This window comes from Cynocephalus volans, chromosome 9 (assembly GCF_027409185.1).
Source record: "Cynocephalus volans isolate mCynVol1 chromosome 9, mCynVol1.pri, whole genome shotgun sequence".
Lineage (NCBI taxonomy): Eukaryota > Metazoa > Chordata > Mammalia > Dermoptera > Cynocephalidae > Cynocephalus > Cynocephalus volans.
Genome location: NC_084468.1, coordinates 151,464,581 through 151,516,468, shown reverse-complemented (window position 1 = coordinate 151,516,468; position 51,888 = coordinate 151,464,581). Strand labels below are relative to the sequence as shown.

Genomic DNA, 51,888 nt, shown 5'->3' with positions numbered 1-51,888 from the left:
GCCCAATTATGGTGGGGAAGCTACAGCTGGTCCTTGATCTGTGTTACTGGTCATATTTTAGACCTTTCAGAATAGAGCAACTAAAAAAAAGACTAGACTGTCTCCTGCTTATCTTGACTACCTTTCACGATGTAACCTTGATGCCATTATTTTGCTGCACTGGGGAGATAAGGAAAGGAAAAAAGTGAGTAAAAGGGAAAAATCACATCCTATTGTATATTAAAGAAATATGGATAGATTAGAAAATACATTGCAAAATCTTCCCTTTTTTTCTGTCCAAAATATCAGTCTTCAAGGAATTCTCACTGTCCGCAGGGTGAGGGGTGCATGTCTGTAGTCCTCTGCAGTGCAGTAGAAACATTTGAGAATTAAAATTATTTCTAACCATTAACAGTTGGGGGGTAACAGAGGAGAGAAGGGGACCCCTGAGCCCTTGGGGATGTTGTAGAGATCTTTGATTAACCAGTCCCGGAGCTGTCCCGCATCCAGACTTCTCATCCTGAGATGTCCAGTCAAGGAGAGTCAACAGTAGACTCTTGAAATTCAGAAAAGTAAAGGTGGGGGTTAGGAGGGGAGCAGGTATGAGACAGGGACCAGGAAGTAGGGAAGGATATTGGAATAAAAGGGGGGTGGGGGTGAGAGGGTCATTTCCTTTATTGTTTAAGTAATTTCGAGTTGGGTCTTCTATTGCTCTTAGATAATTGTGATTCCTCACATTTAAGTAGTGCTGTGCAGACCCCCACCACCTCTGTATACCGCTTCGGTTGATCTTCAGGAAGCCCAGTGAGGACAGGCAAGACATATTGGTAAGGACACTGAGGCTGGGGCGGGGGGGGGTGCTACAACCAAGATGGTCTGGTTTCTAGTCCAGTGTTCCTCATTCAGGTGTATTGTCAAGGTGAATTCAGGTACCTTGTTGGTACTGGGAGTAGGAGAACCTCTTGGAATGTCTTTGGGAAGGGTGGGAAGAGGGAGCTGCCTGGAACAAATTTCCCTAACTCCCCGCGCCTCGGGTCGGCACAGATGGATTTGGGGGCTGCTTTCTCGATGCCAGTCGTCCCGTAGCCGTGCTCACTGTGTGCCAGGCCAAAGTTAACAGTGGACACAGCTTAACTTCCAGGGCTTATTGCTCTCGGAGGACCTTCTCATTCACAAGCCCTTGATGTGGGACTCAGTGGGAAGTGGAACCTTTCCTTTAGTGCCCTGCCTCGCTTCCTGGATTAAGTTAGATTTCACTGCTCACATGTTAACTTCCCGTGTGCCATGAGGGGCACAGGACACAGCCTAGTTTTCTGCCTTTCGCTCAGACCCATCCTCCTTCAGGCCCCGTTCCCCTGCCCTGTGCTGCTCCAGTCCATCCTGGCCTCACATTGCTTAGATGTTCCTCTCATTATGTCCTTCTCTCTGATTCTGCTGGCAAAATCGGATCATTTTTTACTGTTCTTGCCGGAGACCAGCTCCAGTCAAGTTGCGGGTCCTTGAAGGAGGCCTGAGGAAGCCGGTGAAAATAAAAAACACAGACAGAGACCTCAATGCATCAGTATGCATGTTCTCTCTCTGCAGGCTGTCGGCGTGTTGCAGCTGGAGCACAGGAGAGCCTGAGACAATGCCTTTTATTTAGATTTTTCTCTGCAGGGGTTTTTTGGGTATCATTTTTATTCCATCAGCAAGCTTGAATTAATAATTTAAAAAGGACAGGGGAAGCCAGTTTTTTTCCTTCGTTAGCACGTCTCAGGTGATTAGATCATGCTTTCTCCTTTTGGTATCAGGTTATCAGATCAGGACCATCTTCTCATTGCCTTGAAGTTAACCTGTGACCTCTTCCAGTTGGCAAGCTGTGGTTAATATCTACCCTATTAACAGGGTGGGACTATTGCAGTTGTAAAGTGATAGACAGTACTATCATATGACCTATGTCTACTGCTAAATGTTAAGTACAAATTTGCTAAAAGGAAAAATGCTAACATTTAAATTCTAATGGGGGTGTAATGATCTTATGTTCTAATGGAATGAACCTACTGTTTATATGGAAAAAGAACAGGGGATATTTGAGCAGCATTATCATGCACATCTTGAGGTTATGCATTCGCTGTGGCCCTGTAATCTTGATCTAAATGTTAAAGTGTCATTGTGCACAGCACCGTCCCTCACAAAACCAGTTACATTTGCCTCTTAGGTCTAATTTTGCAGGTTTAATAATTTTACAGCATCTATTTTTATCCCAATATCTAATTCTTAATGATTTATTTAAAACTGGATACCACCAAGTAAAGGGGGTTCTACAGTTTCATTCCCATATACTTAATTTGTCCCAATCATATAATTTCTCATTAATACCAACCATTCTCTTGCCATTAATATAATCTCCAGTAAATGATGTTTGCCAACTTACATTAGGCTGCAGCTCATATTTAGTCATGAGCAGTGCTTTTGGAACATATGTTGGTGTGGTCAATTTATCATAAGGGGATAATTTTAAATTGTCCAATTTACTCGGATCCTCTGTGGGAATGTTTAGTTCGATGACTGCATAATTATTTGTGTTATTTTTATAATCTTTTGGGAATTCAGAGAACTGCCACGCTAACCAAACTGTCGAAAGAGAGGGCAAAAGCCACGAAGCCAAGGCAGGAACCCCTTACAGTTGCAGCAAGTGCTCGTAGCTGTGGCCTTGCCGACAGCTCTCCCTCCAGGGGCCTTGCCAACTCGGAGAGGGCAGCCCAAGCTGACTCCTTTAGGATCCTGCCATGGCGTGGACCGTGCCATGTTCTCCTCTAGTCCCTGGCTCTCTGTCTTCTCACTGATCCTCATCTATTTTTCTCTTCTTACCGTCTGTCCCTCTCACCCCCACCCCCTTTTATTCCAAAACCCTTCCCTTCTTCCTGGTCCCTGCCCACACCTGCTCACCTCCACCCCCACCTTTACTCCTCTGACGTTCCAGAGTCTACTGTGGACTCTCCCCGACTGGATTCACAGCTTTTAGTCCTGGTGAGTCTTCACAAAGTCACCCCCAGAGACTTAATGGAGATCATATTTTTAAGTTTGAAAGTTTCATCTTGATTTTTAACTGGTTCTTAGGATAATGTTGTCACTGAAGCTAAGAGGTAAATTTCCTCTTACGTAGATTGCTACAGAAATCCAATTCAAAGAATGTCTGTGAGGACTTACAGAGACATTGGAGAGCACACATAGTGTTTGATCAGATAATAACATTTTTAAATGACTGATAAGAAATTAAAACACTTAGAAGCCCGAAGAGGCAGAATGGAAGTGTCAGTCACCACTCAGCCTCTCTCTTTCTACTTTAGTCTTGTTTTTCCTGTCCTTGAGTGTCTTCTCCCTCACGGATTCATGGGATTTTAAAATTGGAGAAGTCTTAGCTATCAACCCCTTCATTTCTCACGTGAGAAATTGAGGCCCAGATCGCTGCATGTGTTGTCCACAGTCACAGGGGGAGTAGAAGGTTCCTGACTGGAACCCAGGCTGACTTTTGTTTGCATGTTTCTGTATAAAACTTGATTGTTTTTAATAAAAATGTGATATAGCCATTAAAAACCATAAAGGGCTACGAAAAAGTACATAAAAGAAAGCAAATCATCACCAAAAATTCAACCACCTATAAATAACCAGTGTTACAGTTTGGTAAACATCATATAAGATATCTCACTGTCCCTATAAACCAATGAAAGGGTGGATAAAGACGTGGATAGGTAGATAGAGTAATACATAGATGGAAAGGGACCCTCCATACATGCCTCTTAAAGTAGAAAGTACTGAATTTTATTTTACTTAAAGTCAACAGAAAAAAACGACACGATTGTGAAGCTAAAGGAATTTTTTTTCATCACTAGAGATATTACTTTCTAAAAAAGCCGTCTAAAGAAAAGAAAAATGGTTATTATGATTACAAAAAAACACTAAATGGACGTATTTCACACACACGCGCGCGCGCGCACACACACACACACACACACACACACACACACACACACAAAACCTCTAAGGAATTGGAATCATTATGTGTTTTAACTGCACATTTCAACTTTTAAAGCATCCTTGACATCCTGATATACAAGGTAGAATTTTCTGGTTGGTAGATTGCTACAGAAATCCAATTCAAAGAATGTCTGCGAAGACATTATCACGTCTATCCTCTTTCCTACTGCTCCCCTTCACGGACCTCTTTATTTTTGTTGCTTAGGATTATTCTTACTTCTTCTTTGGTTTATGGCATTTAGAGTCTAAAACCATAGTTCACACAGTTGTGTACTCTATATTTAAATGAACTTAATGCTCATCATGTCTTTATACCATAGCCTTTCATTTCCCAAGTTCATTATTTTGATTTATCCATCTTTTGATGGGTTGGATTTTATCTTGGAGAACATTGTTTTTCAACAAAGATTATCAGTGCTAGATTCCTTGAATTGTTTCATTTTGAGAAGTTCTGCCTTTGCTTCTATACGTGAACTATAATCTGGGTGGAGAGCTTTGGACCCTTGGCTCCATTGTTTTGTGACACTGAGTGGGGCTGTTCAAGAAGGTGGAGCCCAACTTGCATTTTTCCTCTTGTACATGATTTGCTTTGCTTGGACGAAATTTTTATGTTAATCATTTTACATGAGGAATTTTTTTCTTGGCGTGCTAAGATTTGCTTTAACTTTACATTTAGCTTTCTTTCTTTCTTTTTTATTTCAGGAATATTCTCCTGTGTCATGTCCCTGGATATTTTCTTCAGGTACATCGATTATGTATAAATTGGATAGTCTTAGTCACTCCATATTTATCATTTCTCTACTTGTTTTGATTTCTTTATCTTTTTTCTTTGCCTTCCTATGATTATTTCAAGTCTTCCATACCACTAATTTACTAATTTGCTTTTCAGCCTTGTCTAGTATGTTTTTTGTTGAATGTAATTAACTTATTAGATTTGTAATGTGAAGAAATATGAATTAATCCAAAAGAGGTAGGAAAATAAGAAAAAGTTAAAACCAAAAAAGGAGGACAGATAGATAGTCCAGAATAGGTGACTATCGCACTCTGGGCAGGTGGCCAAGACCATGAACTTTAAGCATTCCTCCGTGAGCTCAAGGGAGGTCCTGGGGAGCCACATCTACTCACCTTTGTTTTTATCCCTTGACTGTTTTTGTTTGTTTTGTTTGCTTCTTATGCTGTGTTTACTCTTCTTGGCCACTAAGTCATTGTAGCCCTAGAGAGAGACTGTTGAGTAGGGAAAGGGGAACAGGTACATGTTGTTCCCCTGGTGATCTTTGACATCAAATTACTCTTTGCGACCTGCAAAACTCTAAAGTGGAGTTGTGCTGTGACTTTGTGGCCAATGGCACACAGGAACATGGGAGGCTGAGAGGAGCCCTTGGAAATTCTTCCAAAGACCTTATGCAAGAAACTACAAGAACATTTCTGAGCATCTTTAAACATGCTACCTTCACAGGGCAGGATAGTAAGATGGTCAGATGCTGGTGTCAGACTGACCTGGGACTAGCCCTGATTTGAGAGCTTAGCAGCCAAACAACTTTGTTTCAATTATTTTACTTCTCTACTGGTTGCATGTATGATGGGAGGTGGTTGCCAGGCCGAAGGATGGACAGGCAGATCTCTTTCTTGGCACTGCAGCTGTGGTTCCAGAAGTCTTGACTCAACTGGCTAAGGGGGCGTTTCCTCCCTCAGTTTTCTCATCATTAAAATGGGAGTGGGTATATCTTTTTCACAGAGTCATTGGCAGATCAAGAGATAAAATGTATGTCTAAATACTTTTAAAGTTTATACATGTGTATTAGTCCTTTTATGTTGCTTATAACAAAATACATGGAACTGGGTGATTTATAAAGAAAATGAAATTTATCACTTATAGTTTCTGAGACTGGGAAGTCCAAAGTCCATCTGGTGGTGGTGACAGTGACCCAGGGGTCTCACATTGCAAGATGGTGGAAGCAGAGAGAGCAGGGAGAGAGAAAGACAGGCTCTCCCTTTCTTTTAAAGCCCTCAGAACCAATGCCCCTGACCACCATTTTTAATCCGTTCACTACTGCACAGTCCTACAATCCAATCACCTCTTCAAGGCTCTGCCTTTTGATTACCTAATCGGATGTCCCACCCTCTTAACAGTCACAGCGGGGGCCAAGTTTCTAATACATAAACTTGGGGAACACTATTCAAGCCTTAGTGAGTTTTGGGGGACATAATTCAATCTGCTACAACATGTTAGTGTAGATATTTTATGTATGATATTATATGGGGATTGGGTTTCTGGAATAGGATATTCCTATTTTGTCTCCTCTGTGCAACAGGGTAACTGTAAGGAAAGTATTCTGTGTCCACAATTCTGATAAAGGTAAAGAGGTGCCTCCTTTCTGAGAGACTACCATGACAGTGAAGTGCTTGTTACTGAGAGGTCGTTTCTAAGAGGAAGGTGACAAGATTTGGAGGAGATGTTCCCTCTACACTGTCAATTTTAGGAGAGCTCATGTATATTTTGAAAGGAAGGTGACAGCTTCCTCATATCATGGCTAAAGAGAAGAATACAAGATGATAAATCAAACCAAAATTTGGTCCGAGAAAGCCTTCATACTTGCATAATTGAGTTCTTACATATGAACCAAAACCTAACGTAGTATGTAAACAAATTGGAAACCTAACTTGGAAGTATGCTTTTATAATAGTCTTTGAGTCTCAGCCAATCACAGCAGCCATACTTCAACCATTCACAGGCAGCCAACTGTTCAAATCATGTTCAAATAAGGCAAACATCCAGCTGTTTCTGTATCTCACTTCCATTTTCTGTATATCACTTTCCTTTTTCTGTCTATAAATCTTTTTTTTCCTTTTAAAGATTAACAAAATTTGCAAACATTTTTACTACATTGTCATTATGCTTTTTTTCTAGTGGTAAGATTTAGTTTCTTTCTCTTTCTCATTTGCATTTTTACCAGTGGGTTTTGTTCTTTCTTGTGTATCCATGGCAGTGATTATTTCTTTTTGAATTCCTGATGCAGGACTTCCTTGAGGTTTTTTTGTAGGGCTGGTCTTGTGGTGGTGAACTCCTTCAGTTTTTGTTTGTCTGGAAAATATACTATTTTCCCCTCATTTCTGAAGGATAGCCTTGCTGGGTATATTATTCTTGGCTGGCAGTTTTTTTCTTTTAGTGTTTTGAGTATATCATCCCTTTTCTTCTGGCCCATAGAGCGTCTGTTGAGAAGTCCGTAGAGGATTCTTAAAGCAAATGTACTTCACAGGGCCTGGTTTTCCAAAGCCTTGCAGTTTCAAATATTGACCTTGCAAATAAGGATCAACTGTACCCTCATTTCAGAGAAATGAAAACGTATGTCCACACAAAAAACTTGTGCACAAATGTTCATAGTAGCATTATTCACAATAACCAAAAAGTGAAAGCAACCCAAATGTCCACCAACTGATATACTGAATAAATATAAAAAATAATAAATATTTTAAAAATTAAAAATTTCAGTATTTATATTTCTATAAATATTGTTTGGAAACTAGCTTCTTCACATAATATATTGTGTATTATTTCATGAGTACCTTTTCCTATCATTACATATTCTTATAAAAACATCATTTCCCCAAATAATGTCCATTAAACATTATTTTTTTATATAAGAAGTTTGTTACAAAAGCTTGGAATATTTGGTAGGTATAAGAAAATTTAAAAAAGACTTGTCCATAACCCCACCACTATGATATTTTAACCACTATTTTACATATATATATATATATGTTTTAATATATATATATATTTCCTTCCAGAAATTTTTCTATACTTTCATATTTAGTTTTTAAATAAACAGAATTATACTCACCACTTTTAATGGCTATGTGGATGTATAATAATTAATTTAAACAGTCTCATACTTTCCTTTATTACTAATGATACTGTAATGAACATTTTTGTAGCTGAGTCTTTGCATGCATCCTTAATTACTTCCTTGGAATAAATTGGTAGAAATGCTATTGCTGAGTCAAGAGTATACCCATTTTTAGGGCTTTTGATACATATTGCCAAATTTCCCTATAAGTTACTGTTAAACTCCCTGTGGTTTCCCCTTCTGGGGAATGGTTTCCAAACTGCAGGGGAGGGCCTCGGTAGATATAACTGCACTGCAAAGCCTCGGTCTCCTTGGTCAGCTGATTGGCTGACCAAGTTCCAGTCCCAACATAGTGATTTAAAAAGCTGATGCTGGGAAAGACTTAGTTTCTTTCTGGTAACGGAGCTGAAAGATGTTAAACTTGGGAGATGTCAGGGGTGTTGTTTTTTGATATGTGGCAAAAGATAGTCTGCATTTTTTAAATTATTTTGTAAAATTTATTTATTTTTGATGGCTGAGCCAGTACAGAGTGTTATCCGTGGTGTTCTAACACTATGCTCTAACCAACTGAGCTAACCGGCCAGCCCCTAGTCTGCAGTTTAGAGAGAACAACGCCCATACACAAGAAGATGCAGAAACTAGAAATGGAGACAGATTATTAGGAAACATCTGTATCCTTGGTTCTTGTAACTCTTAAACTCCTCTTGGCAGCTGGAAACCTGCCATTTCTTGAGGTTGGATGCTGAACTCTTCAACTGAGAACCTCTAGTATTTCCCAAATACATTTCCTTTATTCCCTGAGTGAATTTGCAGTTCTGTCACTCGGAACCAAAAAACCAATGTATCTCTCCAAATTCTGTACTAATTTATGTACTCACGGCCAGTGTGTGAGAATATCCATTTTCTATACCTCCTCACCAACAATGTTTATTATATTTATTTTTTAATCTTACTAATTTGAGAGGTGAAAAAGGTATTTTATTATTTTTATTTTATTTTATTGAATGCTAGTGAGAGCGAATATATTTATTCATAATCTATTCATATTATTAATATTTCTTCTTTTCTGAATTCCTTGCTTATGTACTCTGGCTTTGGTTTTGTTGGTATTATCATTGGAGATCGTGTTCTGGTTGTCTGTTGTATAATATTCCACCCCAAAGTTTAGCAGGGGTAAAACAACAACAATTTTATTATGCTTATGAATTCCATGGGTCAGGAATTTTGACAGGGTACAGCAGGCATGGCTTGTCTCTGCTCCATGATTTTTAGAGCCTTGGCTGGACTGCCCAAATGGATGGGGTGACTTGGACATGTCGGGGCTGGCATAATCCGGAGGCTCCTTCACTCACATTTTGCTGCCTATGCTGGTGTGGCTGACAGATTTATTAGTTTTTTTTCTTTCTTTTTTTTTTTTTCTTCCCCCCTCTTGGAATCATGCTTAGAAAGACTGTCTGCATCTCAGGATTATAAATATACCTGTGCATTTCCCTTTATACTTTTATAATTTAACTTTTACTTTCAATTCCATATTAGTTCATGTGCTAAAATAGAAGTAGCAGGAGATGAGGAGGCTTGGACCAGGGTGGGGAAGAGTTAAATAGGATAGACAGAGTAGATAGCTATTTAAGGTGGAAAACTGAGAGGACTTTGTGATGGATTTGATATGGAGGGTAAAAGAGTGGAAGAAGGCTCTTTATTGGTTGCGTGATGCCTCTCACTGAGATGGGGAGACTGAAAGAAGACTAAATTTGAGACACACAGGTTTTCTTTGCAACACACAAGTAACCTGTGGCTCCTGGGTTTACTGTTTGTTTTTAAATAAGAGGTAGATGTTTGATTTTATCTGATGCCTTTTCAGTCTATGGCCATATGATCTTAGGGTTTTGTTCCCTCTTCTGTCTTATAATTATATTAATAGACTTTCTATTTCTAGATTAAACTGTAATAGGAACAATGAACATTTCTTGAGTACTACGTTTAGTTTCTCATTAGATCCCTGGAATCTAATAATTAGATCTATAACAATCTTATCAATACCATGTTTTTTGTTCTTACAGAGGATAACTGCAACTTTGTTAATTAACTTGTAGAAGGTCACCTGGGTAGTGTATTAATAATACACATATAATATGTATTATTCCTTTAATACATTTTTATATTAAATGAATATTATATTAATATATATCCCTAAAATATATTTATAAATTAGATTGGTGCCCAGGTTCTTTTTGTTGTTGTTCTGTTATTTTCTTTTGTTGCTTTTTTTTTTTTGTATTTTGTAATTTTGTTGCTATCCTTGCCAGGTTTTGGCATCAGGTTTATGTTTGCTTCCAAAGCGAACTGAGAAACCTTTGGTGATTTGCTTTTATTATGCCAAAGTTTTAATAAATCATAACAGCCAATTCTCAGCTGAGGATGCATTTAACTACTCTAATGAATTTCTTGTGGCATCCGGGTCTCTGCGATGAAGTTGTACCTGGCATAGTCACGTGAGTGGGAACTTGCAGGACGTTTGCTAGTAAGCATCAGCTTGCACTGCATCCGTTAGTGGCTTGGAGGACACTCACAGTTAGCAACTCCAGACTTTAGTCGGGACAACTGTCAGGGGAGTCTCGCAATACATGCCTCCCCTTTTCTCTGAGTAGCAAAAATAAATGCGATGAATGGGCAGTCAGTATCTTTTGTCTTAGGTAAAAGTAATAACAAATAAAGACAATGAAAAAAGTAAATGCTGAAGAATAGTTTTATGTGGACTCCACCCTTGTAACTAAGTTAAAAAAACAACAACAACAACAATCTAAGTTTCCCTCCCTCCCTCCCCAGAGCAGCAACGGGAAATCGGTTCCGCGGCCACGTAGGCGCCTCCCGCCGCCCTAAATCCGCGGTCTCCAGGGCCGGGCGGAGGCCGGCGGTGGGCCTGGGAGCAACCACTTTTCTTTCCCGCCTTCGGGACGAAGCCCGGTCCGGAGAGTTCAAGCTGTCTCGCTGGGGGACGCGTGCTCCCTGGGCCCGGACCGGGTCCCTTCCCAAGTCGACACCCCGTCCCCGCGGCCGGCGGCCCGGGCGCGCCGGGCTCCTCCCCTCACGGCTGCGGCCAGGGGCGGGCGGCGGGAGGGAGCGAGGGCGGGAGGGAGCGAGGGCGGGAGGGAGCGAGGGCGGGAGGGAGCGAGGGCGGGAGGGAGCGAGGGCGGGAGGGAGCGAGGGCGGGAGGGAGCGAGGGCGGGAGGGAGCGAGGGCGGGAGGGAGCGAGGGCGGGAGGGAGCGAGGGCGGGAGGGAGCGAGGGCGGGAGGGAGCGAGGGCGGGAGGGAGCGAGGGCGGGAGGGAGCGAGGGCGGGAGGGAGCGAGGGCGGGAGGGAGCGAGGGCGGGAGGGAGCGAGGGCGGGAGGGAGCGAGGGCGGGAGGGAGCGAGGGCGGGAGGGAGCGAGGGCGGGAGGGAGCGAGGGCGGGAGGGAGGCGTGGCCGCCGCCGGGACGGCCCGAGCCTTCTCCACGTTCGCAAGCTCCGCCGCGCGCCCAGGCCCGACCCGCGCCGCCCGGCTCCGCGCCGCCCCGCTCGCTCGTCTCCTCGCCGCCCCAATGGCGTTCGGGCCCCGGGGCGGGCGGCCCCCGCCGCCGCCGCTGCTCCTGCTGCTGCTCTGGGTGACCGGGCAGGCGGCGCCCGTGGCGGGCCTGGGCCTGGACTCCGACGCGGAGCTGCAGATCGAGCGGCGCTTCGTGCCCGACGAGTGCCCGCGCACCGTGCGCAGCGGCGACTTCGTGCGCTACCACTACGTGGGGACGTTCCCCGAGGGCCAGAAGTTCGACTCCAGGTACCGCGCTCCCGGGCCCCGTCTCCGGGCAGGCCTTTCCCTCCCGGCGGCCCTCCCCTAGCTCCGCCCTCGCCCTGCCCCTGCCCCGCCGCTCCCAGAGCCTCATCCCCCTATGGCCGGGCCGGTCGCCGGCCCTTCCGCCCCTGGCGGCGCACCACGCGCGCAGTCTGTGTGCGAGGCCCTCGACCCAAGAGACCCCGGAGTAGACGTGGCTGCCCGTCTGCCGCCGCCCTGCACGGCTCCCGCTGGTCCGTTGAGCACGTAGTCACACGGTGCCGCTCACACAGTAGTGACCATGCGGAGGAAGCTGACGGCAGCAGCCGCTGGCACGTATGGAGCTGTTGTCATGTGTAGGCGCAGTTCTGAGTGCTTTTGGTGTCGTGAGCTCATTTAATTCTCACAACTCTGTGATCCTGTGAGGTAAGGACTGGATGACCTTCATCTCTCCAGTGAGGTAACTTGTTGCTTTGCCTCCCACGGATCTGTCACCCCTTTTCCCCTGGGTGACGGAGCCGCCAAAGATTACTCAAAGCCCATCTCTTTTGAGCAGTGAGCAGCCCCAGAAAGGGGTTAATATCCCAGGACCCTCAAGCGTGAGGCAATTCTTCCGTTTGAGAAATTAACCACGAATCGGGGTTCTCTTCCTGCATATTTTCTCCAAACAAAAGTTACAGGAAGAGACATAGGTGGGGGTTTTGCTAAGTACAGTTTAACAAGTTTAACAATAGAAGCTGGTAACATTCAGTAATTCAAGCAAGGTGACCTTCTGTAATGCAATTTGCAACAAAGGCTTGATTTAGCAAACATTCCTTTTCCCTCCAGCAGCTTTTTAGTAACTTTACGTATCAATTAGTAATGGTCTGTCTTAGAACCATCAGCTTTGCTGTGTTACAATTCTTAGCTTGCAACAGAGATTCAATAGCCTGGGGAAAATTTCCTGTCCTTTGCAAGGTAAATATTTGAAACTGCAAGGCTTTGGAAAACCAGGCCCTGTGAGGTACATTTGCTTTATAGTATATTCCACAGTAACTGAGGCCACTGAGGCTAGGAAACTTGTTTAAACAGTTGAGTCTGACTGAAACCCAGACAGTACAGTCCAGAGTCTATGCATGTGACTACCGTCGCCCTCTCTTTCCTCCTCTTGGGTGGGGGGCGGGATCCAGAGTAGTCCCTCAGCTTTGCTATGGGGCCCCTCAACTGAGTCCCAGGATCACAATGCCTCCCCTCAGTTCCTCTCCACTTTACCTATGGGGTTAACAGGCCTCCTTTCCTCCAGCTCTGGGCTGGTCTCCTCCCCAACAAGCCTGGTCTGTGCCAGCACTTCTTAGTGAATCACTAGACTAGACAAAAGTGCTGTGGAGCCTCTGCTTTGTACCCGAGGCTGTGCTAGGCTCATTCTGGAATTCTCTAGCTTCTCTCGCCTTTTTTGAAATTCCAGACATGAGTGAATATACAACAGCTGTTCAGCATACTATGTGGCACATAGCAGTGGTCATTCTTACTGTCGGTCTAGTTGCTGCTTTTTCAAAAATTAGCTTTATTGAGATACACATAATTCATATACTGTACATTTAGAGTGTACAATTTGGTGGGTTTTAGTATATTCACAGACTTGCACAGCCATCCTAATGATCTAATTCCAGAACATTTTCATCACTCCAGAAAAGAAAGAGTGGGCCCATTAGCAGTCACTTCCTGCTCCCTATTTACCTCCCTTCCAGCCCCTGGCAGCCACTTATCTACTTTCTGTCTCTATGGATTTGCCTTTTCTGGACATTTCATATAAATGGAATCATACAATTTGTGGTGCTTTGTGTCTGACTTTTATTTAGCATAGTGTTTTCAAGGTTCATCCATGTTGTAGCATGTATCAGTATTTCATTCCTTTTTATGGCTGTAAATGTAATATTCTATCCTATAGATATACCACATTTTGTTTAACTATTCGTTAGTTGATGGACATTTGGGTTGTTTACATTTTTGGGCTATTATGAATAATGATGTTATGAATGTTCTAGTACAAGGTTTTGTGTGGACATATGTTTTCATTTCTTTCCAATATATACCTAGGAGTGGAATTGGTGGGTTGTATGGTAATTTTTAACTTTTTGAGTAACCACCAAACTGTTTTCCACAATGGCTGCACCATTTTGCATTTCCAACAGCAGCGTATGAGGGTTCTTAGTTCTTCACATTCTTGACAACACTTGTAGTTGCTGTCATCCTAATGGGTATGAAGTGGTATTTCATTGTGGTTTTGAACTGCATTTCCCATGATGCTCAGCATCTTTTCATGTGTTTATTGGCCCTTTGTTTATCTTCTTTCATTTGCTTCTTTCATTAAAAGATAGGGAAGAATTTCTTGCCTGAGCTGATGGTAATTAATAATTCCCCCTAGAACAAGTTGTTCTACTCTCTAGGGATGACAGCCACTGTGAGGCAGTGCAGGACAGTGGCACAAGCATGGAGGAGCTGCCATCCATCATCAAACACTTATGTAGTGTGTTTGCCCCTCAAGACAGAGACTAGTCCTAGTCTAGTATGTCCCCTGCCCCTATCTGCCACTTATAGCCTAGGTAATTACAACATGGTGTGGTAAGAGCAGTAAGAATAGTAGCACACACTCTGTCTCTCACGTAGAGTTCACACAGTTCTTACCAAGTGCCTTCACATATATTAATTCACTTAATTGCAAAAAAATTCATTTAATCTCACAAGACAGTGAGGTAGGTGCTTCATTACAGATGAAGAACCTGAGGTTCAGAAAGTTCAAATGACTTGCCCAAGGCACCTGACTTCTAGGTGGCAGAGTGGACATTTGAACCCAGGCAAATAGGGCCATAATCTATGGTCTATGGTCCACCTATACATATGGTGGAAGAAAGGCAAGAAGCTATGAAAACACACAGAAGGCTTAACTATCGTGTGTGTGTGTGTGTGTGTGTGTGTGTGTGTGTGTGTGTGTGTGTGTGTGTGTGTGTGTGTGTTGGGGGGATGTGGTCAGGATGGAATCCTGGGATTGTAGGGACAAGAGCTGAGGATGACTAAATTTACCAGGGTGGAGTTGAGGGCTGAGGGCTGGGCCATGGGCTGGGGCAGAAATGGTAAAGCTAGTAGAGGGGCCTGTGGTGGGTGTGTTGTGTTGGGGAAAGTTAGGGCTGGTCATTATGGCCCCAGCGTGGAGTGGGAGTGGGTTAGTGACAAAGGGGATGAAAGGAGAGGTAAGAGAGGAAGCCAGACAGGAAGGCTGGGCCAGCTCTTGAGAGATCTTACTGCCTGGCTATGGAGTTTGGACGTTGTCCAGGGCCAGTGGAAAGCCACTGAAGTGTTCTAACCAGCAGAGTGAGGGATCAGACTTGCACTTTACAAAGGTCCCTGTGGCTGCAACGTGGAGAATGGAGCAGACGGGCAGGACACATAAGAGCTGCTTCACTGATGTGAGTTTCCCTCTTAGGTCTCTCTTCCTTTGGGGTTTTTGAAGTGTGAAGACATGACTTTGCTATTCCTGCATAAAGTGCTTAAGGGGGGAGAAATCTAGGTGTTTTGGGCTTTTGCTGCTGATTTGGAGGTTTTGCCCAGCAGACAACAGCAGCTGTCGCCCAGACCAGAGTCACAAACCACAAAGGGACTTTCTTCCCACAAAGCTTTCTTCCTGTGTCTCTGCCTGGCACCAGGGGCGCAGGTGGCACTTTTCCAGCTTACAGGCATTCACGGTTGCCAGGAGGTGCAGACCTTCAGCCCTCGGCCACTGTCTTCCCATGCTTCATTTTATTTCATAGCCTCTGAGCTTGCTAATGTGCCTCTGGGGCTGCTGCTACAGACAGAAGGCAAGAAGTCGGTGGCAGCCTCCCACCCACAGCCTGCAGCGGGGGCTGCTGCTTTCACGCTCCAACTCTTGGGAGCTCTTCGTCAGCCATTCTAGATTCAGCTTCAGCAGTCCGTAGCATTCTTAGTAATAAGGGTGAGGGGAATGATCACTCTGTGTGCTCATTCTGTTTATTTCAGGGACTGACTTTACCATGTTCCTGTTATCTTTAAGGAGGCAGAACAAGTGTCTGGTTGGTTCATTAACAGCTCCAGACCTGTCTACAGACCCTTAAGGTCCATTCATTACACATTGTGTGCCTACCACTTGCCTTGCTGGGTATCTAGAGTGGTAGATGCTCTGCACAGTGGTGTTCAAACTGTACCTCATCAGAATCACCTGGAGAGCTTGTTACACAGTTTCTGATTCAGTTGCTCGGGAGTGGGCCTAAGAATTTGCATTTCTGACAAGTTCCCAGCTGATGCTGCTGATCTGAGGATCACACTTTGATCACCATTGCTCTAAAAGAATCATAGACTCATCACCAGAGGGCAGATTCGTTTTACGTATCCATTTATTCATTCAACAAATGTTTATTGAGTACCTACTCTTCCAGTGCTGGGGATGTGGCAGTGAACAAAATCAGCAGAAATCCCTGCCCTCATGGAGCTTACATTCTAGCATGAGCACAGACACACTAAGTTACATGGTACAAGGTCGTGAGGGCTATGGAGAAAAATAATGCAGTGGGGGCAAGATTGGAGGGGATGAAGCAATAGGCCCAGAAGGATGAGACGACATAGGTCACCCAGCTAACAACTGACTTCTGGACTCTGGACTGGGTGTCCTCTTATGTGTCACACAAGCTGTCTCCCGTATGGAGTGCCGTGTGAGCGGTACACATGGATACCTCTACTAGTTGCAAGGAGAAAGGTATTCTTCCTACTGAAGCCACAGAGAGGGCTTTGGGAGGAGCTGATGACGCTTGAGTTGGGCCTTGAGCATGGATGGGACTTCGTTGCTTGAAGTGCAGAGGATGATTGAGTAAGTAAGGTGGACCAGGGCCTGGGCATGAGCAGCACATGCTCGAGGAACAGCAGGAGGCCCCAATATTTGCGTTAGGAGATGGGAACCCAGAACGGGAAAGGTGTGGGAGCACCAGTCCATGGAAGGCCCTAATGGCTGGCCTGGAGATTTTGGATTTTGTCAGGTATCTTTTGAAGGTCTTTGTGCAGAGGAGTAAGCAGATTAATCCAAGAGGTGTTCAGTGGATTGACTGACAGTGTGGGTAGGAACCCTAGAAATCAGCTTAAGTGGGGCCTCATTTTACATATTCATTCAGCTTCTAACGTTCTAGGTGCTGGAATAAAACAGACAAAAATCCTTGCCCTCAGATCGGTATGTGGGAGAGGACACAAACCCGTTCCAGCTGGCTTAAGCAGAAAGGGTAGGGAATTTTTTGGGAGGATCTCTGATTCCTCCTGCACTTCCGGAGTCATGACCTGAGGTGAGTTTCTTCATCCCCTGAGGGCTTGCACAGGGGGCTTCATTCTTCCCCTCCCTAAAAGGAGAGCTCCAGCAAGTTCTCCATGCTGCACACAGGACCTCTTGGATCCAGCACCAACGCTGACTCACAGGACTCAGTTGCAATTCCAGATTCCCAGGAGAGAGGCTGATTGGTCACATTTGGGTCAGTTATCCTCCCTGGGGGGTGTTAAATCACGTGGTTCTCAGTTGAAGGCCAGGCTCACCCCTTCAGCAGGACTGGGCCTCAGAGGAGAGCCAGTGGGGCTGGGCAGCACCCAGACTGGTGTCAGGGTGACCTGGAGGAGGTGAATGGTGACAGGGAGACTGGGCAGGTCAGGATATGCTCACTTAGGCAGAAAGAGTGTGAATCTGCGTAGTGACTCTTGCTATGGGAAGCGGAGTGGTGCGAGAGAAGCTGCTGGTTATGTGTCAGCCTGTGAGTCTCTGCCAACTTTGGGAAAAGAGCCTCCAGGCTGATTCTTCTGACTAGGGTCTCCTGAGGCCATCGGCAGGCTGGCTAAGAGCCCCCTATGAAAACTTATTGGCAGGGCTTTTAATTTTCATTTGTGGATCACTGTGAGCAACTATGCTTTCATATTAATGATTTAATTTGGCTATATGTTGTGGGGCTGAAAACTTGTATAAAATAAGAATTATATAGGGATCTGGCTTTTTTTATTTCTTGGCTGCTGGCTGGCTGGTATGGGGATCCGAACCCGTGACCTCGGTGTTATCAGCACCACACTCTATCCAAGCGAACTAATAGCCAGTCCTGGATCTGACATTTTACTTTGTGAAGTTGCTTAACAACAAAAATCCACAACAACAATGTAATGATTTTACTTTGCTTTGAAAAGTTTTTCTTTTCATGGTATTTTAAAGTACTAAAGACCGTCCAAGCCAACCACTCACATTTTGGGGTCCTGTCCCCTGTGGAGACGTGATGGGCATGTTCCCTCTCGCTTCCCTGCTCTCTGCCCTGCCTGTTCCCTCTCCCCTCCCTCATCTTCTCTCTCTCCTCTCATTGCAGCCTCATTTCCCCATCTGGGTGGCGGGCAGGTAGTTTGCCAGTTCACTAGCTGCTTGCCTTTTCCTCCTGCCAGGTCTCATTCATTGCTGGCAGAGTTGGTTAGTTGAGAGAAATCCTCTTGGGCAAAGGGTCTGGGAAGCCCAAAGTCACTTTAGGGAGTATGTGGTGTGGAGAGAGAGGTGGGAGGTGGAGAAATCAGACACTGCTTCCCACGGAACTCAGCCACGGGAGGGCGTGTCTCAGCTGGATCATTTGGGAGGTAGGGGCCAGCGAGGAGGTGTCAGTCCCATTCGCCAAAGGCTGGGGCAGGACCGCAGTCCTCACATCAGGCAGGTCCCATGTGAGTCCGCAGTGAGACTGGACCAACTTTGAGGCACCCAGAAGGTAGTTCCCATGCCCAGTGGGCTTGTTCCTTATTATCTTGCTTCCCTCCTGTTATGAGTTCTCAAAATATGGCAATCTTTTTAATGTTCAAAAGTAATGTATTCAGGGTTTTTTTGGTTTGCTTTTTGTGGTTGGCCTGTATTGGGATCCAAACACTTGACCTTGGGGTTATTAACACCACACTCTCCCGAGTGAGCACCCTGTATTCAGGTTTTAATTGTCTAAACAGAATCTAATACTAGCATTTAGAGCAAGCTGACTTTTCTTCTCAGCTGATCTGTGCTGTAGTTCTGCTAACAGAAATGAAGAGCATCGTTTTTTGTTGTTGTTGTTTTTTTTTTTTTTGTGGCTGGCCGGTTCAGGGATCTGAACCCTTTCACCTTGGTGTTATAACACACGCTGTAACCAACTGAGCCAATGGGCCAGCTGTTGAAAGGCAATTTTCTCCCCCTTTGGAGCGGCCGTTTTTCCTTTGTTTCTTGATCTGAGACAAGAATAACCTCAGCAACAAGCAAAAAAAGTTTAATTTAATTTTTAAAAAGTAATACACATGTACAGAATTTTATTTCTTCATTTTTTATTTTTCTGGTGTCTGGCCAGTTCGGGGCATGTACAGAGTTTTAAAAACCGCTTAGATGATTCTATAGTGTTTAACATTATAGTTGCCTGCTAGGAGTGGGGAGCAGGCTCAGGGTGGGTGCAGCTGTTTTGAAGCAGACTGTGAACCAGGGCCCCCTTCATGCTCCAAGCTCCCTACCACCCTGCACCTACCACTCTGCAGCCTCTCCAGGCTCCGGGAGGCACTGAGTCCACCCATGGCCACATCCACCTTTGCCTGCACCTAGATGCTGTTTTTTCCCTTCTAGATTAGTTCCTGCTTCTCCATTCCCTTTCTGTCTTCCCAAATTTTGGTGCCATTCCTTGACTGCAGTGGCCTCCTTTCCAGTTCTTTAAGTACATTTTTATATAGAGGAGCTTAGGGACTTGGGGAAAGAATGGGCTTTGGGGTTTCAGGGAGAGAGTGCATTCACATTGCCTTTTGTTCTTTTAAAAGTTCATTCTCCCCGCAGATTTAAACCTACACTCAGAAGTAGAGCCTCATTATTTATGCTTTAAGAATATAGCCACAGGGGTAGTTATTTGTCTTACGTAATGTGTTGCAAGACAGTGTGTGCTTCTGTGTAGGCAGTTTAGTGAGTTGACTGTGACAGGTTTTACTTGATGTCTCCTATCTTAGTGGTCCTTGGGTCAGTGATTTTGAAGAGCATCACCAGAGGGAGCTGCAGACACCTCCTGTTAGCCTTGGGGCAGGGGTTGGTAGAAGTGTCAGCAGTGATTGAAGGGTCTGTAGCAGTTAATGAGCAGGGCACAAAAATAAGCTGGTGGAGAGGAAAGGGTGGGGTGTTGGATGTGCTGGATGATTTCTGTTTGCCTTTCTAGGCCCACTCTCCACCTGTTCCAGTTGCCCTCTGCTCTGGGAGGCTGACCTGTATGGACTATATGTGCATAGGCTGGGTTATGTCAATGACCCCCTTGTTGTCTGGCTTTGGTTGGGTTCAGCCAGTGGAGCATCAGCAAATAGAAGGAGGAGGAGAGTGAGGTGGAAATATTAATTCCTCTGGCTCCCTACCTGTAGGTCACCATGGGCTGTGTCCCTAGACCAAGAAATTATTGTCAAATCCAATGTCATAAAGATTTTCCCCAGCGTTTTCTTATAGGCATTTTATAGTTTCAGCTCTTACATTTATGTCTTTAATCCATCTTTAGTTGATTGTTGTATATGGTATAAGGTAAAGATCCAACTTTATTCTTTTGCATGTGGATATCCAGTTCTCCCAGCACTATTTATTGAAGAGACTGTCATTTTCCCATTGTGTAATCTTGGTGCCCTTGTCAAACATCACTTGACCATACAAGTTTATGCATCTGGGCTCTCTATTATGTCCCATTGGTCTATATATTTGTCTTTATGCCAGTACCATACTGTTTTGATTATTGTAGCTTTGTAATATGTTTTGAAATCAGGAAGTCAGAGGCATCCAGCTTTGTTCTTCTTTCTCAGTATTGTTTTGGCTATTTGGATTCCTTTGAGATTCCTTATGAATTTTGGGATAGTTTTCTATTTCTGCAAAAAAATGTCGTTGGGATTTTGATAGGGATTGCATTGAATCTATAGATCGCTTTGGGAATTATGGACATTTTGACAATATTAAATCTTCCAATCCATGAAAATATGATGTCTTTCCATTTCTTTGTGTCTTCTTTAATTTCTTTCAGCAATGTTTTTCTAGTTTTCAGCATAGGAGTCTTTTGCCAACTTGGTTAAGTTTATTCCTAAGTATTTTATTATTTTTGATGCTACTGTGTATAGAATTGTTTTCTTAATTTCCTTTTTATATTGTTCATTGTTACTATATAAAAATGCAACAGATTCTGAGCATTGGTTTTGTTTCCCACAACTTTGACAAATTCAGTTATTAGTTCTAACAGGTTTTTTGGTGTGTGTGGACTCTTCAGAGTTTTCTACACGAAAGATCATTTCATTTGTGAACAGAGATACTTTTACTTCTTCCTTCCCAATTTGGATACCTTGTATTTCTTTTTCTTTTTCTTGCTTAATTGCTCTGGCTAGGAGTGCCAGCATTGTGTTGAATAGAAGTGGCAAAAGCAGCTACCCTTGCCTTGTTCCTGGTGATAGGAGAAAAGCTTTCAGTTTTTACCATTGAGTATGATGTCAACAATGCACAGGCCTTTTAAACTTTCCTGGAACTGCCTAGTTTGGGGGTGCCATTTGTTTCCTGCAGGACCCTGAGTCGGACATCTGTAAAAGGTGTAAATAAGCCAGACACAGAGACAGGCTGTGTAAGTGCTTATTCCAGAGCTTGCAGAAATAATTTTCATGACTAGTTCTGGGCTTGATGTTGCACATGAATTTGTGCCAGTTGTGCTGATCAGCATAAATTTCGTCCAAACAACTTTATTTTTCCAGATGGTCAGGATTTTAGGTAGTAGATAAGATTGGTCTTGCATTGTTAATTTCTTGTGTATATAAATGTACACATTTTCTTTCATATTGGTGTTTTTTTGTTTTAAGCACTTTGCCACTTAATCGTTCATGTGCTTAGGCAGTCATCAAATGAAGAAGATTTAATACTGTGAGGGACAACAATTTTTATACACCATCTAGGGGGGCCCTGTGCCTGGAACAAAAGAGTTGGACAGTCCTGGGTTCTAGCTTTTTTTCCCACTTGGTCCACAGTGAGCTTGGGAAATTTTTTAACCTCCGAGGTGTCTGAGTAGCACCCACCTTAAACTGTTGTATGAGGATTAAACAAGGTAGTACACGTGAAGAGCTTAGTGTGCTACTGGGCCTGACACATAAAAATGCTCTGTAAATAGTAGTTACTAAAAACTTTTGGAAAAAAACTTCCATTAAATTTGGGAAGTATATTCAGGTTCTGTGAATGAAAGATATATTTTTGAAGTAGTTTGTGCATGTGCTGTGCCTTGGCAGTCTTTGAAGCCCTGCTTTCTGGTCCATTATTATAAACTCGCCAGAAGTAAAATTCAAGAGGTGGCATTCCAGGGGGCGGGTGTGCTTCCACCTGTAGGTTGTGGGTGGAGGTGTAAAGCTGTCTTGGGCACAAAATTAACCATGTGCTTTTGTCCTGTGGCTTGTTGGCCTGAACTTCAAACCCTGGTTACTGTTCACTGACCTTGAAGAAAGGAAAGCTGTTAAAATAGGCTGTAAAACTAAGGGGAGAAAGTGAAGGAGGGTGGTTCTGAAGAAGATGCCCTGACTGGGGTGGTGAGGTGGACTCTGCTGCTCGCCCCAGCTACTCATTGGGGAAAGTGAGGAAAAGGTGGAAGTGATTTACAAAATGAAGTAAATCGCAGCCGCTCTTAACATTTTGTTACACAAGTAATTATATGATCACTTTGAAAAGGAAGAATTAGAGAAAATTAATTCAGTCAGCTGAAATCTTCTATCCATAGATTACCATTGATTATGTTTTCCTGTTTTGCCTTGTGGATTTTTTCATATGCATCTGTATATATAGGATTATTTTATACTGTGGCTCTGTAACCTACTCCTTACTCTTATTGTTTATGTCCTTCCGTGTCAGTAAGTAAAAATCTGTGTTATTAGTAAATGGCCATAGAGCATGTTGTTGTATGTCTTTGCCTTAGATCCAATTAGTGCTATACCCTTGAACTTCTAAATTATTTCCACTGTTCAGTATTATAAAGCAAACTCTCCAGTTCTTTTTTTAAACACAGTGTCTGAAGCTCTGTGGGTCTCTCCACCAGTTAATAAGGTACTTGTAGGCAAGGTCTATGCGTTGACTTCCTTTATATGAGTGCCCCCAAAGCACCTAGCACAATCTCCTAATAGGCTAACCCTTGTTGGTTGCTGAATTTGACCTTGAAGAAGATGAGAGTGTGGGTCACAGCTATGATTTCTTTATTTATCTTCCAACCTAAGGCCAACACCTATGAGCTTTTAAAACACATATATGAGGTACTTCAAAAATTCATGGAAAGATTCATATTACCTTTCAATTCTATTTTTCCATGAACTTTTTGAAGTGCCCTTGTATAAGTGATTTCAAGAATACATCAGATTTTCTATGGCCTGTGATGATTATAGTAATACTGGCATAACCCTTAGGTTTTCAGAGTACTTTTCACGTTGTTATATATGTTGCTTTGTGTTGCTTCACCCCCCACGGATTTGTCACCCCACTTCCCCTGGGTGATGGACATGCAAAGGATTATTCAAAGCCCATCTCTCTTCTGAGCAGTGAGAAGCCCCAAAGTGGTTAACTTCCCTGGAAACGTTCCAGCAAGAGGCAACCCTTCCTTGGGAAATTAACTCCAAATTGGGTTTCTCTTCCTGCATTTATTTTTCAGACCAGGAAGTTACAGGAAGAGAACATAGGTGGGGTTATAGTTTAACAATATAAGCTGGTAACTTTCAGTGAAACAAGTTAGATGACATTCCCTTAGACAATTAAGTGATCTAACAGCAATTTCTCAGTATCTTTGCATAACAATCAGTAACTAGTCTGTCCTTGAGCCAGCAACCTTGCCGTGCCACAAATCTTTGTCTTTCACCAGAGACTAATAGCCTGAGGAAAATTTCCAGTCCTCTGCCAGGTCAATATTTGAAACTGCAAGACTTTGGAATCCCAGGCCCTGTGAAGTACATATGCTTTATAGTGTATTCCACATATATTGATCCTGGCATGGCTGTTATTATTACTCTCATTTTGCAATGGAGGCAACTGAAGTTAAGAGAGTTTAACTCTATGCTATACCATGCTGCATCTTTGTTTAATTTACTTGGATGACTTAAAGTGTGTGTGTGTGTGTGTGTGTGTGTGTGTGTGTGTTAGTGTTAACTTGGGCCATTAATATCTATGATGCTACTCTTATGTACCAGTCACATTGAAAATGGAGTAAAAAAATTTTGGGTGGAGAAATAGGTAGCTATTTTGCAAGACAAACTTAACATATATTTTTTTCTAGAGAGATTTATGGTAATGCTTATCTAACTGGATTTTCTGGCAGTATTTAAGGTAATCTAAAAATTCCAACCCTACAAGTACCCCAGTGAAGACATTTCCTGTATCAGTGACTCCTCGCAGGCTTTTGCTTTGCTGTGACCTTGTGAGGGCCATAGGTGCATTATCACAGGTTGGTTTCACTAGGGAAGGACTGTTCACACTTTTCTGTCTCTCTCCCTACCATTTGGGTCTTCAGCTATGACAGAGACTCCACTTTCAACGTGTTTGTGGGGAAAGGACAGCTGATTGCAGGGATGGACCAAGCTCTGGTCGGGATGTGTGTCAATGAGAGGCGTTTGGTGAAGATCCCCCCAAAGCTTGCCTATGGAAGTGAAGGAGTTTGTAAGTTTTTGTTTCCTATTTATAAACACATCCATAAAACAACCGGAACATTTGCAGCCTGTTTAGGCAAGCACACTGGAGGCTTTTGGAAGCTTTAGATTGGGGAAGATGAGAAGCAGTGAACACACACACAGCTAAAATTTCCATCTTACGTTTATTTCTTCTAGATATGAAAGAATTCATACCTATTTATGAGACGCGTCATTAACACAGGTGTATTGAAAGATACCCGTGATGAGAGGAACATTTTGTTTTTCCTCTTTTCTTTCAATTTCATTTGGAGGAAATCAGAGGAAGAATGGGTCGTTTGGAATCGTATGCCAGGGACGGGCTCGAGTTCTCGTGGCATTCGTTCACCTTGGCAGCGTCCTGGGGGTTTATTGGTCCAGCCTGAAAGGCAGCAGTTTCTCAGTGTGCACTCTCTTTAATTTCTAGCTGGTGTAATCCCCCCAAATTCAGTGCTTCATTTTGATGTGCTTCTGATGGATATTTGGAATTCTGAAGACCAGGTTCAGATTCACACTTATTTTAAGCCCCCCAGTTGCCCTCGAACCATCCAGGTGTCTGACTTTGTAAGGTACCACTACAATGGAACGTTTTTGGATGGGACACTGTTTGATTCGAGGTAAGTCCTGCCGTTGGTGGCAGTATCAGTGTCATGCCCCTTGGTTCCTTCTGTCTTATCTGCTTTTTATGCCCATGGGGAAAACTTTCACCAGTACTGAAATCCTCTACTCAAGACATTTGATTAGTGTTCCATGTTCAATGGCGCCAGAGTCAAAATGTTAATATATCTTAGAAAAACCTAAGAGCAACGTTTATCTGACTTAACAGTATTTTGAGATCTCATCTTTAAAGTGGGCTCGGGCATGTTTTGGTTTGTTTTTATAGTTTTCCCATGGAAGGAGGAGGGGAAAGATGAATGTTTATGAAGCTACAGAGAGGCTTGGGGCTAAGCTGGAGAACAGGGAACTTTGAGATTTCCTCTCACTGGAGTGTTTGATTAGGGGAATAGCTGGCCTGTTTTTGTCCATCACGGTGGTATAAATATGCTTTTCATTTCTTCCTAAACTTGAGGACTTCTGCTCTGTGTTTGGGAACAAAGATCCATAAATGCCTGTGTCCAGGGGTGGGTATGGGCTCATTGTTTAGCTGAAATTTGGGTACCGAAAACCCTACCAAGAGATGAGTCGGAAACATCCTCATGATATGGAACTTTTTCCCTCTCTCACTGATTTCCAGTCACAATCGCATGAAAACATATGACACATATGTGGGAATTGGCTGGCTGATTCCTGGAATGGACAAAGGACTGCTGGGGATGTGTGTGGGGGAAAAGCGCACCATCACTATTCCACCTTTTCTGGCCTATGGAGAAGACGGAGACGGTAGGTGGTTTTCTTTCTTGGGCCGTTCTCATCTGTCCTTATTTTTATTGCAGTGATGGCTTTAGTTGTTACCACATGAAGCCCCTCAGACCTTTTGGTTTCGACCTACACTGTCCGATATGGTAGACACCAGCTACGTATTTTTTTTAACGTAAAGTAAAATTAAATAAATTTAAAATTCAGTTTCTTGGTCACAGTACCACACTTCAGGTACTCAGAGCCCCACGTTGCTGAGGGCTCCTGTACTGGACAGTGTAGAGTTGAGGAGCATTCCGCCACTGCGGAAAGTTCTGTTGGGCAGGGCTAGTCTACATCAGCTGCTGTGTGATGATTAAGTGGCAGAAACTTCCACTTACTCGTGGTCATAAGTTAGCCCTCTGCCCCTGCCTTACTGGCCTCGGCCTTGGCTGCCAACCTCTCTTGCTTTCCCATCTGTGAGATGAGATTTGAACCAAACAGCCTAAATATCATAGACATCAAGGTAGAAATTTGTCCATCTGATGTCAGAATTGCCAGATTTCTCTCCATTTGCACTATGCTGGGTTTTACCTCTGGCAGTAGCTCCATGTGGACAAAAACAAAGCATAATGTTAGGAAATACATTAACAAGAATTAGTGTCCTGTTTGTAGTTTTACAGGGAAGGAAAACATAGAATATTGACTGATAAACAGAATTTCTCAGTTACTCATATTTTGGTTTGTGGCAGCTGGCTGGTGCAGGGATTGAACCCTGGACCTTGGTGTTACAGCACCTGCTGTAACTCAGTTATTCATACTTGAATTTCAGGCACGTTTAATCATACTGACAGGCTGACATAACAAAGAGACCTCCAGGTATTTAAACAGCAGATATACATGTAGTTAAGAACAGAATTGAGAACGTGATGCTATACTAAGAAGTTTGCCGATAGTGGTACCCAACTTATAGTAAACAATGTGATGTTCTCCGAGCTGTTTCCTGGCTCTGTAGGTCTGCAGAGCAGGAGGACAGAGGAGCCTGAGTGGAGCTTTCTTCACCTCATGTTTATATAGTTTACACACTGGGCATCTCCAGACAATTTCTTAAAAAGGGAGGAGGGGTGGAGTTCCCCACTAAAAGAAAAATGAAGTTTGAAAATCACTGCTGCAAATATGTCTTAATTCTCCCCTCCCTCAGATAAGTTACTATTCTCATTGATGTTCAGATAGTCTCATCTTTGACCAGTAGAAGTTCATTCACGTTGGCCGCCACATCCTTTTGACATCACCCACACAAAAAAGTTAGATGCCCAGCCTCACATGAGGAGTATTAATGTATTCGTTTCCGTTGCTTATAATAAAATACTTGAAACTGGGTGGTTTATAAAGAAAACAAAATTTATCGCTTATAGTTTCTAAGGCTGGGAAGTCCAGAGTCCATCTGGTGGTGGTGACAGTGACCCACGGGTCTCACATTGCAAGACGGGAGAAGGGAGAAGAGAAGAAGAGAAGGGAGGCAGGGAGAAGGCAGACCCTCCTCTTCTTTTAAAGTCCTCAGAACCATTTTAAATCCATTGACTGCCGCACGGTCCTACAATCTAATCACCTGTTCAAGGCTCCACCTTTTAATTATTATAATAGGATGTCCCACCCTCTCAACAGTCACAGTGGGGGCTAAGTTTCTAATACATAAAACTTGGGAGATACAAGTCAAGCTTCAGGGAGCTTTGGGGGTACATAATCCAATCCACTACAATTATAGTGGTTTAAATTTTTTAAATAGTTATTTTTTAATACTTTGTACTGGAATACTGTGCTCAGCTATCCAAGTGTAACTTTGTTTTATTTATTTATTTTTATTATCTTTCTAAATATAACTTTAAATGGGTGAATTGTATGGTATATGAATTATATCTTAATAAAGTTACTATAAAAATATGAGTCAGTTATTACATGTTAATGCTAGAAAACTTTAAACCCTGGAGTTAATTTTAAGACTTTCTTTCCTTTTTATTTTTTTTTATTTTTTATTTTTTTTTGCAGCTGACTGGTAAGGGAATCTGAACTCTTGACCGTGGTGTTATAACACCATGCTCTAACCAACTGAGTTAACCAGCCAGCCAAGACTTTCTTTTTTTTCTCTTTAATTAAAAGATAAAGTACAGAAGATTAATATTTTGTCTCAAACACACACACTTCAGGGATCGACCGCACCTTGCATTCCAGAGGCTGACTCAGCCTGCTCAGCAGATGTCATCATTCCCTGGGGAGCACAGACTTGGCATGCCATCTGGTTCCCTTGCCCAGGCCTTCTGCTTTGCATGGCATAACAAATGGCAAGTAAGAGGGTTGAGGTAGTTGGTTAGTTTGTTAATTAACTTCTTTTATCCCAAATTACTGGATTTAGAGTTATTTATTGGTTGATATTGATCTTTGCAGAAAGAGCTAGTGCCCGTAATGTATTCTTGTGGGTTATCATTTTGCAGATATTAAGTACATCCTTACTGTTAGGAACATCCAAGAGAAGCAGTACCATCCAGAAGTGAGATAGAAATGATTTGAGGACAGTTTATGTTTTGGATTATGGGTGCCATTTTTTCCTTTGTTATCTCAGCTAACTTTTGTTTATTTGTATCTTATTTTGGATACGCTTAAAGGATTGAAGTTTGCATTTTGCCTCTTAAAAAGATTGGCTGTTGGTTGCAAAGAACAAGTCTGTGTAGTGTTCTCCACAACCAGATCAGAGCTTTGGAATTTGCACCTTTAAAGGTCGGTGATTTGCGTTTGTATACAAACAGAAACCCACAGAGGTGTGCATTTAACCACCCACATAGAGTATTGATTTTCCAGCATGAGCGTACTGAATAAGATCAAGGTAGTCTCTGATGTTGTTAATACCAGTTTGCTCCTTTTCCTGAGTAAGTCAAGCTTTGGATTATACCCACCAGCCCATGGTTGGACATCATGGGGAACCACCCAAAACTTGGAAGAACATTTGTTTCCTTGGCTTGAAAACTTCAGAGAATGAGTAACAGGAAGCGGAGGATGTAGTGTCGTAGTTCAGATACTTCCTGAATCCTGTGTCCTGATTTCTTCATCTTCCTCCATTCCACTCTAGGGAAAGATATTCCTGGTCAGGCATCCCTGGTATTTGATGTTGCATTATTGGATCTCCATAACCCAAAGGACAGCATTTCCATTGAGAACAAGGTAGTACCTGAAAACTGTGAGCGGAGAAGTCAAAGCGGGGACTTTCTCAGGTATCATTACAATGGCACACTTCTGGATGGCACCTTCTTTGATTCCAGGTAAGGAAATGGCTGGAGCCGTCACTCACCAGAATATTTTATTAAATAAAGTCCACCACTGTCTGGGTGATGATCTGAATACTCTGTCAGTGCTGATTTGTGGTTAGTGTTGTCGTTTCCAATACTGGTTTTTGTTTTCTGATACTGAATTCCTTCATAGGCTGTTATGACAGCCTCCTTTTTGGGGGCTGTTTTAGATGTGTCTGCAGGAAAACAGGAGAGGCTCACCCTAGACTTCTAACATCCCCCTATACTGTACTCAGCTATCCAAGTGTAAACCCCAGTATGAGGTCCAAGATGGGGAGAGCCAAGTCAAGGTCAAGAAGGTTCAGAGGGCAGAGAATGGACTGGGTGCCAGGAGACCTGACTTCCAGCCCCTGTCTGATTTACTAGCTGAGTGACTTTGGACAGTATTTGACTTCTCTGAACTTCAGTTTTTTCCCTGTTCCATGACCTCTCTGAAAGTGATGATTACACTAAAGAGATCAGGTATGCAGAAGCGCTTCACAAACTTTAAAGGCTGATCAGCTGGAGTGAACTGGTTGGATGCTTTCAGCACCCTTCTGGATGCTGCAGAGGCTAATTACTGTGCCTCTTCTGTTATTCAAAGTTTTGCTTCGTTTATCAGCCATGACCCGCAGTTGTACAGATGGCTGAGTGCAAAATGCATGTGTCAGGTGTTTGGCATGTCTTGCTCATTCAAGAGGCATGTGTTGTTTGGAAACCACTCCTTTAGCTTCCTGTAGAGCAGACAAGTAGTGACAGCAGCTTACCTGTCTCTCTGCTGTAATAGACTTCTAGTTTAGTCACCTAAAACCATTACTAAAGAATTTTTACATGGAATTATTTTACTTGAATAATTCTTTCTTCTAATTCCTAGGATCTCTTCCTTTACATTTTTCATTTAAATATTTTTGGAAAAAAGTAACAGTCACATGGTTTAAAATCAAAACAGTATGAATTAAGATAGGTTATTCACCTATCCCTGACTACCTCACACCCCCTCTCTACCAACCTTACAGTTAACCGTTTTTATTAGTTTATGTTTTATTCTTCTAGTTTGTAGATTTTTTTAAATGCAGATATAAGCAAATACAAATGTTATCTTACTTTCTTCCCTTTATAGTGTATGGCATATAGAATATATGTAACATTTTGTTACATAGTATATACTGTATACTGTTCTATTCCTTGGGATTTTCCCATATTAATGCATGGAGAGAAGTCATTTATTTTTTGCATCTGCAGTGTGTCCCGTTGGGTGAATATACTGTATATAACCATTCCCCTATTGATAAACATTTGAGTTGTTTTATCTTTTTTCTGCTACAAAAATTATCATTCAGAATGTGTGTGCATTATTACTTGTTACATTTCAGCTTGGTTCTATTCTTTATTTCTGGGAATTATATTTCCAATTGAAAGACCTTTTTTCTGTATACACCAGATTTCTGTCCACATAGTGGAACTCAGTTTTCTTAGGTTTCAAACAGCTTTTCATTTTAGTACAGTGGGATCTAGCTCATCCCAATAGTTGTAATAATATTCTATTGTATAGATTTGCCTTAACTTAGATAATCAACCAGTCCCTGTTTTTTGTCATTTATGTTATTTCCTACCTTTTGAAGGTAGGGCTGCAGTAATTGTATATGTAGCTAAATCTTAAAGTATATTATTAATTGTTTCCTTGGGATAAATTTCTAGAAGAATCTCTGGGTTAAAGGTTAGGTGTATTTTTACAGCTTTCAGTATATACTACCAAGTTGCCCTCAAGGAAGGTTTTACTCCCCATCTCAGTGTAAGAGTGTTCCATTCCCTACAAACCGAGTAGCACTGGGTATCATTTAAAAATAATCTCTGCTAATTTATTGAAGACACATGGTACTTATGGTTTTAATCTGAATTTCTTTGATTGCTGTTGAGATTGAAATTCTTTCAAATGTTTATTTGGATATCAGTTTTTGTGCATTGCCACTTATTCATGTCCTTTGCCTATTTTTTTATCAAGGATATTGGCATTTGTCCTTATTGATCTGAAGAGCTTTATACATTAAAGATATTAACCCTTTTATGGTTATTTATTGGTGAAATCATTTTCCTACATTTATTTGCATTTTAATTTTGGTTTTTGTGACTTTTGACCTATTTAGATGTAAACTGTTTATGTTGTTAAATACATTAGACTTCACCTTTATGTTTTCTGTCCTTGGTGACTTGCTACAAAGTCTGTTCCCTCCCTAGAGTGTATTAGTATTTGCCTGTATTTTCTTTAAGCCCTTTAATGTTTTGTTTTGTTTTGGCCTTTAAAATATTATTTATTTGAATTTTTATTTTCAAAGGAAATATGTTCTTATTGTATAGTTGAAACCATGCAAACGTGTAATGAAAAATGTGATAATTCCTGTCAACCCTTCCATTCTCTCCATGCTCCAAAATGCTTTTTCATATGTAAATATTTAGATCTCACATCATTCTGGAATTTATTGTGGTATCAATGTGACAGGAAGGATCTAACTTCATTTTTTTCCAGGAGGTTGGCTAGTTTTTTGAACACTCTTCATTGGATAACTCTATCCTTACGGATCTAAGGTGGGACTTTTTTTTTTTTTTTAAGATGACTGGTAAGGGGACCTTAACCCTTGACTTGGTGTTGTCAGCACCACGCTCTCCCAAGTGAGCCACTGGCCGTCCTTATGTGGGATCCGAACCCGCGGCCTTGGTGTTATCAGCACCGCACTCTCCCAAGTGAGCCACGGGCCAGCCCTAGGATGTGACTTTTTTTAGGAACTAAATTCTTATATGTACTTTTGGGTTTTTTATCCTTTTCCATTGATGTGTCTATTCCTGGGCCAGCACGACAACTTTAACTATCATAGCTTTTTAATTTGTATGTTAGAGAGTATTCTTTTTCTTTTTTAAATATAATTTTTTTTCTAAGTGATACATTGACATGGTTCATAATACTGAAAGTAAAAAAGAAAAAAGACAAATTTCCCCCATCCTTGTTCCTCAGTCATAGTCCCCTCTGTGTAGGGAAACAGCATTATTAATGTCATAGGTCTTCCCTGCATGTACAATAAGATACATGTATATATTCCCCCTTTTTAGTTTTTTACCTGAATGGCAGCTTGCTTTATATACTGTACCTTCAAAACAATATTTTTAATTATTTCTTTTTCCAAATGAATTTTAGAATTACTTATTTAGCACCACCACTGCCACATATAGACAGACCACTGGGATTTTGATTGAAATTGTTTTAAACTTTGTAAATTAGTTTCAGGGAGCATTGACAATCTTACAATCCTCAAATTTCCCATTGGGGAACATGATGGCTTTCCATTTACTTAAGTTTTTAACTTTTAAAGTTATTCAAAGTTTGTTGCAATTCAAGCCCACACTCCTCCAGCCTCTTCTGAGGATCCTTCTTGCCCCTCAGCCTGGCCCCACTGCTACCACAGTGCTCGTCCCATGCAGATCCCCACATCCTTCAGTGTCCCCTGTCCCCCCACCCCCACAAGACCTTTGCTGACATTCCAGCTGGCAGCTCTTCCCCTCTCTGAGGCACCTGCCATCTCTGCCCCCACTTGCTGCCCCTTCATCAGGGCCCCATCTCGTGTATCCTCCTCTTCTATGAGTGCCTAGCAGTGGGCTGCACGTTGCTGAGGACCGCCAAGTACCTGCCCTAGAGGTAGCAACCTGGGGAAGGCGAGGGCCCCGCCCAGCGCTAGACGATGCCGAGAGTCGGGCCCTGTCCTCCTTTCCCTGCTGTGTTGGCTTCCTGGCCCTCCCAGCTGCCGAGAGGGGAGAGGTTTGGAGCTGCTCTCCTCGCGGTGGGAAGGCGTACTTCTCCACAGTCTACTCGGGGGGTTTATGCAGGTCACCTCCTGCTTCCTGAGTGAGGAGAATCAGCTGTTATTATTTCTTCTTGTCCCTTGACTTGGGGTCTGTGAGAGGTATAGAGAAGAGAGCCCCCACAGCTCTGCCTTTTCTTCTCCCTGGCCCCACTTGGCTGCCCCATCTTCTCCAAGGCATTGTCTGATGAGGAGGTGGCAGAACTGAGCGGCTCTTTCAGAATGGGCTTTCTGCCTCATCTGCACCAGGGACATGGGCAATGGGTGCAGATCACCATGCTCCAGGTTTGATAGTAGACTTGGTATAGGAAGTTTTCTTATTTTATTTTAGAATCATCAGGCTGTGGGGGATTGATTCCTTTTTTCACCAAGTGCATAGTAATCAGACTCAATTGGCAATTTATGTAGAGGCTGCATCTTTCCACTGAGTAGAGTACGTGGGCCTGCTGCCAGGGGCACTTGGGAAACCCAAGCAGTCACCAGGGGTAGCTGGGTGAGCAGCGGTGGTAGCAGGGATATTTCATCCAGACTGCATAGAGAGTGCAGAATTCAGTTGCTCTCGGTACACATGCTGCTTTTCTGGCAAGCGAAATGTTCATGTCTCGGGTCGACCCCGTGGCTCACTCGGGAGAATGCGGCGCTGGGAGAGCAGCGGTGCTCCGGCCGCGGGTTCGGATCCTATATAGGGATGGCCAGTGCGCTCACTGGCTGAGTGCGGTGCGGATGACACCAAGCCAAGGGTTGCGATCCCCTTACCGGTCACAAAAAAGAAAAAAACAAATAAAATTCATGTCTCACATACACAGATGTCCTTCTCCTCTTTAGATGCTGGAGACATTGTCCTTGTGACACATTCTCGCAGTTTCTGATAAGGGCTGCGTTGGAGGCTTTCTTCATTAAGTTGAGTCCCGTCCAGTTTGCATCAGCTGCATTTCTGTGTGGCTGCTCCTTGTAACCCACATTGCGTTCATAACCTGGGCAAGTCAGAGGGTTGGATGGCTTGCTTCCGGGAGTGTCCCTGCAGATGGCTGCTCCCACACGGTGTGGGCACTCTCGTTCACTGTTCCAGGGGAGCGCGTTTCCCGGCCCTATCCTCAGGTTCTGCGGTTTACCCTGTGCCGGGGTCTGGGGGCGTGTATGCTCCTGTTGCGTCCTGGTGCCAACCAGCGTACACAGCTGCTGCGGTGCCTCCTGACTTACTGCTGCCTCCTGTCCTCTCTTCCAGCTACTCGCGGAACCGTACCTTTGACACGTACATCGGGCAGGGCTACGTGATTCCTGGGATGGATGAAGGTTTACTTGGTGTGTGCATCGGAGAGAAGCGAAGGATTGTGGTGCCCCCGCACCTGGGGTACGGAGAGGAGGGGAGAGGTGAGCACCACCTGCCCTCTGCACCAGCACGGCTGCGGCCACGCTCCCAGCGGGCTTCCGGAGGGCCCAGGCACTGAAGCTGGAGTCGCCCTAGGACTTGACGCCCGAGTGCTTTAGTTTCTGGAGATGGTCTGTTCTTTCTCCTTGTTCCCCCTTGCCCTTTTTCCTTTTGAAACATTTTGAACCTCTTAAACATTTGAAACAAAGGTGAAAGAACTGTACCGTGAATTCCACTTGGTTTCACCAACTGTTAACACCTTGCTATATTTTATCAGTCTTTATTTATTTTGGGGGCGCTGGACCATTTGAAAATAAGTGCGAAACTTCCGTTTTGGTTTTTGTTTTCTATGCCAAAAAATTCACTCGTTTAAATATACAATTCCGTGACTTTTAGTAAATTTAGTGAGTTGTGCAACCATCACCATAATCCAATTTTAGAACGTTTTTGTCACTGTAATAGCAAATTACCTTTTAAAAATTACATAAATAATACATTTTGACTTTAGAAAAAGGAAGTACAGAAACCAAAAATCTCCCATAATCCTACTATTCAGAAATAAATATTGTTAATGTGGTAGGCAGAATATTGTCCCCAAAAGATGCCCATGTCCTAATCCCCAGAATCATGAGTATGTTACCTTATTAAAAAGGACTTTACAGGGCCAGCCCGTGGCTCACTGAGAGAGCATGGTGCTGACAACACCAAGTCAAGGGTTGAGATCCCCTTACCAGTCATCTTTTTTTTTTTTTTTTTTTTTTAAAAAGGACTTTACAAATGTGATTAAATAAACACTCTTGAGACAGGGGCATACAGGAATCATACAGGAGGCCTTGAAATATGAGGGAGGCAGGAAGTCAGGGGAGAAAATGCTAAACTGCTGACTTAGAAGATGGAGGAAAGGCCATGGTCAAGGAATGAGGGAGGCCACAGAAGCTGGAAAGGGCTAGAAAACAGATTCTCTCCTGAAGCCTTCAAAATAAACACATCCCTGCCAAAAGATTAGATTTGTGATCTCCAGAATTATGAGAATCAATTTGTGCTTTTTTAAGCCACCAAGTTTGTGGTAATTTGTTACAGCAGCAGTAGGAAATTAATACAACCATAAAGTGAATAGCCTTCTATACTTTTGAGTAAATGTGTGGAAAAAAAAAAACACATCTACCTACATTAATAAATTATACAAAAATGGTATCATCTATACATATTACTTTGTAATTTATCTCTTCACCCTATTTGCTATGAACAACAGATATAGTATGAATAACTTTCTATGCCAGATATTTTTAATGGCTGTATAGTATTTCACACCATATTTTCTTTCTTAATTATGTTTTCTCTCATGTACTATTTTTTGCTGACTTGCTTAGGAATAGTTAATGCAATATTTATTTTGCTTTTGTATTTCTTTTGCTGATGGAATTCTGGCTAGTCTTATTGGCTTTATTAACCCTCTTCTGATTACTATTGATATATCATAGGGGTCTTGGGAATTTTTCCAGTAGGGTTTGCACAGAGGATCTAAAAAACATCAAGTTGGTTGGAAACTAGGGTATACCATCAAGAAACATTTTTTATCTCCCTCACTTAAATTTTTGATTTATGAAACCACAACAGATCACAGCTTAAGATACATTTAACAGGCCTTGCTTTATGTCCTGTTTGTTTAGAGGCTTGATGCTCTTTTGTTTGTACCATGTAAATTCCTACTTCTACCCAAATACACATAGAAACAGATAAATACTTTCTGAGTATTCTTGTTTCATTATGACCCGAGGATGAATCCTTCCTTCTCTCTAAAAAGAATGCATTGATGGAAAACATTTGCTTAAATTATTTTTTTCCTTTTGGCTTTCTATCAAGTATGAGACAGAGCTCTGCAAAGAATTATATAAGGCTCTGGGAAGCTTCCAAATGCTCATAAATTTTCTGGGCATGAGGCTGCTTCCTCCTAAGTCATATTTTGCTGTGGGGGGAGGGCTCCCTGATGTGTAAAACCCAAGTGCTCTTATGTGGGTCTGCCTCTGTCCTCTTCTTGTTAGTGCCTTGGCCTCTCTACGGGGAGTTGCATAGGACCTAAAGCTGATCCCTGAGGGACTGACCCAAGAAGTGTGTCAGGATGCAGAATCAGTCTAGTTTGTGGCTTCCATGCCATGTACCACAGGGCCAGGCACATAGTAAGAGTTCAGCAATATTTGTGGAAGGAATGAATTATTGGGCTGTCTTTGGCACTGTCATGTCAGCCTTTATCATCATTTCATTGTGTTCAGCCTTTTCCCCTGCAGGGTTGGTGGAGGGGAAGGGACAGGCCTTCTGGAAAAGGCTCTGGACTTTTCTGCTGTCTGCTTTGTTCCACCGGGTCAGCCTGAAAGGAAGATGCTTGGATGTGCTTGCAGCCCTGAAGTGGGGAATGGATTCTGCTGCAGGGTTGTGTGAGCATTATTTCTCCGTGCTTTCTGTCACCCAACTTCCAAATGACCTTTTGATTACTCTTGTAGGAAAGAGGAGAGTGAGGAAAATAATTCATATTTTATCCACTGTGTGTCTGGGCCTTCTTGCACACAAACTTGTCCAAACCTGGAAATAATCATTTGAGTATTATTATCCTCATTGCTTGGATAAGATAACAAGGCCCAGAAAGGTAGAGTCATTTGCGCAAAGCCACAACAGCTAACCAGCGATGGAGCAGGAATTGAATCCAGGGCTTTTTGACCTGCCTGTGTCAAAGGCAGATGGGAAACATGAGTTTCCATCAGGCATATGATACCCATATATGGAGAACTGAGAGCTCTAACCAGGAGTCCCAGAGCTCTCAGATGAAACCCACAAGCACTCGGAGCTGCAGAGTTTCCGGGGCGAGCTAGCCTGCTGCCTTCTATTTTTGTTACGTGTGAGGAGGCATTCTTGTGGTAAAAATGGAGTGACTACCTCTGCATTGGTTAAGGGTTTAGTCAGAGAGGAGGCTGGTGTTGAGGCCGTAATGAAGTGGTGGACCATTTTCACCTGTATAGATAGCTTTGTGGAAGTCAGAGCAAGATAGCGGGGTCGAGGTGGGAAGCTTGCTGGCTGCCTGGGGCAGGCAGGATCTTGTGGGTCAAAACCTGGTCTCCATTTTGGCAGGCCCAGAAACTCCAACTACCCTTCCATCAATCATTGAGTGTCTTCATGACCAGGCCCTGCTGTAAGTGTTGGGGATTCAGCAGAGAAAAAGACAAACAAAACTTACTGCCCACACAGAGCTTACATCCTGTTGATGCCTTGGTCAATGCGTGTTTGTGCCTCAGAGTGAATCAGGCATCTGGTAGGCTGGCTCTCGTTAACTTCTTGGGAGCTGACATGCAAACTTGTTGCTAAATAGTTACGGTACTTGACTGGGTGTGAGTTGACCTCTGCACTGACTGGAATGCTTGTGCCTGGAATCCTCGAGTCTGAGAAGACACGTTAGTTATCAGGAGAGTGCTGGACCCAGATCGCAGGGAAATGGGTGGTCTGGGGGTCTGCACCCAAATGCACCTTGGAGGGGAGGTTAAATTTGGTGTCAGCTGCTCACTTACAGACCACTTAACATAGTGTTCCTCAGAGCTGCTGTTGGCTCAGTTGGTTAAAGTATGATTCAACCCCTGAACCAGCCAGCCACTAAAAAAAAAGAGTGAAAAACATAGTGTTCCTTCAACTTGGTTGCCTGTGAGGAACCCTTGGAAAACTTCTGTAAAATACCAATGCCTGTTCCCACACTGGTCGAGTGGTTCTCAAATGCTGGTATGTATCACTGAGAATCACCTGGAGAGCGTAAAGATCACAGAACCCAGCCGTGTTGTTGGGACCCTGCTGGACTCCTGGCCCTTTTTTTTTTTTTTTTTTTTTTTTTCCTTTTCCTTTTTTGTGACTGGTAAGGGGATTGCAACCCTTGGCTTGGTGTCGTCCGCACCGCGCTCAGCCAGTGAGTGCACCAGCCATCCCTATATAGGATCCGAACCCGCGGCAGCGCCGCCGCGCTCCCAGCACCACACTCTCCCAAGTGAGCCACGGGGTCGGCTCCTGGCCCTTTGTATTTTTACCAAGTTCTCCAGGACTTTCTGATACCCAGCTAAGTCTGAGACCACTGCTCTGCAAAAGCTACTTCTTTTTTTTTTTTTTGTCTTTTTCGTGACCGGCACTCAGCCAGTGAGTGCACTGGCCAGTCCTATATAGGATCCGAACCTGCGGCGGGAGCGTCGCCGTGCTCCCAGCGCCGCACTCTCCCGAGTGCGCCACGGGCTCGGCCCATGCAAAAGCTACTTCTGAGGGGAGGCAGGCATTGACATTATTTTTAATGCTTCCAAGTAGTTTTTTTTTTTTTTTTTTTTTGAGATGTCATGTGATTTTTATTCTTTTATTCTGTGAATGTGGTGAATTACATTAATTGGTTTTTTTACTGTGGTAAAATACATATCACATTTCTACCATTTTAACCATTCTTAAGTGTACAAATCAGTGGCATTAAATGTTTTCACCATGTTGTCTAACCATCACTACCATGTAGACCCCGAACTCTTTCATCATCTCCAGCACAGACTCTGAACCATCACACGATAACTCCTCACCCCCCCTCCTACCAGCCCCTGGAGACCCCCATTCTACTTTCTGTCTCTACAAATTTTCCTATTCTAGGTACCTCATTAAGGTGGAATCATAATATTTGTCCTTCTGTATCTGGCTTACTTTACTGTTGAGCTGAAAAGAAACTGAGGCCAAATACATGTAGTGAGGATTTGTTGAGCCAATATGGCGATTGCAACTGGGGAGACACATAGTCAGGTCACTCTGAGAAATGTGTTCCCAAGAGGGGCAGTAGAGCTTAGCATTTTATAATCACAAGAAGGGGAAGGATCAAAGGAAGAGAGAGAGAGGACAGCCCCACCTAATCACTTCAGATTTTTTGTTGCTTCTGCATGACCGATAGATTTGGGATTGTTACTAGGTTACATCCTACATGCAGGGATCTAGGGTAAGGGCCACAAAAAGCATTCTAGGTTATTTTACTGCTTTCTGGTGCCATCCTTTCTGCTTCTAAGTGAAAATGGTCTTATGATACCATTTTCCAGGACAGGTGGATGTGACTACTGACTTATCCCAGATCTCCCAAGGCCTATAATTTAGATGACCTGGTCAGAGCAGATATTTTTGGTTATCATTACTTAGCATGTTTTCAAGGTCCATCAATATTTTAGCATATATCAAAATTTCACTTTTTTTTTTTGGCTAATAAATTCTATTCCTTTTCATGGCTGAAAATTTCATTCCTTTTTTTATGGCTGAATACTACATTTTGTTTATCCATTCATCTGTCGATGGACACTTTGGTTGTTTTCACCTTTTGGCTATTGTGAATAATGCTGCTATGAATGTTGGTGTACAAATATCTGTTCAAATCTCTGTTTTCAGTTCTTTGGGATATATATCTAGGAGAGAGATTATGTTTGTTTGTTTGTTTTTGGCAGCTGGCCGGTACAGGCATCGAACCCTGGATGTTGGTGTTATCAGCACCACGCTCAAACCAAGTGAGCTAACTGGCCAGCCAAAGATTTTTTAATTTAATTTTTTATTGAGATACAATTCACATACTGTAAAATTAATCATTTTAAAGTTTACAATTTAGTGGGTTTTAGTATATTCACAAGGTAGTGCCACTATTACCACTGTCTAATTCCAGAACATTTTCATGACTCCAAAAAGTAACCCCATACCCATTAGCAGTCACTTTGCTTCCCTGTTCCCCATTGACAGCCCCCACCCACCCTCAGCTTGGCAACTACTAATCTATTTTCTGTCTCTATGGATTTTCTTATTCTGGACATTCCATATCAGTGGACTCCTACAGTAATTGGCCTTTTGTGTCTGGCTTCTTTCACTTACCATTATATTTTCAAAGTTTGTTCCCAGGTGATTTTAATGGGTTGCCAAGGTTGAGAAACCACGGATATGGCTCTGCAGCCACTCCCTGCTGTTCGTGTGTGTTAGTTTCCGGCACAGAGCTGCCCTTGTCCCTGACTCTGAGCAACCATACAGCTGATGGCAGGCTGCGATTCCCGGTTCCTATGGGAAAGAGCCTGCACCTCATTCCCACTCACACCAGCAACTCTCTGCCACGAGTGAACATCAAACACCTGTGTTCTGCTATAAAGCACAGACTTTTCAAATTCTTACCTTTAACTTTGGGCCCTAAAGTTTGTGCCTCAGTTTTCTCATCTGTAAATTGGGAATATCGGATTTTAATGATAATTAAATGAATTGATAAAGCACTGTGTGTGTGTGTGTGTGTGTGTGTGTGTGTGTGTGTGTGTGTGTGTGTGTGTGTGTGTGTGTGTGTGTGTGTGTGTGTGTGTGTGTGTGTGTGTTAGAGAAAGGGGAGAGACCAACCGAGAAACACAAAGAAAAGTACGTGGCAGGGATGCAAGGCAGGGAGGGGCTGTTGGTGTTCATGTATCTCTATTTGAGTTCTGTGTATAGATAGCTGTGTTGTTTTCTTGAACAAGTTCTATCACATCTGAGTTGGTTTTCTTATATGTAAAATGCAAATTATAATGCTATACATCTTTGATTCTAAGTAACATGATTTAAAAGTTTTTTACATTTAAACTTTTCTGAAATGACCGGGGTGGGGGAGGTGCTATACAACTGATGCATATATTTAAGGTGTCCCCTCACCCCCCGAGAAGCTGTTGTTAAATTCATGAAGTGTCTGCTAATCCTGGATTTATGTTAATGTCTACCCCATAAGGTTACTGCAGGGATTTCGTGAGAGAATACATGTGAAAAATACTTTTGTAAACTGGAAAACATGATTCAGTTGTGAGATACTGTTTTCAAAAGTGGAAATAATGGAAAAGAAAAGTTTATTACTGATTTTGTGTAGAACAAATAGGACATGTTGTCAAAGTACTTAGTGCCCTTAGGTGTACTCTTATGAGGGTGTGTATGGGCCAGTTGTGGTGAGATATTTTTTTCCTCCATGAAGTTCATGTTAGTTTTGTTTTGCTTGAGCAGTGGTAGGGCACTGGAGTGGTTTTCACTCTACAGCTGATTTTTCCTATCCCACCTCTTACTTCTAGTGAATGAGAGGCAAGCCTTAACTTGTCTGGACTTGAGTTTCTTCATCTGTGATCAGCTAAGCCATACATCTTTCAGACTCAGAGATCCCCGGAGGCAATAGCCCATCACCAAATTTCAGTCCAAACTGCTCATAACTGGCTGGTGACTGTGGACAAATCTGTGCCTGTTTCCCCATCTGTAAAATGAGGTTCAGCTTTATTCTCCTAGTGTTCCCTGGGATTTCATATCTGGGTCCTATGTTCCTCACTGGAGGGCTGTGAGGACATGCCTGGTGACAGCAGGGAGGCACATGTGCTGCAGCGGGGAGGGTTCATTCATTAATTCCCTGCCTCTGTCCTTTAGGGAATATCCCTGGCTCAGCTGTGCTGGTGTTTGACATCCATGTGATTGACTTCCACAACCCTGCAGACTCCATCAGCATCACCTCCCACTACAAGCCCCCTGACTGCTCAGTGCTGAGTAAGAAGGGGGATTACCTCAAGTATCACTACAATGCCTCACTTCTGGACGGGACCCTGCTGGACTCCACGTAAGAGCAACCAGGAGTGGTGTGGGAGTGAGCCTGGAGGGTGACAGCCCCATCGTTCTCTTCTCATCAGATACTGGTTGAGAGCTTCCATCTCCATGCCTTCCCCTCTGCACAACTCAAGCCTGCATCGCTGCTCAGGTGTATTATTCTAAGAGTTTCCTATTAATGGTCTCGCCCTGCTCCAGACCATTTCTTACCTTATGAAATTGTCTTTCTGAAAGGCAGATCTTAACATAGAACTGCTGTCTTTAAAAACTTACCCACACATAAAGGCCAAACTCTGGAGTCTGGGACATGCGGCTCTGTTTGTCAGCTCCATTCCCCCTCACCAGCCTCTTCTGCTGTGGCCCATCCCCACCTTCCAGGATGGCCTCGTGCAGTGGTGCAGGTTGTGCACTGCTTGCTCCCTTATTTCCGCCCATCTTCTGCCCTGGCTTACATATCCTCCTTTTTCTCAAAATCTTTTCTTAATTTCTAGGAAGAATCAACTGCTCCTGCTTCTGTAGTCTTATAACAGTTTACGTATTACCTGTCTTTTAGTTAGTTATTTTTGTTTCCGTCTCTGTTGCTGATCTGAATACCTTAGGGACATCAAATGTGTTTATTAATATTTTTATTCTTTGAATTTAGCTTAGAGCATAGCACAAAAGGAGAATTTTATAAATGTTAGTTGATTGAGATGAATCTGAAAAATATATTAAATGGGAATCAACAATATAAACTAGTATCATGCATCTCAAAGGTGCTTTGCTTATGTATTTGAATCTTCAGATTTATCCGTAAGTTGATGCAATATTCTCTTCTTTGGGAGAGAAACATTTTCAAGCCTTTCTTTCTATTTCCATATAAGTACATCCATTTTTGTACTGAGCCTGACTTAGATTCCTAAGTTTGGTTTTGGGGGGAAAAAAGGGCTTCATTCATATAAGTATGTGCTGCTACAATTATTCTAGATATGGAGGACCCTCTCTCCCTCCCACCTGTCCCTCTGTCTTCCAGTTTCGGGTGACAGTGTGTGGCTGTAGAGAGCCAGGCAGAGAGAGAGAGACCCCTAGGGAGAAACTCTTCCGAGCATTCCTTCTGGGGTATGAGATCCTGTATGCTAATACATCTAACATATTTCATCAAATCTAAAATGTGTTGTTAGAAATATTATTTTATGTATCTTTAAGAAATTTAACATGCTGCCAAAAAATGAGATGCCGTCAATCACAAAATGTATCCTAATTACAGAAAGGCTAAAATGTGAAAAAGTATGATTTTCAGAATCAGTGAAATATATACCTGGCTTCCGGGGCCCAGATTTATGTGGACCTGGCTTACAACCACCCTCTTGCAAAGAAATCCCAAGTGCTGGTCATTGGAAGCATGCAGAGGGCACAGGGAAAGAGGGAGGCTCGTAGTTGTTTGGGGACCAAGTGAGTGCAGGCGTGTGCAAATGGCCTGGGAGGTCAGCAGCAGCGTCCCTCCCGTTGCTAACGCTCCCCGTTGCTAACGCTCGTGTTCCTGCCGGGCGCGCCTGAGGCCGGGAAGAGGGACGTGGGGGTGGGAAGTGAGCAGGAGACCCCGCTCTGGGTGGGGTCAGCACGTGCGTGCCCTGAGCTCCGGGACCTGCCCGCCGCCTTCTGACGCATGTTGGGTGGAGCCACGCGGTGCAGGCTCCGCTCTTGGCAGAAGCTCGGCTCCCTGCGCTCGGGCGCCTCGTGTGCCGTGGAGAGTTGCCTGACGAGCGTGGCCGGGCGTCCTTGCTGGTCTCTGGGGTGGCGGGCGCTTGAGTCCCGCAGGCTCAGCAGACAGTGAGGCCGCCGGGGGCACCTGCGGGGCAGGGCCCGGGGAGCGGGGGCCGCGGCGGGGACAGGTGGCAGCTGCAGCGCGGAGGGTGGGAGGGATGGGAGAAAAGCTGGCAGGAAAAATAAAAATAAATGGCCCAAGGAAAAAGAAGACCCATGAAAACAAGTCGACTGGAGGATTTTCTTAATCGTGTGTGTGTGTGTGTGTGTGTGTGTGTGTGTGTGTGTGTGTGTGTGTGTGTGTGTGTGTGTGTGTGTGTGTGTGTGTGTGTGTGTGTGTGTGTGTGTGTGTGTGTGTGTGTGTGTGTGTGTTTAAGCTGGCCTCGCGGAGGAAGAACATTCACTGCTTAATATCCGAGTTCTCGAATATTCTGTGAGACCGAGCCACAGGATTCCCGCCGGGTGGTGCTTGGAGAAAGGCCGTGTGAGGGCAGCTCTGTCCCCGCAGCCGGGGCCGAGGATCTTGGGCGGGAATCGGCTTTGTTTCCGTTTCCTCCTGATACCGGGGGCAGGGTCTGGGGAGGTCTGATAGGTGACCTCCAACCATCCAGGCCCTACCAAGTTCTTGACTCCGCCACAGGAAAGAATTCAGGAGCAGAGTCACAGTAAAAATGGAAACAGGTTTAACGCAAGGAATAAGAAATACCGACTTCCCAGGGAACGTGCGGCCTAGCTCCAGAGACTGAAGGGCAGCCACACCAAGTTTAATGCACAAGTAAGAAATGCACAATGTGCAAGGTGCAGACTGGTTCCAGAGCACGCATCAGCCTGCCGAAGGCAAGCCTAACACAAGAAGTAGGAAATACACACCGCAAAGGCGAAGTGCAGGCTGGTCCAGAGACACTGAGCAACAGCTCCTGTCCATACACAGTCATGCTGTCTAATGGATATTCCACTAAGGGGGTGGTTCCACTTACGTAATGCAGCTTTGCACATGCTCCGTTGGCCTCTTTGAAGCATGCTCATTGGTCAAATCCCATCATATGCACCAAATACACTTAGAATATTCTAGGTGCCCTCTAGTGCCTCCAGGGGAGGTCATTCAAAGGATAAACTCCTTTTTACTGAGCATGCTCGGCCACTGAGATTACATAAGTCTGCCTCCTGTGGTCTTGGTTTCCACATGCTGGTACTGAAAAATAGGTGCTACAGGCAGCAGCAGCCCAGGACTTAGAGGAGGGGCTTGAGTCCTAGGGGAGTGGCCCGAAACTGGACCCCAGGAGGACTGAGCACCTCCTATCTCACTCCCAGGTAGGACAATCAGAAATCTGGTTTTAGTTTGCTGGCCCTGGGAACCAGCTGGAGGAGTAAAAAAGGTGGCAGCCCTGTGCCCAGGGGAGTCTGGGAAGCCTGAGAAAAGGGTGTGGCCCAAATGGGCCATCCCAACCATGTTGTCACCACTTGGTGATGGGCATCAAGGGACATCAGGGGCTTGTCTCCCTTGGCATTGAAGAATATACCACTGTTTGTCTTTAGGAAGTGAGAGGAATGCCATAGATTTATTTTCAGTAGTGACTGAAGTGATGGGGCCACCTATTTTTAAACAAGTTTCCCCAGGGTCCATGGCCATCAAAGATAATCGAAATCTCAAGTTGTTTTTCTGAAGTCATAGACTGCTTCAGACACAAGCACTCTGTACCCTCATGGCCATCCGTTTTGAACCCTTTGTACTGGCTCTCCACTGTGCCAAGCATTTTATATTATTTGCTGTATAGAACATCCCTGTAAGAGAGCTAGTATCATCTCCATTTTATAAGTCAGGACACTGAGAGGTTACATTTCCCAGGGTCAAATTAAGTGGCAGAACCAGGATTCATGCTCAGAGCTTGCTGAATCTAAAACTCAGGGTCTTAACTACAATTCTGTGTAGCAAAATTTTTCAAGAACATGCCTCACTAGAACATTGACTAAAATGTAGAGAAAAGTTATGAGAGCGGTACAAAGGACTTTTTCCCCATGAACCACTGGAGAGTCGATTGCCACTGTGATGTCTCCTCAACCCTAATGCCTGACTACAGGCACAGTCTCGTACGTAACTCAGTTCATCCATTAAAATCAGGAAGTTAGCACTGATGCATTACCCCCTTTTAAAACCCAGAACGCTCTTTAGTTTTACCAAATATTCCCATAAGGTCCTTTATAGCAAAAGGGTCTCATTCCAATATGCTCCTCCACTCTGGAGCAGTTCTTCAGTCTTCCTTTGCTTTTCACGACCTTGGCATTTTTGAAGATGACAGGCCATTCATTTTGCAGAATGTGTCTCAATGTGGGTTTGTCTGGTGTTTCCCGTGATTAGATAGGGGTCGTATATTTTTGGCAGAGATATCCTAGAAGTGATGTGTTGTTCTCAAGAGAACACTCTCGGGAGGTTTTGGTGATGGGGAGCAATAATCAGCCACAATGTATATCGACAAAATAAAATTTTTAAAAAAATAAATAAAATAAAAAATTTAAAAAAAAAGAGAATCAAGTATCAGTGCGTCGATGACCTAACGCAGGGTTCTTCTGTTTCATTTTCAGATGGAATTTAGGCAAAACATATAATATTGTTTTGGGGTCTGGACAAGTCGTGCTGGGAATGGACATGGGTCTCCGAGAGATGTGTGTCGGGGAGAGACGGACAGTGGTCATCCCGCCCCACCTGGGCTACGGCGAGGCTGGTGTGGGTGAGCGAGCCACGGCATTCGAGGGTGTTGGGGGCGCGTTCACCATCTCAATTTTGTGCTTTTGGGGGTGCTGCAGTTAGAACTGCAATATGCTTCTTTTACTTAAAACCCAAAGATTTGTGGTTTTTCTATTGAAGTGTCTAGCATTTTTGTTTAAAGACCCCATAAATTCAGTGAGCCATGCTAATGCCCATTATCCTCCTGAGGAAGAATGAGTTTCAGCAAAATAAACCTTGGATCCTCAGACCCACGAGTGGAAGGTGTCCCTGGGGGAGCTCTGCAGGCAGGCTCTCTGGCGTCAGGCTGGGCATTTCCTTCTGTAGCTGTTCCTGGGACAGCTGGAGTGCTGTGGCCGTTGCTTTTCACTTCTCCTGAGCCTATAAGCTGTCCAGGAAAATTTCCTTTGGAAGAGATTAGTTTCAAGTTCTGGAAATACTGGCTTTACCCCATCCTCAAAGTGGTTCTGTTGTCCTTTATGATTTTGGCCAGAATGTGTCCTCCACGTGGAGGATTTGGGGAACCTTCTTTTCATCTGGACATGAAGGAGCTGGAAAGTGCTAACTTGTAAAAGTGGTAGGCACATTGGGTTGATTTCTTTTTCCTTTCACAACTTTTTAAATACTTGTAAAAGTCCTATCTGCTCCTCCTACCAATCCAGAAGAAACGCTTTAAAAAATATGTTGTGTATCTTTGAAGACTTTTCCTTTAATATATTATTATAAATAATTACAACATAACATATTGCACATAAAATATAATCTAGATAATATATAGTATAATAATTCTGAATACTATATATTACATTTGTATATTCACAGTTATATAACTTCTTTCCGGCTCATACTATCTATAGTGTTCCGGAATGTGTGTACAGTCATGTCTCAGATTGTCGTTGTTAGGCATAATGTTGTTATTCTTAAGGTTGTATCGTTAGATTCATTCAAAAGTTCTACCATTGTAGTCTCCACTAGCGGCTTTCAAACTTTTTTCACCAAGACACACAGTAAGAAATACTCGTATATCTTATCTCCCAATCTGTGCACATAAACATACAATGTACACGTACATACATTTAATTTTATATATGAGATTGAAACTCAATTTTCATGAAACAGTACCTATCCTTTTCTATGTGCAGTGTATTCTGACCTACTTTATTCTATTCTTCAATTTTAAAAAAAATGCTTCTCATTGCCCTGTAAACTGACTTCATGACTTATGATTGGGTCACCGCCTGCAGGTGGGAAAGCCACCAGCCTCTGCTGCACTTTCTTGCTTTCACAAGAAATGCCCGCCTGGGTGGGGCGGCTGAAGGCAGGGCGGGGAGGGCGGTTGCTTGGCCTTGGCCACTGCCCTGCAGGTAACAATGCCTCCTCCGTCTTGGGGCAGATGGGGAAGTGCCCGGCAGTGCTGTATTGGTGTTCGACATCGAGCTGCTGGAGCTAGTGGCCGGCCTGCCTGAGGGGTACATGTTCGTATGGAATGGCGAGGTGTCACCCAACCTCTTTGAGGAGATCGACAAGGACAGCAATGGAGACGTCCTCCTTGAAGAGGTAACTGGCCTTTGCAGGACGGCGAGGCAGAAGGAGCTTGGGGGCCCTGTGGGGCCCATTCTGAAAGTGAGGCCTTCTCAGAGTGCAGAGGACAGCTGCGCCACATTTCTCCTGACGGTGATGGCCGGCCCCCTCGTGTACTGAGTGCTTTTACGCACACACACTGAATGGAAGCTCACTGTTCCTCTCTGAGGAAAGTGAGCCCTGACAGGTGCAGGTCTGGATTGAGTTCTGGGTGACTGGGTGCCCACTGCACGCCTGCAGGGTGCTAAGTGTTTTCACGTATATTCTTTGCCTCAGCCCTCACAGCAGCCACGTAATCATCCCTATTTTTCAGAAGAAGAAATTGTGCACAGAGAAGGGAAATGACTTCCCCAGAGTCACACAGCTCCCCGGAGGTTTGAGCCAGGACCACATGCTCCTTCATGGAGCTGGGCCATAGAGTATCCTGCCAAGGCCCAGCCCTGGGAATTCCTGCTCCCTGCCTGGTCCACATCCGCTTATCCAAGCACATCCCTCCAGCCTTCTCCCCTGTCTCTCCTACGCCGTCAGCGTTTCCCCTGCCTCTGGGTCATCCTCGTTAGCATACAGACGTGGTATTAGTTCCCTTCTTTGGTGTGCCTTTCCGTCTCTTTCATTTCTTTGCTTCCTTTTCAGCAAAAACCTCAAAAGAGCTGTCCGTCCTCCCTGCCTCCGATCCCTCTCTTCCTGTCTATTCTAAATGCACGGCTGTCCGGCTTTTGTCCCTGTGCACCTCTGAGCCCGCTCTTGCCTTCCGCGTTGCTGAGTCCAGCAGTTGGTCCTCACACCCCTGCCACTTGGACACAGCTGACTCCTCTGCAGGACGCCGCTTCCCCCGCTCCCAGGACGCACACTTTCGTGGTGTTCCTTCTGCCTCCCTGGTTGCCCTTCCTCAGGCCTCTTCAAGTTGGAGCGTCTGGGGCCAACTCCTGAACTTTATTCTCTTCTCCTGTTTACGACCCTCCCTTAGCAGTCCCATCCTGTCCATGGCTTTACCGTCCATATCCTGATGATTTCCACCTTTGTAGCTCTAGGCCAGTCTTCTCTCCACTTCATACTCATCTAGACAGTTGCCTACCTGCCGTCTCCATTTATTGACAGCTGATAGCCTCACCCCCTATCCCTGAAGCCCGCTTCACCTAAAGCCTTCCCCATCACAGTCAATGGCAACTCTCTCCTTCCAGTCGCTCAGGCGAGAGCGCTCCGTAATCTGTTCCCTTGTAGGCCATGATAAACCCATCGGGACATCACTCCAGCTCTGCCTCCAGAACAAGTGCAGAGCCTGCCACTTCTCACCCTGCCCTGCACAGCCTCTTAGCCTGGCGGGGTCCCATCGCTGCAGTGGCCTAGGGGAATCTCCTCCTGCTTTCCCATTTCCCTATGGCAGCCAGGGGTGTCCTTCTCAGTCAGTCTTAGATGCTGCTTCTCAGACCTGCAAGGGTCCCATCCAAAGGCCTTCCAGTGGCCTGGAAAGCTGCGTCCTCCCCCACCCCAACTCCCACTTCTGTGCACACCCCAGGCACGCATCCAGCCCGGGCCTTTCACCCGCTGCCCTCTGTGCAGAACACGCGTTCCCAGATAACTGGCTCACTCCCTCACTCCCTGACTCCCTTCAAGCATCTGCACAGTTCTACCCCCATGGCAGTTGTACCCTGACTGCTAAATTTAATGCTTCAACCCGCCCTCCCTTCCTTAGCTCAATGTTTTCATTCTTTCTGGAGCACTTCACTTTGTAACTTAATATGTGATTTACTTATTTATTGGGTGTGTGTTTAATTATCTGTCTTTCCCAGTAGAAGGCAAGCATTATAAGGGCAGGATGTCTTTGTTTGTGTATTGATGTACACAGTGCAGGGGCCAGAACGGTGCTCAACATGTTTGTGGCCTCTCAGTGAGTTTCCACTGTATGAATGAGTTTGTGCATGCACACAACAGTGTTCTTAGAGGCCAGAGTGGTTAGGGATCAGCCTTTGGTGGGGAGCTAATTTGAGAGAAGGGATGGCTCTGATGGCTGCTATTCATTTGCCTCCTAGATTCTAAGGGCTCTTGGAGACATTTAGCCCAGGGGTTTTCACCTACATCTGGAGAAGAAAAATCCAAGTCACGTAGGCCCCAAGAAGATTTTATCTGTTTTGGTAGCTCAGACTCAAGGTGCAGCCCCATCACCCTTGGGCTGCCCTATTTCAGGCCCCTGGCTCTGCATTCTTGGCTGCTGTGTCTCATGGTCTATCCTGTCCCTTCTCTCCAGTTCTCAGAGTACATTCATGCCCAGGTGGCATCTGGCAAAGGGAAACTTGCTCCTGGTTTTGATGCTGAAATGATCGTGAAGAATATGTTCACCAACCAGGACCGGAACGGAGATGGGAAGGTTACGGCTGAGGAATTTAAACTCAAAGACCAGGAGGCCAAACACGATGAACTCTAAACCTGACACAAGCCAGTTGGTGCCAAGGACGGTGTGACACCAAGCCACCTGTGGTGGCAGGATGTGCAGTGAGCCTGCAGGGGTCTCTCAGAAGGTGCATCATTAGCAAGTAGTAGGTGGGTCACTGAGTACCTGGTGTGTGCATCGGGTGGGTTGTACGTGGTGAGAATTTTAGACTGACTGCCAGTGATAGTAAGCAGAATCGTTGCAAAGTGCCTTACCATGGGTCGTGCAAAGTATCGAAAAGGCAGCACTGCCAACCACTTGTAAGCCTTCTGGGGAGTTTTGTTGTTAAAGGAAAATAGTGTCACACCAAAGTTTTAACCATCCTGGAGAGAACAGAAGAAAAAGTGTCCAGGATAGCTACATAAATAGGGTTAATTTTTTTGTTAACTTGCTGATTTTAAAAATGTCCTCCAGACAGGCAGGATGGATGAAAGGCATGCCCCAGCAGGATTCCCAGAAAACAACCCTTGGCTCTGCTCTGCGATACCTGGCCCCTCCGTCCCTTACTACACACACACACACAACACACACACACACATGCACGCACAGTGCGATACCTGGCCCCTCCGTCCCCTACACACACACACACAGACACACACACACAGTGCTTTTCCAGTTTGTCACACCCCACCCGCTGTGGCCCTCCAATTGGCAGTATGCAACTTGGAGGCTTCCTGGACAGAAAAAAACAGCGTGCCAAACAAATGGCATCTTGGACCATGAATAGAGAATTTGATTTGCGTTTGCCATGTGATTGTTTAGCTCTTTCTTTTTTTTTTTTTTTTTTAAGTCTATTTTCTTCCATATAAGAATAGCTGCTCCTGCTCGTTTTTCATTTCTCTTTGCCTGCTTAGCTCTTTCTTACCCCTTCCCTCTGCCCGTAGAGCAGTCTCCTCCCCGCCCCAAAGCACGCTGATTAGACTGATGCACGCAGGGCTGGGGTCAGCCAGCATATTTCATTGGCCGGGAGAGATGTGTCATCCCAATAGAAGGGCTGCTGAGCATAGATAAGGAGGCATTTTTCTGCCACTCATTTGTGTCCCGGAGAGGTTGGTGCCTGAAGACTGGGGGCCTCTCTGCCGTAGGAAAGCAACGACAGTGTACCTGCTGGCTTGTTCCCACATTTCGCAGTAGCCACATTGCTGCCTATATCCCCTGTTCCCAAGTGGTAGTGGCACTTCCCTGAAGTAATCAATGATTTTCCTTTTGAAACTGCTTTATTTTACTAACTTAAACTATTTTGTACTGATGTAGCCCTGAGATAGTTCATGAAAATGCTGTGAACTTGTTCAGTGGAATAAATGTTGGAAAGCTGATCTTTTCTGATATAAAACATTGAATTATATGATCTGGTGTCGTGGCATTTTATTTGGGAGCTGAGAGGATCCCATGAGGATGCACCGTGCAGTCAGAATCCCTTTGATGAAAGCGGCAGGACCACACTGCGCTCACTGGAAGGGCAGAGAGCGCTGTGGGGCACATGGGGTACCAGTCAGGGTCCTGGCCGGACCTGGGACTCCTGAAGAGAAGCTGATGAAAGGACAGTTGACAGAGGTGCAGGTGGGGTTCAGGGAACCAGGAAGGATGCCGAGGTACCCTGCCAGCGGTGCTGGCT

At 44.1% G+C, this 51,888-nt stretch overlaps 1 protein-coding gene across 2 annotated transcripts; it reads left to right on the top strand.

The window, feature by feature from the left end:
- The first annotated feature begins 11,302 nt into the window (after positions 1-11,302).
- FKBP9 (FKBP prolyl isomerase 9) lies at positions 11,303-51,618 on the top strand. 2 transcript variants are annotated; one of them, XM_063108370.1, is made up of 10 exons: positions 11,303-11,656; positions 24,169-24,314; positions 24,750-24,939; positions 25,557-25,702; positions 28,779-28,968; positions 34,048-34,193; positions 41,626-41,812; positions 46,123-46,268; positions 47,658-47,821; positions 50,091-51,618. In XM_063108370.1, the coding sequence occupies exons 1-10, from the start codon at positions 11,424-11,426 to the stop codon at positions 50,265-50,267; spliced, it is 1,725 nt and encodes a 574-aa protein (XP_062964440.1). In that variant the 5' UTR covers positions 11,303-11,423; the 3' UTR covers positions 50,268-51,618. The 2 variants fall into 2 exon arrangements, with proteins under 2 accessions (XP_062964440.1, XP_062964441.1); XM_063108371.1 differs by lacking the exon at positions 24,169-24,314 and having other exon boundaries at positions 11,573-11,656.
- The last annotated feature ends 270 nt before the right edge of the window (positions 51,619-51,888 follow it).

Excerpts from the sequence above, each read along its gene's own strand:
- FKBP9 (XM_063108370.1), top strand. The coding sequence starts at position 11,424 with ATGGCGTTCGGGCCCCGGGGCGGGCGGCCCCCGCCGCCGCCGCTGCTC. Across the intron at positions 24,940-25,556 it reads GGGACACTGTTTGATTCGAG|TCACAATCGCATGAAAACAT; the intron begins GTAAGTCCTGCC and ends ACTGATTTCCAG. Across the intron at positions 28,969-34,047 it reads GGCACCTTCTTTGATTCCAG|CTACTCGCGGAACCGTACCT; the intron begins GTAAGGAAATGG and ends CCTCTCTTCCAG.